Source organism: Cheilinus undulatus, linkage group 14 (assembly GCF_018320785.1).
Source record: "Cheilinus undulatus linkage group 14, ASM1832078v1, whole genome shotgun sequence".
NCBI classification, from domain to species: Eukaryota; Metazoa; Chordata; class Actinopteri; order Labriformes; family Labridae; genus Cheilinus; species Cheilinus undulatus.
Genome location: NC_054878.1, coordinates 10,492,192 through 10,564,280, shown reverse-complemented (window position 1 = coordinate 10,564,280; position 72,089 = coordinate 10,492,192). Strand labels below are relative to the sequence as shown.

Below are 72,089 nucleotides of genomic sequence, written 5' to 3'. Positions count from 1 at the left end.
CTTCTACAGGATTTCCGGCAGACCTCATGGGTCATTGTCAGAACTGCATTATGGGTATTTTTTCCTACTTTGTTGTGCCAACAACAAATTGCAAATTCTGCTAATTTACAATTACATATTTGGTCATAATTGAGGTGCACATTATTGGTCTGACATGTATTTTCTAGTTAAATAATAGCTATTTAAATTTTCATGTTAACACAATTAAGAATACAAACTCTGGTGAATAGATTGTCGTTGTCTTTTTAACAGTGCATTGAGTTTTGAAAAAACATTTTGAACCCCATCAATGGTGGTCACCATGTTGGGGCTGCTACTTAGCCTCTACTAAATTAGCAGCAAGCAAAGACATAGAGTGGAGTTGGGCCTTAAGAATGCCATTCCATTTAAAAACAGGGCAGTTCTATAAAGGACCTTGGTTTAGTACAGTTAGGCTGATCTTGCTTGTTTTTCTACAGCCCATGTCCATCCAACCTTGCTGTCTGAGATGGGAAGTCCAGCTCTTTCTAAAGATCTGGATCGTTTGGTTCAGCCAAGAAGGAATAGGTCTGATCTGGCACTATTTTGGCTTTATTCATGTCTACAAAACAACAGCAAAAATGGAAAGATGGAAATCTGCTCTCAAATGAACACCACCTCCTGTTGTTTGCATAAATATGCCAGCTCTTAGAACTGTCTCATCTGTAAACGATGCATCAATACTTGATTGTTGATTGATTATCGGCCTGGCCGATTACTGATGCCAATACTTGGCATTTAGCCAGCATTGGCATCTGCATTTTATTTCCCATTAATCAATCAAATCAATTCATTCAAAGCTGTGGTACTTTGGCTCTATTGCAAGCTCCCTGTTTTCACTCTCTACTGACTCACCTAATGTCCTGCCCACAGCGCTTTCTGATTGGCTATCAGCCAATCAACTGGGTGGCACTGCCACAGGAAATGTATTATCACTTCCTCTTTTGGCTGCTATTATGTTGCTCTGTGCTGTTCCTCATGTTGACAGAGCTAGTACTGTAGTGGCAAATGCATACCAGTTCTAAATGTTGGTTATCGGTTGCACACGCCACTAATAATCGGTATTAATACTGGCCCTTAAAAACCATTATCAGTTGACCCTTAATCAATGCTGGCTTATAACTAAGTTTTCATCTTACCAATACACCACAAGGTTTACATTCTATTCATATTTCTGATTTCTTTAGAGGCAGGTGTATGACTAAATGAAGGAGAAAAGCTGCCCAACTGTTTTGCATCTGTCCATTATTACTGCCCTTACATGGAAATTAATGATTCCTTTGACTCAGGTCTTTAGGAAAACACAGGTATGCTTGTGGTGCATATCTGTTGGGAAAGGTATCACAATAAATGATCCATACATCCTACTCTTTGGCACCCTGCTGATGGGGTACCAAGTGTATCTAACTGTCTGTAACTGGAGGAACTAAACTCACTGAAGTCTGTTGACTGGTTGAAAGAGTTGTCTCTCACGGTGTCACGGCTGTAAAAAAGGACAAACGCAAAATGCACCAAGTTCAAATATCCTGCAGAGAAAGTCATCTCTACTATAACAACTAGGCCAACCAAGTCAGGGTACAGTTGCAAGATCAGAGTCTTCAAATCAAGAACTGTACCATATTATAATGAACCAGACCAAACCACTTGTAGTGCATGTCCAATATAAGGTTCAGTCTGGTTTGGCTAGGTTAAGTAGGGTTTGCAGTTGTCTGCATTTCCACTGACAAAAGTTGTTAAAGGTACTAGAATAACTTATCTCTACCATCCTGCTTCTTTGGCTACCTTCTGTTGGGGTACCAGGTGTACCTATCTGACCATAAAAGGTGGAGGTAGACACACTGCAATCTGTGAAGTAGCCAAAAAGTTTGCCACTTCCCATTTGATAGCAGTGGTAGTGGATGAACAGAAAATGCACGGAGGACTTAACATTCATCTTCTTCATTGAACTTATTAGCAGGCTACGCACTGCTATGATGTCACAATATTACATAGCTGTCCATCCCCATCTGGCTTAAACCCCTGATGACCAATCAAGGGTAGGTTTGGCAGTGGAAATGCTAGCAAGATTAGAATTTACTGTACCAAAGTGCACTGAACCAAACAGGGGTACTTGGTGCCAAAAAAGAAGGATGGTATAGTTCAGCTATTTCCAAAGTTTTTACAGTGGAAATGCAAATAATTGCCTACCATAATGAACCAAACTGGAACAGACCACTTGGTGGAAACAGGAGGGTTCAATGACTTTTACAGCAAGTGTCTTTGCCGCAAGATATCACATAAGAATGATACAAACTTTTGCAAAACCATTGGTTTGATTCACCCTTACCAGTGGGGAAAACAGGCCATGCTTTCCACTGATTGGAATGTGTGAGGAGGCTCCCTTTATTTAGATGCCATCTGTGTAATGTGTACAGTAACTTTTATCCTTACTCATGTGAAACACTTACTGTCTTTCTCTGTAGCAAACTGATGGGGGAGTGGGGGCTAATGTAAACGCCGGAGTAAAGACCAGTGGGATCGCTGGTAAGTTTCCCTTAAAGTAAACAGATTTTCAATCAATCATTTGCATTTCACTTACATTGTTACATCTAAATTTCAGACCCAGGGAGTGATACCTACGGAAATTGGAAGGGCCACACGCTGCCTCCTCCCACTCTGGAGAGAAAGACACGAACCAGCGTGAGCGATCAACAATAACCCCACAGCCACAACACTCCACAGAAAACAGAGGTTTCAGATTTCTAAGGCCAGACGCAGGAAAACGGATAAACAACTCTCAACATCCCACTGCAGAGAAGCTCATTTTTCCATGTTTGACATTATTCCAAATGGACAGATGGATGGACACAGAGAGGTAGGAGGGAAGTCGGCCCTTTCCTCTGCTATCTCAAGCCACCATCAAACCTAAGTCTCATGACAACAGGGTTTACTGATCTGCAAGCAAACTTAAGGAATAACCCTTCATACAGTCATCGTTTCATAACCCTGAATGCATCTGAAAAGAACATTTTATCTCAAGACTGCCTGTCCTCTGATTTTTTACATGGTCTTTTTTAGGATTTTGGATTAAAGGCAGGTTTGGTAACTTTGGAAAAGTAGCAAGATTTTGAAGTCGCACTTCCTCAAGATGCATCTAACATCATGCCCCCCCCCACTCATAGATACGAGCCCCTGCTCTAGAGACTGACCTTACTTTCATATTTTACAGCTACACCACCTCATGTCTCATTCTTACAGCGGCAACACATGACCAGGTTTTTTTATCCTTCTCTTGAGATGATTGCCATTTGGACATAAAGAAAATTTTAACCATGCTTAGCAAACTGTTTATCTGCGTAAAATTACCAACCCTGCCTTTAATTTGGTTTTACAGTTCATTTTAGTCAAAACCAACACAGGAACTACCACGATTGATCATTTGAGTTGATCAATGTCTGTGAACGTGAAAAGAATGTGGGGAATTATCTTCAACTTGACCAAAATGGAGAGTAAATATAACTAGTGGCAATGTTTTGAAAACAGCAGATTTTCTGTTATTAGCTTATGATAATTTTCACCTTTGTTGATTCTTGGTGTTGGGTTATTAAAGGTGTTGATTTGAGAGCTTATTTTAGACTTTCTATAGGAATGTAATTGTATCTCAATGTGGACAAAAAAGGGAATAAACTTACTTCCCAAAATGTTAAAATATTTCTGCACTTTTTATTTTCTACTTCTTTATTTTTCTCAATTAATAGCATACACTTCAGTGAGATTGTATATTTCTGCCATAGAGTAAGAAAACAATGGAATTTTGTACAGTGTATGTCACTGAATTCAAGCAGATTTCACAAGTCTGCTACATTATTTTACAGTTCCATTTAGGCTGAGAGTTAGGGTTAGGATACCAGAAATTTAACATTTAATTGTGACCTAGAAAACCTGATTACAAAACATTTAATATATCCAAGTAAATAGTCTGCTTACAGGAAAAAAAAAACCAGAAACAAAAGTCTTTTACATAGCTTTGTTAGCTGTGTAAGCTATGTAGATAATGTAGCTGCGTAGCTAACACAGCTAAAGCTAAGATCACAAAGCATCTGTGTAAGCTATGTAGCTAAATCAGAAGTAGCTTTGTTTGTTAAAGCTAATATTTCTAAAGCTAACTTTGCTACATTGTTTTTGCTAGCGTATCTATGTTAGCCAGTCAATGCTAATGACGCTAAAGCAAGCCACTCTTCCTGTAACTACTTCTAAAATGAGTTGGCACATAATTTACCCCTGGATTTGACCTCTGACCTTTGTGCCCTGTTTTATCTATGAAATGTTTCTTAGTCTGTAATGTTTATAATATGGTTATTTCATGAATGTAACTGCCAGACTTTTTTTTTTCTTAAGTAGGAAATATGTTTCTGAGATATACGATGTCTCAGATGATCACTCTGTGAGAGTGGCTGTTAGAGATCATCCACTGCATGACCAGGGGCTTGTAGCAATCCTACTATTATCCTATCCTAGGCCATGCTGACTCGGCACACCCACCCTGTACATCACCCTTGAGGTGTAGACTTTGTTATATTTTCATCAGATTATGTTCCAATGCCCCTGGTAATGTGCAAGGACTTCCAGAGCTCAGCCTGGGCTCTGTCAATCCTTTTTAATGCCCTTTCCAAACACCATGTATGGGGTGTTGCCAAGATGGATCAAAATATATCCATCCCATATCTACATCAGATGGATTTGTTTCACATATCCATGTTGAAAACCACTCATACAGAGCATTTGGGAAAGGGCAGAGGCTTTGAAAAAAAACTCAGAGGGTGATTGGATGACCATTCTGTCTGTCACATCTTTACGGGCCAATCACAGCAACAAAACACGTGATACGCCCCTACAGAAGGAGTAAACTCCATCAGAGTTTCATAACACAAACCATGGCGACTGTAGACATGTCAGTACACGACTTTTGTCATTTTTGAAAAGAAAAGCACTGCTGTTATTTGTTCATCTTTTAACGAAAAAATATCGTCAAGTTCTGATAAAACTGGTGCTTTAGCAGAATCCGTGCTAATGTCTTCTGCCATAATTGCACCGGCCTCTTGTTGCTGCTTGCTTACGTCACGACTCCGCCGCGCCCGAAAGTACTGCTCCTCATCGCTGATTGGTCCTTTCACTGTCTAACCGGGCCCAAACGGTTCAGAGGGGAGCTTTGCCAGATGGATTCCCCAGTGAGAAACAAGGAAACAGGTGTATCCATCTGCTTTGCAAGGTTATCCTTACCATGAAACTTTGACAAAGTCTAACTAATGTCAGAATAAACAAAAGCTAGAGAAAAATTTAATGCTTCGAAAACTTCTTAACACATCAGCAGGTTTAGCAAAGTGGCTTACCAAAGGAAAGGTTTGAATATATAGAGGTGTTTTTAATCCAAAGATTTTGGTGGATGTTATATGTCATATGTCATTGTGATATGATGTGATTTATTTTATTATCAATGAAGAGATCAGCTGACAGCTTGTAATTTTTTAGTCTGTAATATTCTCTTTTTGTTCCAGTGCTTCTCAGTTTGTGGCTAAGCTGTTATTGTTCAAACCAGCTGGAGCAGGTAAAGTCTTCGTCATATTGTAAACATGTTTGGCTTTCCTGATTCTCTAGTCTAGGGTCTGTTTGTCTTGGAAATAAAGAGAATTTAAAAGCCACCCTTTATCCCCTCCTGGCTGATTGTGATGAGATGGGAGTGGCACCTGCTGACAATCCAGAGCACACCAAAGGTTACAAAACCTCGAACAGGGTGGAGTTGTCATTCTTGTAATGCCAGTTGTCATCCCATGCCATTTAATCCTCTGAACTGTACAAATGAAACACACCCAGATGACGGTAACTCCTTTGGTATGCTTTCCTCTATACATTCAAATTTATGCATGCAGTTCTACACAAATGTTCATATTTTTATTTACATTTTTGTATTTGTAGTGTTGTCTGATTCCCACTGGGCTGGTTAAAGTCGATGTCTAACAGAGAATAAATCACTGTGTGGAACTTTTTTCTGTTTCCTCATTTCCTTAACTTACTATTGGCCTTAAAAAAGACTACAAGGTACCACTGGTTGAACTCTTTTTGACCAACTGTATATCATGACTGCTTAATTTAAATACAACTGCATCACAGGATTTTTTAAGGTTATAGCAGAGCTGTCAAAATCTTCCCCCACTGAAGCAGTGGCTCCCTCTGCTGTTTATAAAGAGTAGGAAAACAAGCGTATACAGTTTAAGGTATCCTCAGGCAGACTTCCATCTGAATACTAACCCCCAAACAAGCTTCTGACAGGGTGGTATGATTGTACATAAATGCCTTTTTATAGCTGTAGCAGCCATTGGTCAAAATGTGGTGATTTTGGTCCAACTGGACTTTAGGAGATCTGAATATTTCTTCAGTATCACACCAAAAGGTATGTTTTCAATCACTGACCCAGCTCTGCGATTTTACATGGTCTTAAGTTTCATGTTTGAGTTGCTGCTCTTCCTGAACGCTTCCACCTTTCTTATAATATCACTAACATTTGACTGTATAATATCCAGCAGGGATGAAATTTCACGAACTGTCTTATTGCAAAGGTGGCATCCATCACAGTACCATGCTTGAAGTCACTGAGTTCCTCAGAACAACCCATTAAGTATCACAAAGGTTTGTAAATGGGGTCTGCATGGTTAGGTGCTTTATTTTTTTTGTGCCAACAGGTCTGATTAAAACACCTGAATTCAATAACTAGGTGTCTCAAAATACCTTTGTCCACATAATGCACAAGAAGTTGGATTCACGTTTATCTGAAAATCTCTTTAACATACAGGCAGTGTTTTCCATCAACAGTTAAGAGGCCATAAATGTAGCCCTTGAAATTTCTCTCCTACTGTAAGAATCAGGTTTCAATGACAAATGGATTTTTGAAACTGCTTGAAAGCATTTGGGAAAACCATTTTCTGTTCAAATGTGTCGACAAAATTACATTCCTGTTAGGGCCAAGTAGAAGTCCTTATGGTAACAGTTTATTTTAGTGGGTTTTAATGACCTAGAAATTATATGGTATTGTGTATGGTGGTCATAACCTCGTAGTAAGTTGGCATTTTACCAGTAAATCAGGAATATCGTAACATCAAGGAAGTACTTACCCAGTAATAATATATCAATTATCAAGTATTCCTTGTAATATTGTCGCAATTCTCTGGTAACTAGGTGATCTTTTACCCTTACCCCATAACCCTAAAATTTACTCCAAAATTATTCAGGGTGGACACACTTTAGTTTAGTAGCCCAAAATAAAGAAATTATCAAGTAACTTGCATAGAAAATTATCCTGTTTCAAAATAATTACTTGGTAAAATGCCACCTTATTACCAGAGACTATCCGTAGTATTACAAGGGTTAGGGTTAGAATTTAGGGTTAAGGTGAAATAACACCTATTTACCAGAGAGTTGGTGCAGTATTACAGGGGTTAGGGCTAGAGGTTAGGATGAAATACCCCATAATTTCCAGAGAATTGCTAAAATATTATGAGGGTAAGGCTTAGGGCTAGAGGTTAGGGTGAAATTTGTGCATATTATCAGAGATTTGCAACATAAAAAGGGTTAGGTTTAAAGTTAGGGTAAATCTCACCTAATAGCCAGAGAATTAGTGGGTAAATATCACAGTATTACAAGGCTTAGGGTTAGTGGTTAGGGTAGATACCAACTAACTGAGAAGTGTCACAATATAACAGAGGTTAGGGACAGAGGGTAAGGGGTTAGGGTTAGGGTAAAATACCACATAATTATCAGAGAATAGCACAGGGTTAGGGCTAGAATATTATGGGTTAGGGTAAAATGCAACCTAACTTCCAGAGAATTGGTGGGTTAGTGGTAAAAAAAAAAACCTTCTAATTACCAGAGAACTGCCACAATATTACAAGGGTCAGGGGTTAGGGGTTAGGGTCAGAGCATGCATCGTACCGGAGATTTGCAACATAATAACAAGGGCTGGGCTTAGGGTTAGAGTAAATCTCATCTAATTGCCAGAAAATTGCCACAGTATTACCAGATTAGGGTAAAATCCAACCTAATTTCCAGGGAATTGGTGGGTTAGGGTTAAAATACCAAGTAATTACCAGAGAACTGCCACAATATTACAAGGGTTAGGGTTAGCAGTTAGGTAGATAACAACTAATTGAGAAGTGAGACAATATTACAGAGGTTAGGGTTAGGGATAGAGGGTGAGGGATAGGGTAAAATACCACATAATTACCATAAAACAGGTTAGTAAAATACCACATAATTACCATAGAACAGGTTAGTAAAATACCACATAATTACCATAGAATAGGTTGGTAAAATACCACATCATTACCATAGAATTGCCGCAATATTGTGGGGTTAGGGTTAGGGCTAGAGGATTAGGGGTTAGGGTAAAATTCAATGTAATTTTCTAAGAATTGGTGGGTTAGGGGTAAATACCACCTAAATAACCAGAGAAATGCCACAATATTACAATGGTTAGGGTTAGGGTAAAATCCCACCTAATAACCAGAGAATTCTCACAATATTTCAAAGTTTATGTTAGGGTTAAAGTGCAGCACTGAGAATGAGGGGCGTGGACACTTGGGGACTGTGAGTGCTGTAAAACACTGCAAACCTCTCCTTCAAAATACAGGATAACTGATAAACATACCATTAAAAGTGTTTTTGAATAAATTAGGGTTGGGGATAGGGTAAGTGTTAGGGTTAGAGGTTTAGGGTAAAATACATCACAACAGTACAAGGACTTACTTGATCATTAATACATAATTACTAGGTAAATACTAAATACTTTCACATTAATTATTAGTTATTACATTAATAGAGCTGAGTTTTTACTTGATAAAATGACAACTTATTACAAGGTAATTGCATTCTTACTCTTGAAGGTGGGTAATTAGGGCCTTCTAAAATAAAGTGCTGCCCTTCTTTGTCTTTACTGATGATCTGTGTGCAACCATGTTAAGCAAAGATGGTTAGCTAGCTAAGCATGGTATCTTTGTCATTCTCTCATGTCCACTGTGACATTCTCATTTATGTGGTGCTTTTTCCTCAAATGTAGGATTTCTCTTTCTGCACTGACCTCAAATTGAACTTCAGCAAACGTCCATGCTCCGCCCCCAGAAAACGTCACTCTAGACTTCTTTAATGTGCAGCCCAATCATAAATCTCGGTCACAGCTATGGTAGCCTGGTGGTATTTGTTGGTAAAATTCTATTGTGTCTGTAGCCTTTGTGTTTACTGTGCATCTTCTGTGATGTAAATTCATTATCTGTCCATTGTATAAATCTCTAGCTAACAGTCAGAGTGGTTGCCAGAAGGCTTGTAGAGCTTACAAGCTGTCATTAATGAATGAAGCAGGAAGAGGAGGAATTCTGTCTGCTTGAGGAATCAGATTTGGACTAGGATTGGGTTACTGCCTCCCTCTCTCTCTCTCTCTCTCTCTGTGTGTGACTGTGTCGGTGCTCAGACCCTAAAATCCCTGCTGACTGGATGTCTGGTAGAGAGGGTGCAGACAGCCGACACTAATCCAGTCTCTCAAACACACACAGAAACACACAGAAACACACAGGAACACACACACATAGGCAAGTCTTGCTCGGTCTCTATGCAGGCAACTTAGCCTGCCATGCAGAGCAGTGATATGCAGTATGCCATGGTGACAGTGATTTTATTAGTTTAGAGCTGTTTGATGAAATGGTGCTTAAAGAGCAATGATCACTGAGATAGGTTCTCTCATAAAGCAAGGTTTACATCACCCTGAAACTAAAAATTCACATTAATTATTTAAAGCTTTTCTCTATTATGGAAAAGTAACATTGAGAACATTATTTTGTTATCATATATTTAATGTTAATCATATAGTATACAGGCCTGTAGCCAAACAAGTGGATGGGGGGTCTGTTTTCCCAAAATGTGGACATTTTTGCAGTTTCTCCCCCATTTTTGTTTTTATTTTGTGCTTCAGATCCGTAGCTGTGTAACTGTGTCACATGTGTAAGTTCTTCACAAATAGGGGCTGCTTTTGGATTTTGTTTTTTTATGTAAATTTTGTTGAATTATTTGCACTTATTTGCAATTCAGAATGGGAGCAGGTCTAGTTCAGTGGTGCAGATTTGACTGGGGTGGTCCAGCTGTGGCAGTGATTTCTGCAGGGGTGGTCTGAACTATGTGCAATCGCATCCAAGAAGGAATAACATTTATTTACCCTGTCTGATTCCTCTAAACATGTCTAAATAAACAACCTAGGCTGGCCACACAATAGCCAATATTTAAATTTCAATCAATTTTAAAAACATAGGAGATGACAGAGATCAGGTCAACCCCTTAAAAATCCCCCAAAACTACATAGTTACTGAAAAAATGACTGTTCATAAGTATATGACATGCCATAAACAGCCAGAGAGCTAGCTCTAGAGCAGTGGTTCTCAACTGGATGCGTCACAGGACCCACTATCAACCCAAATTTGGGGGAATTTTTTGGTCAATCAGATATATTTAATATAAAATAGTAGAGCTTGGGCCTAAGACAGTACAAAAGGTGTAACAAAAACAATGAAATAAGACAAAATGTGCATATTTTATAGAGGTTCATATACAATATCACGCAATTTTTTTCCAAGGCACACATCTGCAACCCCCTGAAAAAGGCTCCGCGACCCACTTTTGGGTCCCAACCCACCAGTTGAGAAACACTGCTCTAGAGCCTACTTTAGCCAAGATGTATTTCACTGAATTCATTTTACCCTCAACTTTTACAAGCTTTCCAGGACTCGCTGCTGAAAAGCACCCCAACAGCATGATGCTGCCACCACAGTAGGGGTGGTGTGTTTGTGGTGATGTTCAGTATTTGGTGTCCGCCAAACATAGCGTCTTGTCTGATGGCCAAAAAGCACTGTTTTGGTCTCATCAGACCAAACAACTTTCTTTCACACCACCACAGAGTCTCATGCATGCCTTTAGTGAACTCTGGTCCAGATAATCTGATTTTTCTTCAACAGTGGTTTTCTCTTTGCCATTCTCCCATAAAGCTTTGACTGGTGAAGAACCCAGACAACAATTGTTGTATGCAGAGTCTCTCCCAGCTCAGCTGCTGAAGCTGTTAACTCCTTCAGAGTAGTCATAGGTGTCTCGATGGCCTCTCTCACTAGTCTTCTTGCACTCTCATTCAGTTTGTGAGGACGGCCTGATCTAGGCAGATTTACACATGTGCCATATTCCTTCCATTTCTTCATGGTGGATTTAACTGAACTCAGAGATGTTCAGTGCCTTGGAACATTTTTGTATCCATCCCCTGACATACCTTTTCTCTGAAGTGCTTGGAGTTTTCTTTTGTCTCCATGGTGTAATGGTAGCAAGGAATACTGATTAACCAGTTACTGGACCTTCCAGACACAGGTGTCTTTATACTACAATCACTTGAGACACATTCACTGTACTCAGGTCATTTCCTTTTCACTAATTGTGAGACTACTAGCACCAATGTTGAATTAGGTCAATCACTTTAAAATGAGTGAATATTTTTTGCAGTCACTTATTTTACATTACATATTTTTATTCAATTGACATTACTTTGTATTAATCTGTTTTCACTTTGACATTAAATAGGGCTTTTTTGTATTTTTTTGTCAGAAAAGCCAATTTATATTGACCATGATTGATTCATAAAATCATTTAAGAGTATTATAAATCAATTTTTTTCATAATCATCAAGTTTACAACACAAGAAATCTTGTATTGTTTGTATGTGATAGAGCATTTTTAAGTTTTACTTTTTGACTTAAATTATGGGTAAATACTTTATCACAAAATCAAAACTTTTACATGCACCTGTAGGTCTTATTTTAAGTGATTTAAATATTAGATGCCATAATTGATCATTTCACATCACATCAATTTAGACATCTGATGCAGCTTTTTGAACATTGGTGGTATTGGTGCAGATCTGACTCGTCTATAGCTGCTGCAAATGCCAGGGCGTGATATTCGTACATTGTTTTCATGTTTCCTCGTTATTTTTCCTAGAATAAACATGCTATTGATAAACTATTATTGATAAACTTTCACAACCTAGTAACAATAAATTCTGGTGAGAAAGGGCCAATCGGATTTTTAGGCTGGCTCCTCTGGCCACCCCGTGGATGCACCCTTTCATTTATATTTTGTTTGTTTGTTTGTTTACAAAGACTTGAATTCTGGACCTTTAACTGTTAAGGGGGCTCTTTCAGACCCTCCAAACCCCCCTGACTATCAGCTTGGTAGACTATTTGCTATACTAACTACAGTATCAGCAGCCTACAGCTGCATGTTTGGAACAATTTCACATTCAGATATCTGCCTTTTTAATGTTTCTTAAAGACAAACAGTAAAATGTTTGCTTTTCTTTACTGCATAAAGTCAATAATAAAAACCCCGTCAGCGATGGTTTTGGTGCTTACATGCATAAACATGCAGATTTGTCTGTTTCTGAGACAAAGATGAAAAAGGCCGTAGTAGAGCCAGATACCGAGGATGCTCGTGCTCTGGTAACCCTTCACCTACATCATCCTTTTGTGCACGGGGCTCTGCAGGTTGGTATCTCTGCGCTCTGTCCAGCTGTCACCGCCTGCATTGGCTCACCAAGCAGACACACGTAGGCGCGTATCCGACAGACCAACCCCCTCTTCCCCCGGCAGACTGAAGAGCCGGCTAGCGGCGGGACAGCCAGACACCGACGACCCGCTGCTGCAGCTCTGACGGGACGGACAGGACAGAGGTCTCCACCGACCGAGTAAGTCCACCAAAATACGCGGTTTTATCTCGAATTCCTCGGTTTTTACGGCTTTTTTGGCGATGCAGCGAGCAAAGTAAGAATATTGTTTCCCTTCAGCGGGTTGAGCCGGGGGGAGGGAGGGGGGTGTTTCTCCTGATCTCAATCTGCGTTGCCGGTTGGAGATCAGTGATGGTGGTAAAGGATGAGAAACTACGACTTCCAGATGCTTATTTCACCAGAACCAAAGCTTTAAACGACGATAATCTGTTAGGAAAAGAGTTACTGACTCTCCTAATGATCATTCGTCGTGTTTATTTTACATTACATTAGCAGAAGCCTACGTACAATGACTCATACGGTTTTAATGCATCTTTTAAATCGCGTTTATGTGCAAATACTGAAGCCTATCTTTGTAAAGGAGTTTGTATTTGCTCTTGAAACATCACCGATGGGACCTTATTATATTTTCTATTATTTTATTAATTTTAGCAATCTTACGCACACATTTATTGCATTAGTCCTTTTGTCAATCCCTGCATGGTGTGATATGTATTGTATTTCACATTTCAGTGCATTTTTATTCCGTCTTTTCGTTTAAACTTGGTCTTTTTTGAGAGCAGTAGTCTCCCGTCCAGCTCTGTCCCTCCCGGCGAAACTCGTGCCTGAACACGTTGTCTGAGTGGGGGTGTGTGCCTGAAAATCAGAGCTCAGCCAATCAGAGGCAGCCCTCCGCCCACAGTTTGGCACTTGTTTACTACCGACGCTGGGCGCTGATTGGTGGAGAGCTCGGAGAAAATCAGGCTTTATGCTGAGTTTGTGTGCTCTGAAAGACTGGGAGATCTGAGCTTTGTCGTCGGAAGTGCTGTAAGAAAAGGGGTTGAAGCAGGGATAGGCAGCTTTTGTTACTGCGAGGGCTACATTAATTTTATTCTCATTCTCAGAGGGAACAAATGGACAGCTTTCACTAAGGAAATGCATTAAGCTATATTTTAATCAAATAAACAGAGTTTAGACAACTAGAACATACAACTTTGTGGTTATTTTTATATATTTTACTTGCATAGTTTTTATATACATTGCATATAGAATATTTTTCTATCAATAATCAATGCAAAACACATCTATAATTTCCAGAGGTAGAAACTAACTAAATACATCTACTCAAATAACTGTAATTAGTTTTTGGGGTACTTTTACATTTTTGAGTGGTTTTGGATTTTGTGCTTTTACTTCTACTCAGGTTAGTTTTAACCAGAGTAACTGCACTTTTACTTGAATATAGTTCTAATGTACTTTCTCCACCACTGTTGATTACAAAGTAGCACACAGAGAGAGAATTATTTCACATAATTTGGTGGATTGTTGTTGTTTTGATGTGAGACACATTTGCACTGTGAGTGAAGTTATCCACTGAGTTAAGGGTTTCAGGCTGCAACTTTTCAGTTTTTCTTGTGTTGCAGTCTGAAGCTAAAGTTAAAAAAGAAAAGTTTATTCACATTAGTCTATCCTCAGTACCCCATCATGACAAAGTGAAAATAGAATTGTGGACATTTTTGCAAATTTATTTAAAATAAACAACTGAAAATCACACTGACATAAGCATTCAGACCCTTTTCAAAAAACACTGTAATTTGGGTCAGGTTCCTCCTATTTTTTTCAGTCTTTGCTTAGATTTTTCCACATCTTAAATGGAGTCCACCTATGGTAAATTCAATTTATTGGGCAGCTGTGCAATTAATCAGAATCAAGATTAAATCACAGTATGTCCTACTGCAATTATCAAACTGCAGAAGGTGCAAAATTTCTTTGACCTGAAATTTGTTCAAAATACTGGCTTAATACAATTTTTGAGGCAGAGATAACATGTTCTATACATCATGCAAATGTTCAGGTGTCATTTTAACAACAATTTGCAAAAAAAATCCTGCTTTCCTTGTTGTTGTATTAGGGATACACGATATAGTCAGCCAGGTATTTTAGCTTAAAAAAGGGCAATTAATCTGTATCAGCAGGTGTCACAATTTGTGCCAATATTTAAAAATATATAATTTTGCTGTGAATATAAACATAAATGGACTGTAAATTGTTGCCATTTATACTAAAAAGTTTGTTAAATTTTAGGCTGGACCAACAGAGCTATCCCAGGAAAGCTCTTTTTCTTTGTTCATTCTCATCTTTTAACTTCAAAATGTGTTTTAGGTTCTCAAGGTGGTTTCTTTATTCATCCTTATACATTAGAATGTGTTCAAAAGACTAAAGCTTTGGTCTGAGAAACATTTAAATATCATTATCAGCTAAAATGAATCAGTAAATATTGGCATATCATAAAAAAATGTAATATCATGCATCCCAATATGCATGTCTGTCTTATTAAAAAATGAGAGAGAGAAAATCATCGTTCCCTTAAATACAACAATTCATGTCAAATTTGCCATGTGTCAAAATAATTGCTATTATTTTATTTTATTTTTTCAAAATTGTTCAGCTTCAGTTTAATCTGTGTGCATTATTACATTGCTTGTTTGTTGAGAAATACATAAGATGAGGAACTTAAAACAATTGCATATTAAATCACAATAACAATAAAAAATTGTGCAATTAGGGCGTGCCATAGTCGAGTGGTTAAGGCGCGCACCATGTACGCGGGCAGCCCGGGTTCGAATCCGGCCTGAGGCCCTTTGCCACATGTCTCTCCCCCATCCACTGTCCTCCTCTATCCAATAAAGGCACGACAAGGCCCAAAAACAAATCTAAAAACAAAAAAATTGCAATTAAATTATTTTCCCAAATCGTTCAGCCCTAAAAGGCATACACCTCTTTAAAGAAGACTTCACAGCTGACAATGCATATCAGAGCAAAAACTAAGCTATGAGGTCAAAGGAGCTGCCTGCAGAGCTCAGAGACAGGATTGTTGCAAGGCACAGATCTGGGGAAGGCTACAACACAATTCTGCTGTACTGAAGGTTCCCAAGTAAACAGTGGTTTCCATAATTCTTAAACAGAAGAAGGCTGGTACAACCTGGACTCTTCCAATAGCTGACTGTCTGGCTAAACCTAGGCATCGGGTAAGAGTAAGAGAGGTGACCAAGAACCTGATGGTCCCAGAGATCCTGTATGGAGATGAAACAGTTCCAGAAGGACAACCATCACTGCAGCCCTCCACCAATCTGGGCTTTATGGCAGAGTGGCTAAACGGAAGTCCCTCCTCAAAACACATGAAGTTTGCAAAATAACTCCATGTGAAAAAAAAATGTACTAAGCTGGTATTTAGACAGATTTAAGGTTAAATAAATATTGCACCTTCTACAGAAGAATATATTGCAATTAAATCTAAATTTCGATTTTGAAGGCTACCAGTTGCCCACCACTGGTTTAAAGTGAAAAATAGGTTGACAGCATGGCAATGGATCACCAAAAATCCATTTTAAATGAAAATACAGTTATAAAATCCCATTAAAAAGGTTTTTAATAAAATTAAATATAAATATTTAAAAACTGTTGTGACTTTGTGATATATTAACCAGTGGGCATAATACAGTTTCGTATGATAAATTAATATTTTACAGCTAGTTTATTAATATTTACACTCTGATCTTGTTTACATACTTCATTAAGTTTAGAATTAGTGTTTTATGCATTTCAAGTAGAGTTTAAACACATTAATCAAACAAAATATCCCAAAAAATAATGAATATTTTCTTCTCGATTTGTCCAGAACTCTTTATTCCAGTAAATATATACAATTTATGGAATATCTAAAAACAAATTCTTTGACAAAGATCCCTGGATGCCAAGTCTTATGAAACCTGAGTACATTTCATTTACAGCTACTTCATCTGATTATCTTACTTCTTTATATCACCATAATACTTCAACAAAAGCAAATAGTGAACACTAATTCAATGATGTCACTGCCTGAGAGTTTGCATTGTTATTCCCACGCACCCTGAATGCATCATTGCCCCCATTTTATCTATTTGGTCGACAGGCCGACAGTGAATGCAACGAAACGTCAGATTATGTCTGCGGAGCGCGGTGTCAGTCACGTACTTACTAGACGACCAAACTCCTGCTTGATGTTGGATCAATGAGATCAAAATCCACAAACCAAGTCCGAGTCTGAAATCCCTGCAGTAATTTCTTAATCCATTGTGGTGGAGGTTCTGCACAGGCAGGCAGACAGGCACAGAAAAGCAAGATGGAATGAGTGCAGGAGTGTCTGCCAACACAAACAATACGGAAATGCTGCCTTCTGTTTGATTAACATAATTACGCTTCAGAAATAGCACCATAAATGAAATAACAGAGCCAGGCTTGATAATATATCGCCTACTTTTCTTGATACTGTTGTTCATTACAGTGGGATTATGTGTAAAATGGTTAAGTATGATATTTAAAGGTGTATTCCACAAATTTTACATCTGAAGTCCAGTATGCACAACTGAATGTGTCAGGCTTATCAGTAGTTACCATCTTGATGCCCAAATGTTGAAAAGCACTGAAAACATGACCTCTTGAATGCTCCTGTAGCATTATGATGTGCCCTCAAGGATGCCCTCCCAGCGGGCAATACATGGTAAAACACCATCTAGGAAATCCTTTCAGCAGATAAGACGTGATAGAGTGCTCTTATGGACACCTTTCCAGTGCAGAAGACATGATGAAGTGCTCTTATGGACACCTTCTCAGCAGATAACACATGATAAAGTGCTCTTATGGACACCCTTCCTGCAGATAAGACATGATAAGGTGCTCTTATGGACACCCTTCCAGTGCAGAAGACATGATAAAGTGCTCTTATGGACACCCTTTCAGTGGATAAAATGTGATGGAGTCCTTTAATGGATACCTTTCCAGTGCAGAAGACATGATAAAGTGCTATTATGGACACCCTCTCAGCAGATAACACATGATAAAGTGCTCTTATGGACACCTTTCCAGTGCAGAAGACATGATAAAGTGTTCCTATGGCCACCCCCTCAGCAGATAATACATGATAAGGTGCTCTTATGGATAAACTTCCAGTGCCCTAACCCTGCAGATAAGACATTTTAAAGTGCTCCTTTGGGCACCTTTCCAGAAGATAAGACATGATAAATTGCTCTTATGGACATCCTTCATACAGACTAGACATGATAAAGTGCTGTTATGGGCACGCTTCCTGCAGATAAGACATGACAAAGTGATCTTATGGACACCCTTCCTGCAGATAAGACATTATAAAGTGCTCGCTTGGGCACCTTTCCAGCAGATAAGAAGCGATTAAGCACTCTTCTGGACAAACTGCCAACTGATAAGACATGATAAAGTGCTCTTATGGACACCCTCCCAGTACAGAAGACATGCTAAGTGCTCTTATGGACACCCTTTCAGTGGATAAGACATGATAAAGTGCTATTGTGGAGACCCTTTGTTCAAATTAGACATGACAAAGTGCTCTTCTAGACACACTTCTAGCAGAGTAGACATGATAATGACAATATAATGACAGCTCCTGCTTCCATTTGATTCTTTTTATTCATCTTGTCCGTCTCTTGTAAATCCCCTGGCATCTTAGAAGTACTATACAAAACATGCTGGTATAGTCCTCATTATAACAAACTTTGCTAAAAAACATGGGATTTATCGGCACCCTTTCTAAAAAGTATTGTGCATTTTCTGTTGAAACATTACAAATCACAGAGGTTTGTTTCTTCACTTCTCATGTTCATGTCTTGTCCACAGGGAGGAGTGACACTGTGCCGAGTCCCCTCACTGTGTGCAGCAGCACCATGGCAGCTATGGGACCTGAGGACAGAGGTGGAGCAGAGACAGGCAGGGCGCCAGTCTGCCCATCCGAACAACGGGCCTGCGTCTCTACAGAGATGTGTAACAGAGCGGAGTCTGAAAGACAGCAGAATCTGGTGAGTAAAAGAGGAAGGGACCTGTTTTCAGTATACTTCATGTCACATTTCCCCTGACCAGAGGTGAAAAATACCTGACTATATTACTCAAGTAAAAGTACGGTAACTTTAGTTAGAATCTACCTGAGTAGAAGTAAAAGCACTGCTTTATAGATCTACTCGAGTAAAAGTAAAAAATAAGTAATTGAAAGTTTACTCAGATTACTGAATACAAGCAGCCTAAAAAAACATATCACAGTATTTTTCTCACCTTTGACAGTAATGTTATTATAATGCGGTATTACAAAAATAAAAAGAGATAGGCTTAATGCTTTTAATCCAAATTAGAGTGTTATAAACCCCCTTCTCCCCTTAAAGCAAACCTTTATAGCATACTCAATTTATGTCTAAGCTGAGGAGCACAGAAAAAAATGTTTTTTTTGTTTGTTTGTTTGTTTTTTAAGTCTCTCTAGGTTTACTTCTACCTAACTGCACTCCAAGTTTCACATTTCATCTCTATCCTACTGAGGTGTGTTAAGCTGCTGATATCTTGAGTACGTTTCCTGATGAAGGTGTTCACGATAAAAGTGTTTCAGAGAAATAACCGCCGCAGACTTTTATTGTGAAGAGCTTGACGGAAGTAGATGGTTTAGTATTGAGTTAGCTAAGGCAGCCATACCGGAGAGTTTCTACAGCTAGTTTACTGCTGCTTTTCTGACCTAATTTAATGTTGCAGCCTGGATCTTTGACTCAGTGGACTTAGAAAAGAAAGTCACAAGTTAAAAACACACCTTTAAACAGTTGTTTAAGATGGCACACTGACTTTGTCTTGGTACAGAGAGGAAAGAACACACATTTTGTCTGTTAACAGAGACTTTTGTTACCTGACTACACATAATGCTACCGCTAAACATGCTAGTGACTGGACCATAGACTGTAGAAAGAATTTGACAACCCCTGTGTAATTTCAGCCGTCTGATGGCAATAGGCAGACACAAACAGCTCTTGAAGCCAATCCGTGGAGGCTTCCATATTGAAATCGCGGCCTCAACCGAACTTAATGGCCTGCCCACTAAGCCCGACTTCCTGTCAGCTAGCTAGCTAGCATTCTGGTTGACAGAAACAAAGCCTCTGCCTGCCAAGCAATCTGTCAATCAAATGAGACACACTAGTCAGTCTGGAGTGGGGTTTTTCCTAAATATAATCTAAACCATTGTGGTACAAAAATATTCACCCCCGTACAGTGAGAGCACATGAAGACATTAGCTAATGTGACATGTTTGGTTTTTTTAACCAGGCTGTAAACCAGTTTATTTCTAGTGTCAAAATCGTCTGTTTAACATGTGTCCACACGGGACTTCCGGTGTTCCTGCTGCCAGCCTCAAGTGGACACTGGCGGTATTACATTTTTTGCACTTCTGCATTGGCTTCATTTTCAGGACCGGAGGTTGCTGCTTGGACTGGACTCAGCCTGAGCTGTCCGTCCACAAATCACTCTCTACCAGCTGTGGGAGCAGATTTGCCTCGTGCATACATCACAGCACAACGTAGGCATTTAAACCGGCGATGACGGTGTTGCAAAAATCCATTCAATGGCAGAAATTTTTACTGGTGGTGGTATTAATACCGGTTTACCGCCCACCACTACTGAGTACTGAGTAGCTACTTGTGATCCCTAAGGGGCTTTAAAGAGGAAATATGATCTTTCTTTAATGTGCAATATAAACAAGAGAATATGGATCTCCAACAAGGTTGTTTATTATAAGGTGTTACTTACCTAAAGTGAAACGTAACAGGATGAAATGTGGTATCATTCCCTGTTATTTCCTACTCACTGTCATGTGTTGTTAAAGTCAAACTTGTAATCATTTTTTTGTTGAAGCTTAGAACTTGATTTAACTTTTAGTGTTCATTTTTTACTCAGTACTTTATGCCCTTTTAAATGTAATTAGGTACAATACCTCTCAAGAGTTACTGTCTACCCCTGCCCTTGTCCAAACTTTTTGGAACATTTTGCAGGCATCCAATTTAGGATACATGTATATTTCAAAAACAAGCAACAAGGTTTTGCACTTCAATAATTAAATATCTTGTCTTCATGATGTATTCAGTTGAATATCTTGCATTTCACCGTTGCCAGTTTATATCCACATTTTACACAACGTCCCAACTTTTTTGGCATTAGGGTTAATAAAATATTCATTTTAACTTATTGAACTGAGGTCTGTAATGCATTCTGGGTGTGTTGTGGTTTGAGATAAACATTACGGTAAGCCGACAGTATGGGTTTCTCTCTTCCTACCAATTCCCATTCATGTTCTGGCTGAAAAAGAACAGTGTTAGAAGTGAATCAAGGCAGAAAAAGTCTGTAATTTCTTTTAAAGAAGCTTATTTTGCATCGTTTCCTTTGTCTGAAGGAGTTTACACAAAGCTGTGTCCAGACCAACAAAGCATTCCTGGAGAGTGGTCAACACAAGAACAAGACACCAGTTCACCTGCTGCAGAGGGAGATGGAGCAAGGCTGGAACAACCTGGCTGCACCCTTTAAAACACTGGGACCTGCAGTCCACATGGGCAACATGTCAGCTACTGGGGAGGCACCATACAGGTGAGTGAAGGATAGCAGTGTTTGAGCATCGACTGTTGTAATAGTCTAATAATGCTTGTTTATTTGTCCAGTTTTCGCAGCCCAGAGTCGGTGGAGATGGATGAGATCATGGCAGCTATGGTTCTGACCAGTCTGTCCTGCAGCCCAGTGGTCCAGAGTCCTCCACAAACAGATCCTGGAACAGGTCTGTTTTAACTTTAAATTTGACACAATCCTTTTCTGACTAAAACAGCAGGGCCTTCTGTTTGTAAAGAAACCTGATATAATAGCTTCTTATAGCTTTACTTATCCAATGTTTATGTTGGTAATTTTACAGCAGCAATCAAAAGACCTTTTGGCCATTTTTTAATTCTAGCAAAGTAAAATATTCACAAACAGGCGATCCCAATACCCGTCAGCAGTCACTATTTATCATCGTCTGATAAACAAACACTTCACCCCCCCGAGGATGGAGATGAAGTTTTCTTTAGCTCTGGTGGCGCCAGTGGTTGGCATTAAACAAATTCAAGGCAAGATTTCCTTTTCTGTGTGGGGTTTTTATCCACAATGGCAAAAGGCAGTCATTTCAGTTAACCCTCTTAGCCCTAAGCTATTTGTCAATACACAGTCAAGCTCTAAGCATCATTTTCTTCAGGACACCCTGTGATTTAAGAATGTGTGCTGCAGTAATGTCAGCCCTTATGGAAGCTTTTCTAGGATGTTATTCAAAGTAAAATAGCTTTTGAACCATGAATCATAGCCACTTACTTTTCCCCCGCCGAAAGCCCTCTGTTGTGCCTTTCTAATGACACTATCCACGCTTTTGTAGCTTACACACAATGTTTACTAGCTAAGCCTTGAACTTGGGTACCTTTCCAGGGTCTTTAAAGATTAAATACACACCAGAAACTCCTACGTTGAACAACTTTTTATCCATGTTTTTAACCATTTTTTTAACCATTTCTGCTGCTAGTTTTACATGCTAACCACCATATTATATCCCACAATGCTTTATGACAGGCTGTTACAACCTATAACAGTTCGTTCTGTCGTTGCATCATGCTTTGTCAAATCGGCATGTCTTTACATTTAAATCATGCAGTAGACACCAGAGTAGCTCATAAAGGCGAAAGAGAGCCAGAGAGCCTGTGATGAGTCCCTCTGTGTCTCTGCAGACAGGAACTGCTTTAAATAATGGTACAAAAACTGCCAGTACTAACTGCACAAAGACTTTTTGTAAATATGTTTATAGTTTGAAGACCTTTGTTATAGAATTTTTTTTTTACTTTTTGGTCACCAATTAATGGGGGAACAAGTTTGTGCAAAAAGAAGTCTTAGTCATTATTGTTTACTGTGTGTCACACATCAAATCTTTTAGTTTTCATTTCTGCTTGTTTTTTTTTGTTTGTTTGTTTTTTTGTTTTTTTTTTGTCTTTTGTCGTTATAATCCCATAACTTTTAAAATACAAGTGACGTTACTGCAGCACACATATTCTTAAAGCCGAGGAATTAGCTTAGGGCTAATTATGGATAAGAGGAGGAGAAAACAATTCTTGAATGTCAGGTTGTTTTTTTTTAATGGAGTTGGGTTTGATCTTGATGATTAGATATGTTTTAGGTAGTAAGGGACTCTAACCACTGTTTTAGGGCTAAACTATTTGGAAAAATAATCTAATTGCAATTTTTTCCCCAATATTGTAATGGCGAGATGATATATTTCTTAAGCTCATGATCTTATGGGTTTTTTTTGCAACAAACACAAGCAATAAAGCATTCTATATTACAATTCACACAATATTAGATAAAACCAGGGATGAAAATTATCGAAAAATATGTAATTGTGATGATATTGACTTGTATTGCAAATTGGATAGGAGTTGTTGTATTGAAGGGAGTCATTATTTTTATGTCATTCTCATATTTAGTAAGAAAAACATACAAAAAAGTAAGATTTTTGTTGACTATTCTAAAAAACCTGTCACCTGGATGATTGCATGATAAGTCATAACATCTCTTTAGCAAAAAAGTTTTAAAACTGGTATTTTGACACAAATTCAGGTTAGAGAAATATTGCACCTTCTGTGATTTGTAAATTGCACCAGGCCATATTGCGATTTAATCTAATTTTTGATTAATTGCCTAGCCCTACATTGATTGGCTTTATAGATCTGTGGCTAATGTGTAAATTATTAGCTGTACCTTGATTTAGATGTTTGTTTATTGAGACAAATTAATAATAAAAATCGATGAAAGTCGGTTTGTCAGTGCAGACTGTTAATTTTTGTCTGCACAGAACATATTTAACATCACAAAGGTAGTTGATTGGCCAGATTCCATCTCTATCATCAGGCAAATCTATCAAAAGTTTTGAGCTGATTGGCCCTGGTCAATTCCTTACCAATCAGCATCACTTAAGGAGAAACAGGCAATGGCTACAGGCACGGTTTACATGAAGCAACTGCAAACCTGTAAATTATGGAAGCCATCGGTGACATTAGCGTTGATGCAGCTTTTGAGGCAGTTTTATCTGAACATGACAAGATTTCTTCTTTATTCCTCCTTACTTTTTCTGGTTCTGTTGCTCTGATTGGCCCAGAGTGAATGTAACTGACAGAACATTCATCCAATCATCCTTTTGTTTAGGTTCTGCCCTTCTCAAACACAGTTTATTGGATTTGACCCAGATGAGTGTCAAAACTGTACCATGCCACGGGTATCTGAAACAATCTATCTGGCATGTCAGGCTGGAACTTTTTACCTATTAACACCACATCCAGCTGGTACATGACTGGTCAAAAAGCTTGGACTGCAGGTTCCTAGAAAAAGAAACCAAAAGACTTAACATAGTTAAAATTCCTGTGAACTGTCTGTGAATAGAGTTTGATAAATGGGTAACGCACTAATGTCCCTGCTTTGTAAGATACCTGAAACTGCAGAGAAACATAATCTGTCACGTATTTTAACCATGGTGTATATACTGGCATGTGTTCAGCACTAAAACCTTTGTCTTTAGAGAGAAACAAGTAAATAAAGCAGGTGTTCTCATTTGTAAACTGACTTTGACACTTTCTGTTTTTCAGGTGGCTCGTCGTCATCAACAGACATGGAGTGCGGTGGCGGCGAGCTGTCTGACAGCGGCAGCAGCGGCTACTGGAGCTGGGACCACGGTAATGTGAGTCCCGCCCCCTCGCCGTCCGTCACTGAGATGGACAGCAGCCCTGATGAAGGCCTACACATGGAGCTTGAGCAAGGGGAAGAGCTCAATGCCAAAAAACCAAAGGTACACGGCTCCCTATTCTAGTTTTACTTCTAAAATTATAGATGGTAACAGCATGACGTCACAGAAGGTGGAGTCGCTTCAGTTCACAAAGTGAAAAATATTTTCATGAAGTGAAAGTATTCGACATAACAACAGTGCCGGTCTTTGTCAAGCATATATTTGCCTATTTTGCTCTCGTTTTTGTTAGTTCCCCATAGTGCAGGCAGGTGTGTCTCCAAATATCTCAAGCTAACAGGGATCAGTCCTGTGAAACCGATCCAGGTGCTGCTCCATTTATTTTCAAGTATCGATGTCTATTTGCATTTGTGTTTCTTTCTCCTTGATTATTTATTGTCTTGCATATATTGTTTTAATGTACTCTCGACATCATTGTAAATGAGAGCATGCTCTCAATGGCATCTCAAGATTGAATAAAGGTTGAATGAAAAGGGGCATCAGTGCAAACTCTCTATAGTGGATCTCTTTCTTTTTATCACCCTCTATCACTCATTAATGTTTGCATGTGCTGTATCTTCTCTCTTGCAGAGCTCTTTCAGAGGTGTGTACAAATGTCTGTGGCCAAGTTGTGGCAAGGTGCTAACATCTTCAGTTGGGATTAAAAGACACATCCGCGTGCTACACCTGGGGTGAGTAGAAATTGCCCGAATTTACCTTTGGGGTCAGTTTTATTCCTGTTGCTTAAAGTGTTTCAATCCTTATGCTTCAATCATGACTAAGATAAAGTAAAGATACCCAACTACAAGAATATACCAAAATTAGGTTTGTGGGAAGGCTTTAAAAGGACAAGGCAGTGAAAAAGAAAGGTAGCATGGGAAAAATAGAGTGAGAAAGGCACGAATCTAAGTGTCAAGGGCAAGAGCTAAAGGAGGGTTGATGCAATGATGACTTAGCCTGCCTAAGACCACCTTCCCAAGCACATTTCCCAGAATATCTTCAAACTAGAACTACTGTCAGGCAGATACATTTCACTGCAACACTGCTAACTATTGTAGTTGCTCTGTTGTATGTCTCTTTGTGTTTACATGAGTTTAGATTTATGAAAAACCAGCTGTATTTTCTTGTGTGTGCTCATATGCTTAAGAAGGGTATCCAGTAGCTCCAAAGAGGCTACAGTATGGGACAAGGTCACTGCAACCTCCAAATATGTAGCATTACAATGACCTTTGACCTCCAACATTAGCCAGTTCACTCTCAAATCAAAGTGTAAGTTTGTGCCAAATTATACAAATATCCCACAATGCGTCCTTGAATTATTGATTGGTGTTCAAAAATTGAGCAAGTTCCAGTGTTTTCACATGTATAGCTCAGATGATCTGGTTCAAATCATGGACTAGTTTGTGAAATTGTTGCATAATTTCGTCAAGCTTGGTCTGTTTTCACATGGGGACATTTATAAGCAAACCAAAATGTGCAATGTGCATAGAAAAGGTGTCAGAATTTCTTGCAGATTATAAATAAATATACCAAAAATTTAAGAGGTATTCAGCTTTGATACTTTGACCTAAGATGAATACATAACAAATGAATAATCCCAAGTCATAAATTAATCTTTAATAAACAGAATCAAAATATTCATGTAAGAAGATATTTTTTATATTAAAACATCCTAAAACAAATTACTTTGATAACATACAGATGCACCTATGGAAAACATTAGACTGTGAGTGTCCCAGTTACAGGCAAAGCAGGTGGAGAATGTGGGTTTATTCATTGATCTTAGACACTGTCATTTCTTTCAAAATAAATCAGTAAATTGACTGTCATAGCCTACCTGTGAGCCCAGGTAATATCTGCATGAGAAATGCCGGCTGTTCATTAAGGGTTAATGCCCAATTATGAAGGATTAATGGACGATATGGAGGCCTGACCCGTCCTCCACTGCACATCAGACTGTTGCCTTCGTGAAGGTGGCGAGGCTGTACTCCCTGCTCAGAAATCATCTAACGGCTGTGGTGCGTTAATTTGCAACAGTGTAAAGATTTTTTCACTGGATCTACTTGAGAAGTTCAATAGGTGTCCATATATCAGAAGTTAATGGACACCAATGGTTACCAAGACCCTGGTATATACCTTATATTAACAGCCTTATAGATAGAAAATAAATTGTGCTCCTTCAGGTCTGTCAGTGGTTTTTAACAGGTATTCTTTTGGCTGTGATAGCTGCTTTAATCCATGAAACACACAAAACTTCCTGCTGTTAGGTCTGATTGAAGTTGGCTCGTGCTAGCACTACATATAAAGCACAGCAAAAGTCAGAATTAAAGCTGACTTTGACCCACCTCTTAAAGTGCTTGAGACATGATTGTTGGTTCACACCAGGGTTCGACTGAAAGCTTTCACACCAGCACAAATGAACTGCAACAGCCTGGCAAACGAACCCAACAGGTTAGCACCCTTATCTTGTCCTGTTCTAGCTTTGACTCCTCAAAACAAGAGTAGTTCAATATCACTGAGGTTGGGTTACCTTTTTAGTTAACCAGTGACTGCCTTTCTGTCATTTTCTTCAGCTCTCCTGCTTTTCATAATAGCATAAATTCATGCCACGGCTCCCTCTGCTCCTCACTTAAATTAAAGTGAGAGCTTTTTTGGTGGGAAGGGCAAAGCATGTGTTTTGTAATCATATAACCTACATTATCTTATTTTTATGATTGTAGTAAGACAAAATCGTAGTTGAAACTGGCACATTGATCGCCCAACAATATTGCAAAGGTGTGATTCTTTTATTAGGATTTCAGGTCTTCTCTGAAACTCCTGAAGTGCAGTAAAAACAAACAGTTACCCTTTTTGAACATTTCTGAGCTGCAAAACAAATTGAAAAAACAAGAGCAAATAAAATTTTCAGATGGTAGAAGAGCTCTGGCTTAGTGTCAGAATGTGATGGAACATTTTTTTATAACTGGGCCACAGTGAGTACAGCAGTCACTGACAGTCCACATGAATCACTCACTTCTTTTTCCTCTTCTGTTATCATCTGGTTTCCTCATCTCCCATCCAACACACACAGAAGTGGGTCAGACCAGTCCCAGAGAGAGGAGGATTTTTACTACACCAAGATCTCCTGTGAGGCGGTAGACACCAGCCCATCTCCAGCACCCCTCCAGCCGGCTCCGGGCCATGCCTCGTCCTCTCAGCTCAGCTGGACCTCATGTGGTTCTCCTCCTGCCTCAGAGCACCAGATCTCTCCAGCCTACAGGCCCAGGTCCAACTCCAGCTCAGGGCCTGGGCCCAGCCGACCCAGTCCGCTGAGCCAGTCGGCCCCCAGCAGCTTCTGGCAGATCCACACAGAGCATCTCTATCAGGTGGGCTGAACAATCTAACTCTGAGTCCCTGTGGAGTTGTTTTTTGGTTTCCCTGTACGTCTCCCTGCTTCAAGTTTTGCTCTTGGTTTTTTCCATTAGACTAGTAGTATGACATTGGTTCATCTCAGACAACACCAATTTTACCTTTTTCATACACTCACAAGTCACTTTATTAGGTACACCTTGCTTGTACTAAGGTGGACCCCTTTTTGTCTTCAGAATTGCCTTAATTCTTTAGGTTATAGATTGAACAAGGCACTATAACAACACATCCAAAAGGTGCTGTTTGGATAAGGATGTGGTGACTGTAATGACTTTGAGCACAGTAAATTCATCGTCATGTTCAACAAACCAGTCTGAGATGATTTGAGCTCTTTGTTGAAGTAGATGTCAGTAAATGGGTGCACAGTGGTTATAAAGGAATGGACATGGTCAGTGTTTGACTTTAAAGATCTTAAATCGGAGCACCTCCATTCAGGTCTGACAGTGAAAAATGTACTTTTAACTCACCAAATACTACACCGCATTCCAAATTATTGTACAAATGATATTTTTCTCTGATTTTCCTAAATAGTTGATGCAAATGACAGTATCATTTTCAATCCATCAACCGTCAGAGCATAATTCACATTCTATTAAACAAACCTCTCAATGATAACTGTTTTTTTTTTTTTTTTTTTTCAAAAAATAAAAAACTAAAATACACTGTCCCACATTATTATGCACAACAGAGTTTCAAAACATTTTATAGGTTGTAAAGAACTGAAAATGCTCATTTGTTGAATTTGCAGCATTAGGAGGTCATATTTACTGAAATCAAAAGCTATTTCAATCAAAAACATCTCAACAGGCCAAGTTCCATGTTAACATAGGAGCCCTTCTTTGATATCACGTCACGATTCTTGCGATATCACCTTCACTATTCTTGCATCCATTGAACTTGTGAGTTTTTGGAGAGTTTCTGCTTGAATTTCTTTGCAAGATGTCAGAATATCCTCCCAGAGCTGCTGTTTTGATGTGAACTGCCTCCCACCCTCATAGATCTTTAGCTTGAGGATGCTCCAGAGGTTCTCAGTAGGGTTGAGGTCAGGGGAGGATGGGGGCCACACCATGAGTTTCTCTCCTTTTATGCCCCTTGCAGCCAATGACACAGAGGTATTCTTTGCAGCATGAGATGGTGCATTGTCATGCATGAAGACAATTTTGCGAGAGAAGGCACGGTTCTTCTTTTTGTACCATGGAAGGAAGTTGTCAGTCAGAAACTCTTTATACTTTGCCAAGGTCATTTTTTCACACCTTCAGGGGGTCTACCAGTGCTCTCCCCATGATTCCAGACCAAAACATGACTCTGCCACCTCCTTGTTGTCGTCGCAGCCTTGTTGGGACAATGGTTAAAAATGAGTCTTCATGTATTCCTGGGCCCACTGCAACTGTTTCTGCTTGTGAGCATTTGTTAGGGGTGGCTGAATAGTAGGTTTATGCACGACCGAAAGCCTCAGGAGGATCCTACACTTTGAGGTTTGTGGGACTCCAGAGGGATCAGCAGCTTCAAACACCTGTTTGCTGCTTTGTGATAGCATTTTAGCAGCTGCTCTCTTAATCCGATGAATTTGTCCATCAGAAACCTTCCTCATTATGCCTTTATCTGCTCAAACCCGATATTTCAGCCATAATTTTCTGCTGCTATCACTGGAATTTTTCTGACTGGAGAATCGCTAATTTTGGGGCTTTGACATGCTCAAAAACACCCAACTTTACAGAAGATTGTCCTCCAGTGGAAGTTTTTGAATCTTGGTAGAACTATACAAATCTATCAGACTAGGTAAGAGCTACAGGCATGAAAATTGGTATACATATGTATCAAGATTGAATGAAAGAAAAAGCCTTCTGGGGCCATCCTCTGAAGTGTTGAGGAAGTCCACTCAGACAGCTGAAGGTCAAATTTTGGCATTTTTGAGCAATTCACAAGTTTTATATTTTAAGGGAGGGATTTCATCTGATTCACTCCAGAATTTTTTTGCTCATACTAGACAACCAGTAGAACTTAAGTTGTGCAAACTGTGAGTTTTTACCTTAGGGGGAGGCAGTGACCGTAGCCCACACTTCAACTTTTTTTTGTACATTTTTTGCAGTGAAAATATATCAATAATGCCACATAACTTTTTAATGCTTTTGTCAGTCATCACCAAACTTCACAGGGATTATTACACATTGACCCGGAATACATTCACACGTCAATATCATTACTTTGCCACAGCGACCTCTTCTGGCTCTTGAACATTTCTGCCTCTTTTTTTTTTTTTTTTTTTTTTAATTTTCCCTTTCCCCACACAACATTTAGCCTAGGCTTATGGTTTTTGTTCTGCATATGGGTCATCATAAAAGGTACAAAAAATCTCTTGAGACCCATGCCCAAATCAAAACAGGAAGATATTTGCCGGGATTTGAAGGCCCTTCAATGCTGCTTGCAGCCCTATTTCAATTATTTTTGGAGTTACTTTAATAGCTGTAGGGATTTAAAAAAGACACGTTAAATACCACAACATATTTTTCCTCTGCACGTTTTCTGAATTTGATAAGATAATCGGATAGGATAATGGGATAATCTGGAGAGATAATTGGGCCTTTGCTGACTTTGGTCGGAAGGAGGACCTCATGCCGACAATCAGCATGATTATTGTGCTGTGTGGCAGACAACACACTGCAAAATTTTAAGCCCAATTTGGTGCCAGATTTGCCTCCCCCGACTATCAGTGGGGTATATCCTGAGCAGAGGCTCATCACAAACAACTATTTGTCTGAATAATCTTCAAGTTTGTAGCATCAACAGGTTTGTTTTACAGCTGCAGATCAAGACATTGCTTCCACACCTTGACCCACAACAACCAATGAGAACCAGCAGACCTGGTAGCATCAGCAGCAAGATGCCACATACTTTCACCACTCACAAACATAAACAGAAGTTTACCTACGCTCTAGCCAAGATTCATCTGAAATTCATTTCCTTGTTTTATGTCACAATAGCTCATAGTGGAGGGATAGCCAGCTGAGGATATCGATAGACATACGTTTGTTTTTCTTCAGAAGTCACATGATCATGAGGTCGTTGGCAGGTCGGCAGGTGTGTGGTCTCACAGTTCGGCTGGGTCGTCGAGTGTGTGGTCTGAGAATAATGAGATGAAAAATCTGTTCCCACAGTGCATCTGGAAACAGGTAGAATGAGCTTCAGGTACACTGCTCCTGCAACCTGGAATGTGCTAGAGGAGACTTTATGTCTTAAAGAGCTGGTCCCTTTAAATATTATTAAAGGTAGATTGAAGGCATTGCAGGAAGATGCACTGGGTTGTAGATATTTTGACTGATGACTTTCTGCTCTTCAACCTAGGATTTAATGGATCTGTGATTGTTAGTGCTCTGTTTTATGTGCTACTGCCTTTCTTGGCCCGTACACTCTTGTAAATGACATTTGTAATCTCAGTTATGTTTTTGTGGTTAAATGAATGCAAATAAATTGATAAATAAACAAAAATACATTTAAAAACACAAAAAAATGTGGCAGAATTGACTGAATGAGTAGAGGGATGTGTGGAAGGGATGGGCAGGTCAGGGGCAGACATTATTTCTAATTTCCAAAGGAACCATGAATCTTAATCAAATATTTGCCATAATGAGCTGTTGAACAGTTGTACCTAATAAATTGATCTGTGACAGGAGAGAGGATTAGAGCATACAGGTAGGTGCAAATGTGCTTAGCCCCATTCCTGCCCCCTTAAAAATATCAGTCACAATTTAAATGGAGATATGTTTATGCAATTTTTAGTATCCAAATTATGTTTTAGGGCTAGATTTATTGAGCTCAGTCAAATATTTAAGAATTTTTAAGTCTTATTGGTTGAGGCTGAAACCTCATATAAGCATACACAATCCTTTTCTGAGAGCAGGCGGTCTTTCAGAGCAGATTTGGTTGTAGAAAAATGAGAAGAGACAGCATGGGCCATGTTTTAATAAATTATTAAAGATCAGGCATGGATTTAAGTACATGGATGCAGGAATTTTAATGTAACCTCAAGAACATCTCATTTTCCTAAATCAAACTTTTCCATCTTTTATTAGGATTGAAAAAGGAAACTAATGTCTCAAGAATCTAATCTCCACCTGATAATCAAAAGAACATTTCCGTACTTTTTCTTCTCTTTGCACTGTTTTTATATTTTCTGGGTGTTTTTCTGTGGTGCTCCATACTCATCGCCCCCATGCAGATACCCCTCTAACAAGCCATTGAGCCACAACTTTGTTTATGCATCACAAAGCAGTACATTTCACCCTGACCTGCATTTACCCTGTACTGTTGAGCCTCTAAATTGATGCTTTGTGACAGTGAGAGAGTTAGCTGTCGGCTTGCTCACGCTCCAGAGGAGTCTAGACTCTCACCAGCATTTAAAAGGCCAAAAAAAGCAACATGGATTTCTTCAGTTTATCTGTACAGCAGTTAAACTCCATTTACACATATTCCTGCCAACAGAGTCTGCATGTTTATTTCATATTTTTTCCAGCATTGCTTATGAGTCATGGCATGCATAAACTACCATTTGAAATAGCCTTATACACTTGCAGGCTTGCAGCTGGCTTGTGACGTAGAAAGTATCATGTAGAGTTCATATCAGCTTCATGTGTAAATTATTCATATTGGTTAGCTAACATGTTTGTCATCTAATCTATGTGGTAATGACTTCTGCCTCCCCTGAGTTACTGACATGAGTTAAATCCTCGTAATGAAAGCGTTTCTTACTGTTAGAAATATGTTGTCATCCAGTTTATGCAACTACACATGCTTTGGTTGATGTGTTTTCTCCTTTTCTTGCTCTTTGTAGGCCTGTAGTCCCGTCCAGGTGTCTGTGTCTTCCAGAAGTCCTGGCTGCCAGGTTTGGACTCCCTCTGCCTCTGTCACTGCTGGCCCCAGTAACACTCCGGTGGGTCTAATTCTGTCTGAATAGCTGAAAAAAGTTTGTTTGTCTGTCTCTTAGAGTGCACTTGTATGTTTTTTCCAACTAAGTCCCAAACTGCAACATTTTTTTAAATGAGTGGTTGAAATAAAAGTCATTAAATTTGGATCATGATTTATCTTAAAGGAAGTGGTGGCGGGTCCTCAGACCTGTTGAGAACCAGTTGTTTTGACCATGTCTGCATGCTTACATGCAGAGGTTTCTGCCATGTGAGCAGCTGATTAGATATTTCCATTAATACACAGTTGAACTCCTAGTGTACCTAGTGATAGGTGAGCGTTTTTCAGTTCTTAAAGGAGTTCCAAAGTTATTGTTACATAGGCACAACCAGATTTGACACAAAACATCAGTAAAACTAAAATATGAGAATAAAAGTACATACTTTATTTGGCATAAGGATCATTAGATGTGACTCTGATCAATATGATGACTCGATTATCTATGGAATGAAACCAAGAATAAAATCTTGAAAAACGTAGATGAAGTTACGAAGCACCATTACTTTTAAAGCACTGAAGGGCCTGGCCCCGAGCTAGGTTTAGGGTTAAGACAGAACTTTCAACCCCTTAAGAGCCAGGCCACAGCCTTAGATCCTTGGGTGGGGGCCTCCTGGTCGTTCCAAAGTTGAGACTTAGAACTAAAGGTGACAGGGCCTTTTCCATTAGGGCCCCTCGACTTTGGAAAGACCTGCCTGAGGAGATAAGGCATGCAGATTCAATCACCTCCTGTAATTACTTCTTAAGATTAATTTTTATAGACTTGCTTTTATGTGATGTCATCTTCTGTCTTTTCCATTTCCTCTGTCTCTGGCCAATTTTCTCTTTTAATTTTTCTCCCTCATATTTTCCTTAGTTTTCTAATTTCATCTCAAGGCTTTTATGTCCACTCTGTTCTGTATTTTATGCCTTGATTTGATTTGTATTGTGCCTTTAGTCTTCTTAATTGAGTTTTATTTACTATTATTATTACCTTAAGATTTCTACCTTTTTATTGTTGTACTCTGATCTAATAATCTCTACTCATCTTAATTTGTTCTTACAGTTTTAACTTTTATTCTGTTCCATTGCTTCTATATTATCTTTTATGTTTTTATATTTCTGGTCCTTAGGTCTTTTTTTATGTAGTTGGGTTCCTGTTTTGCCTGGATTCATCTAGGTTATTCTGGGTTTTTGTTTTAGTTTCTGATTTTTATCATGTCCCTCTGGTTCTTATAATGTATTTGTTGGGTTATAATGATGTTGTGGTTAAAACTGTAGCTGAATTTTTCATGGGTTCTTCTGTTACAGGGTTTTGCCTTTCTTGTTGTGTTCTCTACTTGTGTTGTGTTGTGATGCTTTGTCTTGTTTGTATTTCTGCTTATTGTCAAAGCACTTTGTAAACCTCTGTTTTTAGAGGTGCTATACAAATAAAGTTATCATTATAATTACTAAGCAAGCATGCCCACCAGTATCAAGTGGCTGTTATTTATTTATTGTCCTTTTAAGCAGTTTCTGGTCTTAACCTGTGGTTTAATGTCTCTTGTAGATGGTGAAACCTCGCTGCCGGTCGGTCAGTGTCGGAGAACAGTGGCTTCAACAGAACAGGCTGCAGCCTATCAGTGTGTCACCCTCCCGCAATCACTGCTCCTTCAGGTGAGGCACCAGCTACCTTTGTCCTGTTTAACATCTGGCATGTTAAGATGTCGGTCTGATGTTTACATGAGAGTCTACAGCCATGCTAAATGTTTAATATTATCAGTCATGTTAAGATGTTAACATCCGCTTATTAACAGAGTGGTGCAGTCACCTTGAGCGCATGAGGCTGCAATAGTGCAAAGTGGTGTAAATGAGAATGGGACAGTCATTTGTTTTTTGTTGAAAGTCAGAATCTTGCACAGATAAAAACAAGCATGCCTTGCCTATAGGCCTATTTCCTCAGTGATTGTTGAGTATACTCATCAGTTTGGTTGCTGTCTGTGAAAAGATCAAATATATTTAATCTCCTTCTTTTAAATAAGTATTCTGTTTCCCCTCTGCACTATTTCTGTAGAGATTTAGCACATCGAGCATCTGTTGCAGCCTTGTCCTTTCACATCCATCTTTCATTTTCACTCATGCATTCTTTTCTTACTATTTCCAGGAAAGGTCGTGGAGAGGCCAAAAAGTGCCGCAAGGTGTACGGAGTGGAGCGAAAGGATCAGTGGTGCACAGCCTGCCGCTGGAAAAAAGCCTGCCAGCGCTTCCCTGACTGAACAGCGGGGCAAGAGAGAGTGCAAGTCTTAAGTGGTGGATGGATGAATGAGTGAGATTTTTATCACAAAAAGGATATAAATCAGGGCCTGAGAGCCATAAAAACAACTGTTCTCTTAGTACATGTGTTTTCTTCCAACCTGTTTTTGTTTCTTTCTTTAAGAAATGCAAATGGAGTTTTCTGTATCTTTGTAACTTGATCCTGAAAACTTAAGTCTGCGATGGTGCTAACTGTTGACTGACTATGTGATGTGCTAAGCCTATAATACTCCAACACTATCCAAAGGTCATATTATTGCTCCTTTAGCTGCACTGTTTTAGTAGACTGCTCCCTGGCTGTTTTCTTTACCCCACTCTCCTCTTCTTCCAGTGGTTACACCGTTGTTATGATGTACTTGATATTGTGTGCTTTGAGTTACGTATGAGTATTTTATACCTTTTTTATTGTTTTGTTCCGCCCTCGTACCAGGCAGATTATTTTTTGGGAAATTTAATGTTTTTTGGCACTTTGTTGAAATATAAACTCACACGAATAAGCTACATTTGGTTTGACTCAACCAAGTTTCTCTATCCTTCCTGCCCATGTGTTGATATACAACCAGTGTTAAAGATTTTATCCATGAAGCTATGGAGTCATGGTAATGGGACTAGCATTAGAGGAATGAGTTTGTAATAGCAATAAAAAAAAGAGGAAATATATTGTCAAACACAAATTAAACGCACTGAGAATTTCAAATGAGATTTGTTGTCTTTTTTGCATGGCAGTCCACATAAGAAAAAAAGTTTTATTGTAGGTTTCTCTTTCTCCTAATTGCCCCCCAAAATCTAATGACAGGCTGGCAACCTTTGGCTGCAACAACTGCCAGCTAGCAACAAGTTTCACATCACTGTGGAGGAACTTTGGCCCAATCTTCTTTGCAGAATTGTTTTAGTTCAGCCAAATTGGAGGGTTTTTCAGCATGAACTGCCTTTTTAAGGTCATGCCACAGCATCTCAATCAGATTTAAGTCCAGACTTTGACTAGGCCACTCCAAAACTAAGCCATTAAGAGGTGAACTTGCTGGTGTGTTTGGGATCATTTTCCTGCTGCATAACCCAAGTGAGCTTGAGCCTGACAAAGTGAAGTAGGTTATAAGATCTCAAAAAGAAACGCATCATGCCATGATCCAAAGAAATTCAAGAACAAATGAGAAACAAAGTGATAAAAATTAATCAGTCTGGAAAAGGTTACAAAGCCATTTCCAAGGCTTTGGGACTCCAGCGAACCACAGTCAGAGCCATTATGCACAAATGGAGAACAGTGGTGAACTTCCCAGGAGTGGTTGACCAGCCAGAATTACTCCAAGAGTGTAACAACGACTCATTCAGGAATTCACAAAAGAACCCAGAACCACATCCAAAGAACCGCAGGCCTCGCTGGCCTTGGTTAAGGTCAGTGTTAATGACTCAACCATGAGAAAGAAACTGGACAAAAATGGCACCCATGAGTTCCACAGCTAAAACCACTGCTGACAAAAAAAAGAACAAAAAAGCTTGTCTCACATTTGCCTAGAAACATCTTTTATGGCTTCCTGGAAGAGTCGATGTGCTCTTGGAGTCATTTTGGTAGCTCGGCCACTCCTGGGAAGGTTCACTACTGTTCCAAGTTTTCTCCATTTGTGGATAATGGCTCTCACTGTGGTTCTCTGGAGTGCCAAAGCCTTGGAAATAGCTCTGTAACCCTCTCCAGACCAGTGTTGCCAACTTAGAGACATTGTCACTGTTTCTAGCGAGTTTTCAGACCACTCTAGAAATTCTTTTTCATAAAAGCGACCGGCGACAAATCTATATTATTAAGCAGGCCACGTGTTTCAGCAATATGGGAAAGAAAAAGGATCTCTCTGCTGCTGAAAAGTGTCAAATAGTTCAATGCCTTGGACAAGGTACAAAAACATTAGATATTTCACAAAAACTCAAGCATGATCATCGTACTGTGAAGAAATTTGTGGCTGATTCAGAGCACAGACAGGTTTGTGCAGATAAAGGCATAATGAGGAAAGTTTCTGCCACACAAATTCATCAGATTAAGAGAGCAGCTGCTAAAATGTCATTCCAAAGCAGCAAACAAGTATTTGAAGCTGCTGGTCCCTCTGGAGTCCCATGAACCTCAAGGTGTAGGATCCTCCAGAGGCTTTCAGTCATGTATAAATCTACTATTCGGCCACCCTATTCAATGCTCACGAGCAGAAACGGTTGCAGTGGGCCCAGAAATACATGAAGACTCATTTTCAAACAGTTTTGTTTACTGATGAGCGCCATGCAACCTTGGATGGTCCAGATGGAGGAGTAGTGGATGGTTGGTGGATGGCCACCATGTCCCAACAAGGCTGCAACATCAGCAAGGAGGGGGCGGAGTCATGTTTTGGCCGGAATCATGAAGAAAGAGCTGGTAGACCCCTTTAGGGTCCCTGAAGGTGTGAAAAAATGACCTCCGCAAAGTATATAGAGTTTCTGACTGACCACTTCCTTCCATGGTACCAAAAAAAAAAGAGGAACCGTGTCTTCTGTAGCAAAATTATCTTCATGCATGACAATGCTCCATCTCATGCTGCAAAGAATACCTCTGTGTCATTGGCTGCTATGGGCATAAAAGGAGAGAAACTCATGGTGTGGCCCCCCATCCTCCCCTGACCTCAACCCTACTGAGAACCTCTGGAGCATCCTCAAGCTAAAGATCTATGAGGGTGGGAGGCAGTTCACATCAAAACAGCAGCTCTGGGAGGATATTCTGACATCCTGAAAAAAAAGAAATTCAAGCAGAAACTCACAAGTTCAATGGATGCAAGAATAGTGAAGGTGATATCAAAGAAGGGCTCCTATGTTAACATGGAACTTGGCCTGTTGAGATGTTTTTGATTGAAATAGCTTTTGATTTCAGTAAATATGACCTCCTAATGCTGCAAATTCAACAAATGAGCATTTTCAGTTCTTTAAAACCTATAAAATGCCTTGAAACTCTGTTGTGCATAATAATGTGGGACAGTGTATTTTGAGCTTTTTTTATTTAAAAAAAAAAGTTATCATTGGGAGGTTTGTTTAATAAAATGTGAATTATGCTCTGACAGTTGATGACTTGAAAATTATACTTACTGTCATTTATAGTGACTATTTAGGAAAATCAGAGAAAAATGTCATTTGAATAATAATTTGGAATGCGGTGTAATCTCAGTGTTCTTTATGGGTTTTTTTTCATTAATCATCCTGTCTTATCTTATCTAATGTTATGGTTCATATGTAATATACGTGGTGGTAATAGTTAAAAATGGAACCTGACTGGTATTTGTAGTCGATTACTGTAAATGACGTGCAGAATACCTAAAACGTTAAATGTTCTCTGTTAAATCTATTACTTCAAAGCTACTTTTTGTGCATTTCTGCTGCTTTTCCGGCTATACAAGTATCTCTTTCAAAAAAGACAGAGTTCACAGCAATGCACAAATTTTAGCATGATAAATCTTTAAATTAGTAAAGATGTAACTCAAGATAGTGTGTTGTGAAAAAAATAGTATCGTCCAGTCATTAAATGCAGCCTTTCTCCACAGTGTAGAGGGAAAACCCCACAAGTATGTGCAAACAGGAGGTGGTTTCTTCATGCCAAAATGTAATCGGGTTTAAAATTAGATTATTATGCTTTATTTAGGAGTTTAGTGAAGGTGGGACATTTTCAACCCTTTGGATAGCGGGAGTTTGCAGAATAATGAGACAATGTAAGGGTTAAAATAGTTTTAATGATACTATTCCTGTTTGTAAGTTTTTCATTTGCTTTAATTGTTAGTTTTATTGTAAATTTAAAAGAGAAAAATCAAAATAATTACAAACCAATGGAGTCTCAGAAAAGCTAAATTCAGGTTGGTTTCTGGGATTGAAATGTTCTTTCTTGAACCCTAGAGGGCAGTGTTGTTCCACTGCAAGGAGCCTGGAGGAGTCTGCCATCTTCCTGATCATTTCTTTGGAAGAGGAGTTAGATTTTGCAGAGAGGACGTTTGCTCTACTGTCAAAATAGGAGTTTAGCAAAAAGGTAAGGGGCAATCCTTAAATTGTAAAATATTTGAAAGACTTTTTTGTGCTTTTCAGTGGTTATGAAAAGGTGATTTCTGCATTGTAATTTGTTTGGGCTTTACAAGTCAAACTCCAAAATAGCCTGTTAATACCGTCTAACTGAAGAACCACGTGAGTACAAGTTTTTTTTTATTAATGTTTCTACTCTAACATGTGAGAGGATAGACGACACTGGGCCTCATTCACCAACCGTTTGTGCTGATTTTATCTCCATGAATTTTCAGTGAAGTGAAAGTATCTGGCCTGATAACAGCTGCTGTCTATGCTACTTAAATAATATTATAGTTTTAAAGCTGTACCATGTCTGTCGGTCAACTTGGCACACTTTGTGCCATCTGTGCAATCAAAAATTTCTCAGCTATCAAACTGTCTATTTCTCATGTATGTCACAATTAGTGTTCTTTATGTCTAATAACTGAATTTATTTTTTTCATAGTTTTTTGGTAGCACTCTATTTTAGTAATTACCTGGGAAAAGGGCCAGAACCAGAAACCAGAAAAAAAAGGTGATTTAACTTCTGCATGGAGCAAAATGGATAGACTTAGAGTTACTACAGGGACTATGCTACAGAGCCGACTATTCAAGTTAGAACTTCGCTGCATTGATCCCGATGATGCTCAAGTCACAGTGATTAATTTGCAAAGATGTACAAGCTAATGCCAGCATGAGGCTGTGTTAACCTTGGGGTCATCTTAAGACTGAGCGAAAAGTCTAGTGACCAAACTGGGGGAATTTTTAACAGGAAGTGAAAGAAATTTCGGTCACTGATCAAAACCAAGTAAGAAACGCTGAAGGTGGAGGATGGTCTGTTGTTGTGCAATCCTGCATCAACTGTACAGCTGAAAACTTATAGTTCCTGCTAAGTAAGAGCAGAGAGCATAATGATCAGGTAGTATTGGCAATAAATTCATTACTGAGACCAAATAACCGTCTGCCTGGGAAAGACAGATGTTTAATGACATTTGCAGACCAAAATATCAAAAACATATCAATCTTGAAAAAATGTTAAAGATTAGACATGAATGGTAAAAATATGGTTGCTTAATGATTTTGTTTTCAATCTGAATCTTTATGGGGTGGTAATTTTCTCTTAGGGGGGCCTCACTCTCCCACACTTTGAAAACCCCTGGGTTAGAGGGTTGGGGGGTTAAAAACACCTGTTTACCAGAGAATTACCACACTATCACAAGGTTTAGGGTTCAGGTTAGAGGGTTAGGGTTAGGGTAAAATAACACCTAATTCACAGAGAACTGCCACAATTAGATAAAGGTTAGGGTTAAGGTTGGAGCAGTTATACTCAACTTGTGGGTCTTGAGCTACATGTGGCTTTTTTGTGATGATTTGTGGCTCTTCTATGTCTTCATTTGAAATATTTTTCAGCCAGGAAACCTAAAAAAGGTCAACTTTGACCTCAGAAATTATCCATTACAAGCTACATTAATCAGTTTGTTCAGTCAGTTTGTTTCCCATTCCTGTGCAGCTGGCTTTAACTGCCAGCCTTTATTTTTTTTTGGTCTATTTACAGTGCTTAACAAATTTATTAGACCACCTGTCATAAAAACGAGAAAACATAAATATTTTAGAAATCTTTCAAAAACTTGTTTAAGACTAAAAACTAAAACTAAAAACGTTTTACCGTTTTGAACAGGAATGAGGAATTTCAAACTGAATTCACCTTTTTATACCCAAATCTGAGCCGGCTCACTGGGCTTCTCTGAGAAGTCAGAAATGAATCAAGCATGACATTCAACCACTAAAACTCATTTTTCTGTTCAGGAACGCCAGTAAATAACTATAATTTGACATATTAATCAAGAAATATTTACGTGCTTTACTATTTTTTCCAGTTTTTTGTTAATCAGTAAATTTGAAAATTCATGGATAACAATAATAATTATATTTTAGCATTAAAAATATCATTTGGGTTAAAGAGCTTCTACATATTGGTGTATTAACCATTGCAGAAACATAAAAAATGATTTTGGTAATTACCAATGCTGTTAATTTAGGGCAGCTGTTGCATAAACCTTAGTTTGGTTGGTGGTCTAATAAATTTGTTAAGCACTGTATTTCCATTGCCTTTATTTTCAATTTTGTTCCCTTTTTTTCATTTTTTGCCACTTTTAATCCATTTGTCTGCTTTTTAAGCCCATTTTGTCGCTTCTTTTTGCCACTTTTGGCCCATTTTTGCATTTATCCCCATTTTGCTTTTTGCTGTTTGAAATCCTCCCTCTTATTTGCCATTTTTGGCAATTTTTGTGACTTTTGCTGCTTTTTGCCAGTTTTAGTCTCTTTTCACTCTTTTTTTGCCATGTTTTTACTGCTTTTTGACCATTTTTTCCACCTGTAAATGTTTTGCCACTTTCTTCCCATTTTTTACCCAGTTTTTGCAATTTATACCTATTTTGCCCCTTTTCACACATTTTTCCACTTCTTTGCTGCTTTTTGACCATTTTTGCCGTTTTAACTTATTTTTATTGCTACTTTGACCTATTTTTGCCACTCTTCACTGCTTAGATTGCGGCTCTTGCAAAGGTATTTTTCAACCATTGGGCTCTTTGGTTGAGCAACACTGGGTTAGAGGGTTAGGGATAGGGCAAAATACCACTTTTATTTACCAGAGAACTGTACAATATTATAATGAATTACTTGATAATTAATGCATTATTCCAAGCTAAAAATACTTCCTAAATAATACCAAATTATTATTTGGAAAAGTGCCAACTTATTAGTTAGTAGTTACCACCTTATTGTTGGTAATTAGGGCCCACTAGATTAATGTTACCCATATTTTTTTCTCTTTTTTCCCCAATAATTAACCAGGGCTTTAACACTAACCACTCAAAAAACAACCATACAAAAAACTGAAATTTGACTCCAAGTGGAGCAGATTTATTTACAATAAAAGAAAAAGCAAACTGTAAGAACACAACCTAGAGCGACATAGAGGGCATTGCTGGCTCACCTTTCAGTTGACACCTTGTTTGAGCATGTAGCATGATGTAGCATTTCACCAGCTGTGAGAAACATGTGGCAGGGTGGTGCTGTAACGTTTTTCAGTGGTCATGACCTTGTTTTGGTGTTAGAGTTGTGTTTGATGAGGGAAACATTGTTTGGATGAGCTTGTAGCCCATTTTTGCATGCATGTTTTTAAATGGTTATTGTGCTCTTTGATGCTCGCTGTGATAGAGCTCACAGGCAGAGTCAAAGTGGACTTTGAGAGGGCTCAAATAAAGTCGACATGTCTTAGCAGGGTTCCTTTAAAGCACAAATTTCAGGAAAATCTTAAGAAGATATTGGTGAATGAGGCCCACTCTTCTCAAATCTAAAATACATCAGGTTACCTATGTGGAAACAAAGTCCATTAAAGGAAGCTGGAATGAGTAAGGTCTCTAAAAAAGAGAAACTACTCTCTGCAGATCCCACTCAAACCACATTTCCAGTCCTTTGCATGCATGAAAGTCTGGTGGAAAAACTTGCAGTGAAGCATTTTTCTTATGTTATTTGGCCATTTTTATTGTACCAACACACAAAAATATATTCAATTGCACTTCTCTAATTCTTTTATTTCACAGAATGGCATGTAAATGTGTTATATAAGAAGAACATTACGGTCAAAAACATTCCTTGTTACTTAGAGACACAAAGAGCGGTGAGAGAAGATGGCGGAGGATGTTCATTTGATGGCAGTCGTGACCTGAAACTGGCGTGAGCTGCTGAAAACATGGCTGATTGAGGTAAGAAGGGTGGGATTCTTTGAGATCAGGACTAATGACATTAGAGTTTGTTTTGCCTCCAGACCCGAGTGACGGGGACGTTGTTGAACCGGCCGCTGCGGCTGCTCCTCATGCCCAGGTACTGCCTGAGTAGCTGGTTCACTCGTTTCTGATTGTTCCATTTGCGGGCAGATTTCCTCACACCTATGAACCCGCCGTAACGCTTTTGTAGGGGCCTCATGGGTGAGCCAATAAGCTTCCTGTATCCATGGCGGCCCCGCTGAAAGCCTCCAAAGCGTTTGGATAAGGTGACGGCCTCTGAGGCGTCATCCTCCTCTGATTCTAGCTGGTTGTCACTCTCCGTGCTCCTCTCCTCTCTCAGCTCCCTCTCTTTATCCGCCAGAGTGAGACCCAGACCCCGCAGGCCCTCCCCCTCCTCGGAGGATTCCAGCAGTGATGAGTCATACTGGACACTGCGCTTCTCAAAGGGCGTCTCATCCTGATCCCCCTCCTGGAAGCGCTCTGCAGCTGAAGATTGCAGCAGCTCGCTGTCTGACTTCAGGTCAACAGAGGTCAGTTCCAGCTCCCCTCCTGCTCTCTTCAACAGAGCGCCCCCTTCTGGAATTGTAGGTTGGTTCGATAGCTTTACAGCATGTTTACACCACTTCCATGTGAATGAAGAGGAGACGTGGCCCTCACACTCCAACAAACACACCTGCAGAGAGAGAGGAGAGAGCAGTGAGTTATTGTATAAGAGCATGGTGAGTGGCTTTGAGTTTTTACACCACATTCCCAAATACTATCCAGCTGTGAACCGGGGGCAGATGCCCCTGACCTGGCAAAGACCCCTAATAAGACAAAGACCCTAGTCAAGCAGAAGTGACATAGAGTTCTTCTTCTGCTTTTTAAAGTTGTAATAAAATTATGTCTCCATCACTTTTTTTTTTTTTTTACCAATGGAAGAGATTTTATTTGACTAAATAGACATTTAATATTGTGACTTTAAATTAACATCATTAAGTAGTGGCACAAAACATTTTTGAGGCGCATAAAGCCCTCAAGAGTTTAGGCACAACCAGATCTGCTAGCCTAGACAAACTGGAGCCATACTTTTTAAAGTCAATAACAGCAGGGGCTGGATTCTGGATTTAGGTCTAACCTAAAAGCCTAACAGGGTCAACATTTAACCATAGCTGTCAACCTCATTTTAACCAGTAATAAAATATGAAAATAAGCCCAGCACTGCTGATAAATCATTTGGAAATTCAAAAAGGTAAATATGATAAGTTTAAAGGCTCAAATCTGAGAAAACATACCAACTTATTAGTTCAAAAGACATTAAAAATAGAAAAATAATGTTTTTAAAGAGCAAATATATGAAGAAAAAGTTGAAATCAAAATATGACATAAAATTGGAAATAATTAGTTTAAAAGTCACAATTAAAACTTTGAATTGTGTGTCTGATAGGTCAAAATAGGTCAAAATTAGGAGTTGAAAATGTCAAAATATGAACTAGAATTCAAAATGATGACTTAAAAAGTTAAAAATATGACTAGAATTTAAAATTGGGATTCTAAAAGGTCAAAATATGATATGAGAAGTAAAAATTATCAATTTAAAATGTCAAAATATGAGAAAAAAAATGTGAGATCATGATTTTAAAAGTCAAATTGTGGGACTAAAAAGCAAAAGTAAGGAGTTGAAAAGGTCAAAATATGACTAAAAGTTTTAAATTGGGAATCTAAAAGATAAAAATGTAACATATATAGTCCAAATCATGAGCTGAAAAGGTCAAAGTAGGATATTAAAGTCAAAATCACAAGTTTGAGTCAGGATCTTGAGATGCAAAATTGAAAATATGAAATAAAAACACAAATTAATTTCTTTCCCCACATTCTTGACTATTTATGAAATCTTTCTTACTCTTAACTTTTTCAGGTTTTTATGGCTTAACAAGGATATTTTACATTTTAGATCCAGGAACCAGGATAGCCAGCTAAAGTTTCTTAAACATTCAAACCTTTTTTAACAATAATCTTTATCCAAGTGTCTATATCGTCAATTATATTCTGGTGAAATTAGTTGTAGTTTGCGTATAGTGTTGCATGTCTTTGCAGTCTTTTTGCACATTTGTTGTTTTGTTTTGTACTGTAAATCGTTTCTCAGGAACAACAAGAACAACCAACAAGACAGAACCCTCAGAAAAAAAATCTCTACCTATACTTAACCGTCATCACACCAGGGGCTTTGTAAAGGCCGGGGGCTCAGGCCCTGCAGCTGGATGTTACCCTCACATTCACGCACCGATGCTATGTAAAGTGTCCATCACTCTCCACTTATCCCATTCAAACACGTTCACACACTGACAGCAGTGACAGAGCAAAAAGGACACATCTACATGCATCTGCAGGAGCTAGGGTTAAATCCCTAACCTAACAGTTGGGAGGCCACATAGAGGACGAACTTCTAGGTGGAAAAAAGGTGACTGAAATCCCAAAGCTCTTGTGTCGACCTTGGATGACTGTACAGCATAGACAGCCGTATACCAACCCTTATAACACAGAAGAACCGTTATAAACCTTATGCAAAGATGTCTCTGCCTTTTAGCCTGACTGCTAAACATCCTGGCCTCTCATTATGGTGACGAAATGAAAGGAGCTGACAATTAGTTTGATTTAAATCCTCACAGGCAGCCACATAAAGGCAATGAGATGATAACCATGGTGGCAGTGTCAATGACACATAAGGCTCAAGATGCCTTGGTTTCTATATAACTTCAGTGATTCATAGAAGCATACATCTATGACAGAAGCCAAAAAAGGCCTGCCTTCAACATGTCAACCTGAATCTAAATATAATTCATTTACACACCAAGGCCAGTGTCTACAGAGGGGATTAAGATTCAGTGTCCTTCCCACTGAAGGAAGCGACGTTTTGACACGAAGAAAGTGGGAGCTGGAATTAGACTTCCGATTTTATGATTTGGCGGAAACTTTTGAAACCTCCAGTGCTGCCAGGGCAGCGATGACGCTGCCAACGATGTTGCAGCATTCAACACATCTTTTACTATTTACAACCAAAATCAGTGAATTTTATCAATTCAGAAGAGCAATAAAATGTTTGATTGTTTGACATTTATAACAAAGGTGCTGTTATTCCAATAAAACAACCATGGAAGTCCAAATTTCTGACTCTGATAAAACTGCGGCAAATCCAGGAGTTTTCTAGATACTCTATGGAGTTTCAAACTTTTTGAATATATCTGCAATAGAAGAGAGACGTTGGATTTCATTATAGCAGTCAATTTGATGTTTTCAGATAAATGCTGTATGAGGTGCATTCCTGCTGTCCTTGCAATGTTGATGGAAATTGTTGTAACAGTGCCTATAAAAAATATTCACCTCTAAATATTCCCCCTCTTGAAGTGACTGACCTAATTCAACTGAGGTTCAACCAACTGGTGCAAGAAAAATCAGTAAGTGAAATGGGGATCACCTGAGTACAGTGAATGTGTCTCAAGTGATTGTAGTATGAAGACACCTGTGTCTGGAAGTTCCAGTCACTGGTTAATCAGTATTCCTGGGTACCATTTCACCATTAAGACAAAAGAACACTCCAGGCAACTCAGAGAAAAGCTTATTGAAAAGTCTAAGTCAGGGGATGGATACAAAAATATTTCCAAGGCACTAAATATCCCCCAGAGTTCAGTTAAATCCATCATCAAGAAATAGAAGGTATATGGCACATGTGTGAATCTGCCTAGATCAGGCCGTCCTCACAAACTGAGTGATCGTGCAAGAAGGAGACTAGTGAGAGAGACCACCAAGACACCTATGACGACCCTGAAGGAGTTGCAAGCTTCAGCAGCTGAGAAGAAAACTAGGTCAAATTGGAAGAAAGTTCTTTGGTCTGATGAGATCAAAAAGGTGCTTTTTGGCCATCAGACAAGACGCTATGTTTAGCTGACACCAAACACTGCACTTCACCACATCCACACCATCCCCACTGTGAAGCACAGTAGTGGCAGCATTATGCTGTGGGGATGCTTCTCAGCAGCCAGTACTGGAAGGCTTGTAAAGGTAGAGGGAAAAATGAATAAGGCAAAACACAGACAAACCCTGGAGGACAGTCTTATTCAGTCAAGAGAACTATGGCTTGGGAGAAGATTTCTTTTCCAGCAAGACAATGACCTGAAGCATACAGCGAAAGCTGCACAGAAATGGTTTGAAGACTACAAGGTGAATGTTCTGGAGTGGCTGAGTTGAAGCCCAGACCTCAATCTAATAAAGAATTTGTGGCTGGACTTGAAAAAGGCTGTTCAAGCCTGATCCTCCGACAAACTGGCAGAGCCTGAGCAGTGATCAGTCTTAGATGGCTACCAAAAGCATATGTAATTCTATGATTCAGGCAGACTGCTGGCTATATTAGCTGCTGATATATATATATATACTGAATGTTTTCAACTTTTAAACACACGACAACAGACTGTCGACATTTACTGTAGACCTTCCAAGCTTCGTTAGAGGCTAAGCAAAGCAAAAACAACAACATAGTCCAAAAAACAGATTAAAAAGTCAGTTTACTAAACACACAGCCAATCATTAAGATTTTAACTAGCCAGATTTCTAGGAGGGCCATGACAAGCCCTGGTTACTGCTGGTCTACCAAAAGCCATACCATCTAAGTGATTTTTCCGTTATATAAAAAGCTGTAAATGACTGCTGTTCAATCAGGCCCAGGATGAGAAAGCAGCCCCTGACTTGAATGGCACATGCATCATGGGAATATCTCCTCATTGTTCCTGCTATGTTCAGCGTTATATGGAAAGTCCATGCTAATGTGGCTGTCCATCATTCGCTACGTTTGACATCCACTCCTGCAACGTGACTGACAGCTCTAAATTGGAAGAAATTACAAATCAGTTTGAAGGACAGCAAGAAAATGTCATTTGCTGATGAAATTATGCTTTTTTTAGGCTGTCTTTAATTTTCTGACATTTTTAAAGAAAATGACAGACATATAGTTTTTTCAAAGTCAACTTTTGATACAGAGGGAACTTGGTAGGAGTTGATTCCTGCACTGTCACGCTGCTCTTTGAACGACCTTCACGTCTTTTCTTGTAGCATCACACCACTTTTACCTCATACTTTTATGCACTCCTGGTGAAATACGACGTCTAGAGAAGGTGTATGAAGAAATATTTTAGGTGCAGTTCCATTAAGAGGTAATAAACCTTCTTATTTATGAATTTCTGCCCATTTTCCTGTATATTTTGCAGCTCTTCTCTCAAAGTCAGCCTGAATTGATCCTATTCCCTGCAGTTTTTTCAACCTTAAGTTTTCCTTGGACAGTGTAAATACACTTTTAATAATCTAAAGCTGCAGGCTGCAGATAAATATGCACCAAATCTTTCCTTTTCTGGTTTTTTAAACTCCAAATGAGTTAAATTCTGTTTGAGGAAAGAAGCGAATCCCATTTACTCGTCAAATCCCGCTCAAATGAGATAAATTGCATTGTTATCGGAAAACCTGCCCACATCAAAGAAGAGGGAGAAGAGGGAGTTCCGCTGTGAATCTATCAGCGGAAATTAATTATCCATCGTAAATGAAATGAGCACACCAGGGGATTCTCCACGTCAGATCAATGGAGCAATCTGAAGGAGTTTATGAGTGAGAGTGTGAGTGTGTGTGTGTGCATAAACCGTGTTTTCATAAGCCGGAGAGAGCCTGGGGATAAAACAACTGGAGATTCCTCCATGCCTGTAAGAGGTTTGTGTTGTTAGACTTTTTAGTGTGTGTTAGGGTTAAAACAGGCCACAATCCTCTCTTTTACTCTGACTCAGGTCGAACTAGATGGAAGATGCAAGACAAACTCAGACATTTCAGTCAGGGTTGCCAGTTATGTTGGACAAAACCAGCAGAGTTTTAAGACTCAGTAGATTTTAGAGTTTATAATTATGGACCACAATGTTTGTGATCAGTGTATTTACAATCAACAAATAGTGGTTAAATAAGATCTTACACATTTTCAAGTTACTTTTTTAATCATCTTTAAGGTTTGTAAATTATTAAGTGCTTGTATTTTTCCCAGCTTTTGTTTATGTTATTTAAAAACTAACAATTTTATTGCTGAACAAATCTCACATTTACAGCTAACATGCCTCCTTCCTGCTCTTATTCTACGTCAGTCTCCTTCTTTCTTTCATTTACTTCTTCTCTATCTTTTTCTATTGTTCCTCTTGCAGATTTCCAGATGCATTTACCAACAGGAGTCAACTAAACATGCGTTTATGGATGTTCAATGTCTGCAGCAAGATGCTTCTCAAGAACTAGACCAACAACTGCTGAAGTCAAATCAAAACAATACCAGATCATATATGATGTCTTTCAAATACAATATTATTGCTATGATTGTTTAAAGTTTTGCAAAATAACTAGGGCTGTCAGGTTTCATGACACATTTGAGTAAAAGGCTACAATGAGTGCATTCTTCTTTCAAAGTATTAACATTAATCGCAGGCTTTATTGCCCGTTTCTTTTTCTGAGGTTAAGGTCATGTCAGGGGCTGCACAGCGGTGCAGGGGTTAGTGCTGTTGCCTCACAGACAGAAGATCCCTGGTTCACTTCCCGGTCAGGGCCTTTCTGTGCGGAGTTTGCATGTTCTCCCCGTGCATGTGTGGGGTTCTCCGGCTTCCTCCCACCATCAAAGACATGCTCGTTAGGTTAATTGGTGACTTAATTGGCCGTAGGTTTGAACGTGAGCGTGCCTGGTTGTCTGTCTCTATATGTCAGCCCTGCAATTAACTAGTGACCAGTCCAGGGTGTACCCCACCTGTCGCCCAATGACAGCTGGGATAGGCTCCAGCCCCCTGCAACCCCCAACGGAATAAGTGGCATATAAAATGGATGAATGGATTAAAATTCTGCATCAAAGTGAGATTAATCTGATTAACTGCAGGATTTCTGAGATTAACTGCAATTTTTAAAAAAGGTAATATTGAAATCTAAAAATCCCACCATAAATGCTTAGTTTGTACCATTTTTTTTAAGGGTGCAGGTAGCCTTGTAGTTTGAGGTGCTCCCCATGTACGTGGTTTGCCCGGGTTCAAATCCAAATTGTGACACTTTCCCGCATGTCTCTCACCAGCTCACTCATTCCTGATTCTATCCACTGTCCTCTGCTATCAAAAAAGGCATAAAAAGCTCCCCCAAAATTTAGATTTTTTAAAAAATGGGCATAACAGTACATAAAATACAACACAGTATAACACTGCTTTGAATCCAGCCCTCAAAGGGATCTTATTCTGGTTTCCTTTGACTGTTCAGCTTAAAAATGTTGATAATTCATTAGATTTTTTTGTATCAAAGTTGTAAATGTATGTCAACTGTAACAACATTTTTGAGATTCTAAATACTAGAGTTGAAAATCGTACCACTTGTTTCAGTTTTGTTTCTTGTGAATTTTTATTTTACCTGTTATTAATTTACAATTTTTGAAACTTGAATTTTTTTGTTGCTAAGGTGAGAATTTAAGACTTTTTAAACTTGGATTTATTTTTTTCTTGCAAGCTTCCAACTTTTTAAGCTCTGAAATTCTGAGTTTGATTTTTTTGTAAATAAATGACTTCTACTCTGAAATTTTTCTTATTTCTTCCCTATAATTGTGACTCTTTTTGCACAAACATGAACAGATTCTCCTCGTTTTATTCATCATGTTTCTAATCATGATTTTAAAAAATATACATGCCCATCTAATTTGGACAACATCAGAGCAGACAGGGTCTCACACACCCCCTGTTATCTTTGGCAACCCCCCTCGGGATGCAAGGCTGGGAACCACTGATCACACATAACCGAAGCACCGAGTGATGATATTTAACAAAGAAGTGTGGATGTTAACCTGCAAAGAGGATCAAAGGCTGGCAGCTCCAGCACTGCCAACTCTATCCACATTCTGCAAACCCATTTTGCACTGTTAAGGTGTGATGCTGCTGCAGAGAAAAATTGGTTTTTCTGTATTTTGCCCTCTTGCTGGGCAGCATGTGTCTCTGCAGCAGTTGCCAGATAACTTGCTAGTTACCTGGCTAGTCATTTCTTCCTTCTCTACCAAAGTTTTAATGAGAACAGAGAGCAGAGCAGGGCTCTGTCTGCTTGTGCATGTTTATTTGTACATATGCCACATTTATTATCTGGATTGGAGTGTAAACAAAGTTGTCTTTTAATAATATTGAGTTTTATTTGTAACTTAACTGAGATCTAAAATAGATCAACTCACTCTGCGGACAAAAAATCTACCCACAGTAGCATGTGAAAGAAGCCTAATTCTGCAGGAAAACCTCAGACCTGGCAACCCTGACGCCAGGGGTTGTGTGGCGGCCTGGATACATGGTTCATTATGACACAATGCAAGAGCATTTAACATTCCTGACATTCATATTCAGGCCTGGTGTTTGACTATGAGCAGCAATGAATGAATGCCATATAAGAAGTTTGCCTTTATCTATAGGTGTTCTGAGGTTTAAGTCAGCCTCTACAGAAGGTTAAATAATAAATACCTGTATTCATACAGAGGACTGTCCCCGTGGGCTTCTGCTGCTGCTGCTGATAATAATAAGAGAACAAGAAGGTTGGACATTTCCCTTTAAGATGAGCATTGTTGAATGTAGTCAGTGAAAGGGATGAAGCTATAGCTGTTTGTTGCGTGTGTATTCTGCATGTGTTTGTGTTTAGGTATGAGAGTGAAGGTGTGTGCACTGATAATTCAATTGTTCCTGACATAAAAACCACCTTCACCTCGCACACTCTCGGTCTGGAGCGGGAAACAATGGAATTGCTCGGTGGATTCCATCTGCGGCTCAATGGGAAATCCGCTAACACAATGAGGGGCTGATAAAATGTGTCAGTCACCGATGTAAGCCCGGGCTGATGATACTGAGCAGCAGTCAATTACAGAGTTCTATTACAACTCCCAAAAAGGTCCCAGCTGTCTCTCTCTGCATCATTATCAGCTAAATTAGCCGTCCTACAGCTATTCATGGACGCCCACGGACTATTTTTATCCGCTGTCGTGTCTTGCACTGTTTAGAAAATGAGATTGTGTGCTGCACTGAAATTTTGGTTTGAGTTTGGAGAGCTGTAGCCTTCTTTTAGTGCAGAGGAGGAAACCTTAATGTCGATCACGAAGCCTCACAGAGGTGCTTAAGATACTTACTCATGCAAATGATCCAATTTCAATTACTCTAAACCCAGCAGGGCAAAGTTGCCGTGATAATATTTTCACTTTCCTCTCTATAACCCAGAGATATTTTTCTGCTGTTGTAATCTGTTCGAGCTAAGGACTATCATTTGTCTGCTATGGCACCGTTTACCTTTTTATAATGGACATTCAGATACCAAGAGACTCCACTTTAGTATGTGCATTCACACTATGCATTAACAATTCATCTTCAGTGACAACCTGATACCTGAACTCACTTGGCCTCCTCTTATGCTAACAGCAGCTCATTCATCACATATGAAGCCCTCTCGCCATGACGCCGTATCCCTACATGTTGAGAGCTGAGAAACCACTGGTGTTAAGACTGAATGATGGTGAATTAGCCAGGAGCTAAGAGACTAGCATGTCTCTTTAACCAGGCCTGCCCACAGAATTTGCAGAGCCCCTGAAAAACTCAGTTAACAGTCTGATCCAGTTGTGATTTGTTGATGACATCAAAATATGAAGCAATGGTGGTTACCTCTTTTTGGAGCTGGAATTGGGTTCTAATGTTGAACGTTTAATTCATGCTAATTTTTTGCCTCTTTTCATTACTTTTAAATAGCTTTTCACCCTTTTTTTCAGCCTATCGAGCCAATTTTTGGCCACTTTCGTCCATTTAGCCTCTTTCAGTGCAAATTTTCCACATTAAACATTTTTAACTTCTTTTAAACACTTTTTTTCTCCCTACTTCTTCTACTTCCAGTCCATTTATGACACTTCAACTCTTTACACCACGTTTCTTGCCCCATGTTTGCTTCTTTAACCCCTCAACCAATCTTTTGCCAATTTTCACCCATCTGTGCCTCTTTTATCCCACTTTTTGTCATTTTCTACCCATTTTTTAACATTGCAAAGCAGATTGATACGCCCATTTCCGTGTTTCTCACCGGCAAATCCATCTTGCAAAGCTCCCGTCTGAACCGTTTGGGCCCGGTTAGAAAGTGACAGGACCAATCAGTAACGAGGGGCAGTACTTTTGGGTGCGGCGGAGCCGTGACGTAAGCAAGCAGCAACAAGAGGCCGGTGCAATTATGGCGGAAGACATTAGCGTTGATGCTGCTAAAGCACCGGTTTTATCAGAAATTGATGACATTTCTTTGTTAAAAGAAGAAAAACGAACACACAGTGAGTTGTTTTCTTTTTAAAAGCAACAAAGGTCGTGTACTGACATGTCTATAGTCGCCATGGTTTGCTCTATGCAGCTCTTTATGGAGGTTACTCCTTGGTAGCGGCTACATCATGTGTTTTGTTGCTCTGATTGGCCTGTAAAGATGTGACTGACAGGACGTTCATCCAATTGCCCTCTAATTTTTTTTTTTTTTTTAATAAAGGCTCTGCCCTTTCCCAAATGCTGTCTATGGGAGGTTTACCAGGTGGATGTGTGAAACAAAACCATCTGGCGTGTCAGGTTACTCATTTTTACCATCTTTAAATACCTTTTCACAACTTTTCTTTTGCTAATTTCTACAACTTTAACCCATTTTTGTGACTGTAAACAAACTTTTCCACACTTAACTCTTTTTTTTTTTACTCTTTTAACCCATTTTTGATGTTCTGACCTACTTTTCCACATCTTTTAAGTCCCTTTTGTCACTTTTTCTGCTCAGTACTGCTACTTTAACCAATTATCACCATTTTCACCACTTTTCCCAACTTTCCCACTCAAACCTAGTTTTGGCCTCTTAAAACCCAACCCTCTGCTGATTTTCACCCATTTATCCCTCCTTTTACTCTCTTTTCTGCCAGATCTAACCCATTTTGCCTATTTAACCTATTTGGGCACTTTTTGGCCCCTTTTGAATACATTTTAACCACTTTTCTGCCAAATTTATTCCACAGTTAAATAACTTTTGCCAATTGCTAACCACTTTCACCACCTTTTCTGCCCATTGTTGCCTCTCTAACCCTTTTGTTGTTGCTATAAACCATTTTCTCCCATTTCTGCCTTCTTGTCATCTTTGGATACATTTTCATCTTTTTTTTTCTGCCAATTTCTGCTACTTTAATCCATTTTTGCCATGGCAAACAAACTTTATCGCCTCTTTTTAGTTCTTTTTAACCTATTTTTGATACTTTTTAACCATTTTTTTACTTTTTGCCAGTTTTTGCCTCTTTTTGACTCTTTAACCCATTTACTGCCACTTTCAGCTCTTTTTTTTTTTTTTTAACAACACTTTGTAAACATCTTGGAAGTGAGGAGACCAGTTGCTGGAGTTTTGAGAGGAATGTTGTCAAATTAATCTGATGTTGGATTCTAGCTGCTCCACAGTCCTGGGTCTTCTTTTCCAGTCAATTTCTTTTATGATGCTCCAAATTTTTTCTGTTGGTTAAAGGTCTGGACTTAAGGCAGGCCCCAGCCCTACTTTTTACCTCTGCCAAGGAGGTTATGTGATCGGGTGGGTTTGTTCATTTGTTTGTTAGTTAGTTAGTTTGTTTGTTAGCAACATAACTCAAAAAGTCATGGACGGATTTTCATGATATTTTCAGGAAATGTAAGAAATAGCATCAGGAAGAACTGATTAGATTTTGGGACTGATCCAGATCACTGTCTGGATCTATATATTTTTTTTAAAATTCTTTTCTATTGGGAGATAGGGCTAATGGCAGAGGTCTGCGCTGATACCACTTCACACCAGAAGATGGCCGACATGAGTAACTTTAAACCCAGCAGCATGTTTTTGGTGTCTTTCTCTTCAAAGTTTTGGAGTTTAGAGTTTGAAAGACGCATGCCCGGTCGAGGAGACAAGTCAGAGCGTAACAGAGAGAAAGACAGAGAATTGTAGCGAGGATACTTACAATGCTGGGAGGAGTAGAGGAATATTCACCCTCTGCCAAGACTTCCAGTCTTCTGGTGAGACCATGGGTGCTTCCGCCATGACAGTCCACACGTAGCGAAGCCAACGCTTTGCCTCACCGTGTCTCCACCCCACCGGGGAGGGAGTAATCGGCGAATTAGATTTTGGAAGTGATCCGGATCACCATCTGGATCCAGGAATGTTTTTTAAAGGATTCTTCACTATTGGGAGATAGGGCTAATGGTGGAGGTCTGCGCTCTCTGAGTGCTTTTCTAGTTTGAAATGTGTTGCTGGCATAAAAATTCGAAGTGAGCTACTATTTTTCATGAAACGGTAAAAAATCTCCGCGTCAACATCTTATATGTTGTTTATGTCCCATTGTGAATAAAATATGGGTTTATGAAGTTTGAAAATCATTGCATTCTGTTTTTTATTTACATTTTACACAGTGCCCCAACTTTTTTGGAACTGGGGTTGTAAACCAAAGTTGAAAAATCATAGTAATTAGCAATAAAAAATGTATGACAGTTGCATCATGTGATCAAAGTGGCATTTAAAGGGTTAAAATTCACAAAATAATTGAATATTTTATCAGGACTGAAGTTGATTTAAAGATTTTAGCCCCCAAAAGATGGTGAAAATATTAAAGTATAACAGTTTTATGATGTTTTTAAAGTGGACATTTTTGTTCTTAACGGCTGTGATAAATTCAAGCAATACCAGGTTTAACTGACTTGGTGATCTGTTTGAATTATTGTCAAGATATAAACAAAAATATGCACTCCGTATTTTGCCCTTTCAACTAAACAAAATCCTCTAAAAAATCCAACAAAGGACTAATTTTGTATGCATGTGGCTGAACAGACAAAGTGCTCCAGCACTATCAAAGTTCCCATAATGCATTTCCAGAAGCTGTACTGTGATAAAAAAAAAAATCTCAGACAATCACAACAACAAACACCTTTATCATGGTGTTGAGGGCGCGGGGCAGCTGTGCCCACACTGACACGCTATAGCGTTGATAAGCCTTATTGGACGCTCTTATCTGCAGAGGCTGGAACAGACTAAAACAAATTCTCACCATGGTGTTGAAGGCTTGCTGCAGCTGCTGCTGCTGCATTAGCACACCACATGCTACACACTCCCCCTGGCAGTCACTGCGTCCAGGGCTGAAGAGACACGCCAGCAGCACCAGCAGGTACCACAGAGGGATCTTCATGGCTCAGCACAGCCTGGCAGGAGGGGAAAACAGGAGCCGAGCAGGTCCAAGAGATGGTTTTACAGCAAGGATTGATGATTGGAGAATAGAAGAAATGAAGTCTTTCAGATCAGGGTCCAGCCTGCAGGGAGAGAGCAGACACAGTGGCATGGTCATTATTATTTTTCAATCACAGACAGGATATTAGTCACAGTGATGGTTAATTCTGCCTGTAACAGGTGATGGATAGTAGTAGAGTCAGGACAGAGAGGGAAAACTCAGCAGTCAGTGAGGAAATGTTTTCAGTGAGGAGGGGAGCGCTGGATGACTGAGATTTGTACATGTTGATCTGTGCTATGGGCTATGGGTGCCCTCAAGAGTCACACCCTTTTGTAATAAACACAATTGGAGGAGAAATAAGCACTCTGCTGTTTTACTCCAACTGAAGATGAGCGGCCTCGCACACTGGAGCGCTGTAGGACGCAGCGCAGCTTGAGACAAGAAATCCCAGGAGGGCTGCCCGTTCATGCAGGTTTAGTTTATCAACAGTGGATTATTTTGCCTTTTCGAGACTGATTTTTCATTTATTTTGGCATGATCCATAATTTTATTTGTTCTGCTATGAATGAGTACATTATGACTTTAAAATGCTAATATCTGCTACAAAGGATGGGGCTTCATGTCAAATGCTGAGGTTTTCCTCTTTAAAAGTTCACTTTTCCTCATCAGTGGCTCTTTTGTAGCTCTGCAACCCCATGACTGATTGGTAACCTCTTGCTCGTGCTGCAGGATGAGCATAATGTTGAGTTGTGATTTACAACCGCTTTATTTTGAAGTTGGATAATTTGCACGTTTCTCTGGTTGTTTGAGTCGATCTGCTCCACGTAGATTGATGTGATTTAGCAGCAGCCTGCACTGAAACTAGACCTGCTGCAGATTATCTAGGATGTCCATAAAGCCCTGTTGGCAGGAAACAGCTAACCTGACACACCTGATGGACTGAATATTTCACATTCATCTTGGAATGCTCCCGTAGAAAACGTTTGGGAAGGGCAGGACTTTTCAGAAAGTCTTCAGATGGTGATTGGAGGAACATTCTGTCACATTCATGACAGGCCAATCAGAGCAATTATGAGTGTTCCCAACACATTGGCAATAGTTGGGTATATTAAAATTACCCAACTATATTTGCTCACTATTTTTTTACGATCATCTATAGTCCCCTTCTGCAGTCACAAAAGAGACATCCTCTTATACATCCAAACTGGTTGAGCATTAGGACCCAAAACCTCCTCCTCTGTGACAAAACAAGAGTTTCTTAAATTTCAATCACTACCAAAAGTTTTTATTGAAACATAGAGTGCATGCGCTACTCTTGTGCAGTCCACCCCTGCCTTAGATTGTTAATGCCGAAGCTCGATGCCAAAGCTGCTCAGGGAATGTGCAAAAACAACTTTTGTGCAAAGACAAGCTTTCATTGTGACTCTTTAAACTTGTTTTTAAAAAAATGTAGTTCAGCTCCGATTAAACAGCACATTTTTGCCACTTAAAACCCATTTTTGTCCATTCTAAACCCCTTCCATCACTTTTTTCTGCCTGTTTTTGCCACTTCTAAATCAATTCTTGCTTCTTTGTGTCTATTATTGCCTCTATCAACCACTTTTTACACTTCTTTTTGCCTATTTTAACCAAAGTTAACCCATTTTTGCCAGTTTATATAAGTTTTTATCCCAGTCCACCTAATTTCCACCACCATTTTTTGCACTTAAAAGCTTTTGTGCCCATTTTTGCCACTTTTAAGGCATCATGTTCTTTAAAAATCCAATTTCATCACCTTTTCTACCATTTGTTGCCATTTTTAACCAATTTTAGCAATTCTTAACCCATTTTAATGTTATTTTCATTTAAAGAAGGCTATTTACTACACAAATGAATAAAGATATTTGTTTCTTTGATAAGAGTGATAAGAGTCATTCAGGTCAAACCACCTTCAGGTACAGCGGTGGTTCCCTGGTCTCTGGCACCTTTATTTTGGGGGTCATGGGCTGAAAAGGTTGAGATCCACTGCTCTAGAGGACAATGGGAAAACTGTAGTTTTTGATTCTTCTACACTGGCTTCACTCTTCGACCTCGAAGGTTGCCACTTATAAAATCCAGATGATCCTTATATGTCTCTGTCGGCAGCTGAAAATCTGTGATCAGGTGCGCTGTGTTTGTGTCTTGACCTCCACTCTCTGACACCAATCAAGTGTCACTCAGCGATGATATAGTTTCACCCAATAACAGAGATAACGAAAAATCCACTCAGAACATCAGATTTTCTCTGCTTCAACAGAAACGTGCGCTGGAGTCTCCAGCGGATCATGAGCCAAGGTCTCTCTGTCCTTTATTTTCTGCTCTTTCAGCCAGAGTTTAGGAAACTAAACATTCTGTTAACCATATAAATATTTAAAATGTGTCTGATGCCATTGAATGAAGCCATTATCATGTAAAGAGATTCTGGATAATACCATTTCCATAGATTAATGAGAACAACACAATCAGAGCACAGACGTGACTCAGATGAATGAAAATCTTAAACAAAGGAGGATGTCATATTGATGGGTGCACTGGAGTAAAAATAAATAAGTAAAAACTACATCAGCGTGACCGTTCTCACTTTAGCCCATTACCAGTCTGAGTCAATAGCAGATGAAAGAGGCCATGTGTGACTCCGGCCCTCTTAAAATACATAAATGGCTTTATGGGAAATCATTAAAACAGCATGTTTGTTTGCCTTGCTGGGATGTTTTGTGCAGTGACCATTAACCAGCATGCTGATGAAGCCTTTTTGATATTGTTATATTCTCCCTTCGGTGGCCCTTACTTACTTAGTTGAACTAATAAGTAACCAGTGCAGCGTTAGTGATGGTGTAGGCCCTAGACAGACAGAGACGAGGCTTTCACATGTTATTATCTTACAGTGGTAAATGGAACCAGGAGTTTGAGTCACTGTGGACCATTATTCATCAATATTCAATAACACAAAGGATTAAAGGCAAACAATGACCATCATCTTCTTTATAAGTACGGTGGACTTCATGGGATCACATCAGACTGCTGTGATTCAGGCTTTTAGAAAAACAATAAGTCCACAGTTTCAGAATGCCTGAAGTTCAACACATTATTAAAGTTCATATCCAATGATCTCCCAAAGTTTGAAAATGTTTTTTTTTTTTTTTTGCTTGGTTTTCTTACTTCTGTATTTTCAGTATTTAGAAGAATCTGGATTATCAACCCCATAAGGGGAGTTTGCATGTTCTTCCCGTGCATGTATGGGTTTGTTCCGGGTATTCCTGGTTCCTGTTAGGTTCTATAGTGAGTCTTAAATGTCCGTGGGTGTGAAAGTAAATATGGCTGTCTTGTCCTTGTCAGCCCTGCGATGACTGGCAACCAGACCAGGGTGCAGGTCTGCAGGCCTCTGAAGAACCCAGAGAATGTGCCCTCCCCAGTTTTGATTTATTAATGATATCAGTGCATGCTGGATCAGTGGCATGGTGCTGGCCCTGATAGCCAGCTAGTCCCAGCTAACAGTTAGCACATTTTGGACCTGAAGAGTGTGTCAAACTATTTCTGGGCTCTGATGTTGGCTTTATCTATTTTTGAAAAATTTTAACCCATTTTCAACACTTTTTCCACCCATTTTTGCTCCAGCTTGTTGCTATTTCTTACCCATTTTGCACTTTTTGCCCTTTATTGTTTCTCTTTACCACTTCATGCTCTTTTTGCTGCTTTTTGCCATTTTTAGCTGCATTTCACTCATTTTTGCCACTTCTTTTCATTTAAATCACATTTTTGCTGCTTTTACACTGTTTTTTATCACTTCTCTTTGCCAGTTTTTACCCTTTATTTGCCAGTTTTTGTCAATTTTGCTACTGTCTTGCCACTTTATGCCCATTGTGCAGTTTTTGCCCGTTTTAGTTACTTTTCACTCATCACCTCTCTTTGCCAGTTTCTACCCATTTTCCTGCCATTTTTGCCTTTTTAACCCCTTTTTGCCACCTTTGACCCATTGTGCTGAATTTCTCCCCTTTTGCTCTTTTTAGCATTTATTTCCCATTTTTCCTGCTTTTTTGCCTGTTTTGGTTCCTTTCAACCCTTTTTTTCACTTCTTTGGCATTTATATCCCATTTTTGCTGCTTTTGCCATTTTTATTGCTTTTCCCTAATTTTTTATCACCTTTCTTTGCCAGTTTATACCTTTTTTTTACAACTTTTTGCATATTTTCCAACTGTTTGCCCCTTTATGCCCATTCAGCAGCTTTTCATTGTAGTTTCACTCATTTTTGCCACTTTTTTGGCATTTATATCCCATTTTGCCACTTTCACCTATTTTTGCTACTTTTTCCCCACTTTTCCTACTTTTCACCTATCACCTATTATTAATTTATTCACCTCTTTTTACAATGATGTAATTATTTTCCATTAAATTTATCTCCATTTTCTGGCATCCTGACGTTTGTGCACATCATGGCCTTGCTTTGAAGTCTAGCATTACTTTCCAAATAGTTTAGTTCAGTTTGTCTATCTACGTTGTTAACTTTACCCATAAAACTGTGTGTGTGTGGGGGGGGGGGTTTCTAAGAAAAGAAGTTTACATTTTGAAAAGGCTATATTTGTACCACAGCATAAATGAATAAATTTCATGGTTTGTTGCGTTGATAGGAATAGTTGTTGCTAACCCCAGTTTGACTGGCCCAAAAAACTCTTCCCTTCATCCCCCCTTATGGGCGGCCTTGCCAGGGTACTCCAGTCCCCCTGTGACTCCAAATGGGACATGCAAGGGATAAAATGGTTTCATTATAACCACTGCTGAATTCTAATATTACAGATGGATGGAAGAAGATTTTGGCAAGTAAGCTGCACAGCAAAAACTGGAGTGTTAAATTCTCAGTGTTAAACATTTCAGTGTTGATTTTAACACTCAGTGGTATTTTAACTCTAATCAGAGTAAATGGTCTTCAGTGTTGGAGTTATTTGACAGTGTTAACGCACCGGTGTTACTCTAACACTGTAGAGTGGCAATTGATCCAAGCCCCACCTACTGCATTTTAAATCTGGAGGGCAGAGTTTCCCCATCATGCCTTTGTACAGTATGTATGGATGTGCTTTAGATGTTTTAGATGATCAAATGTCTAGCTGTGTTTAAATGTTGCCTGTTGTACAGGGATCACTGCTGGGATTCACTTGCACATGTTTCTTGAATTATCTTGAGTTCTTAAGTTTTAGACATTTAACACTATTGCACCATGAGTGTAGTTGTCTGCTAGGTTGATTACCTCCTGACTGTGTCAACAGCTTTATCAAAGTTTGGAAAGAGTGCAGTCTGTCAACTCAGAGTACGTTCCAGCTCTGAGTCTGCCTCATTGCCCCATGATTGTCATAAAACACTTCATGTCGCATCAGTTATACAATGTGAGGTGGCAATCATTGATATTGCATGTACCTGATTTAAATTTCTCTGAGAGACTTGCATGTCTTGTATCTTGTTATTAATAGAAAATATTCAACACCCACTGGAGTTAATTGTAATACACTCACTAGTGTTATTACAACAGGGTTACATGAAGTCCAGTAGAGTTGAATTTTTTAACACTGGCACCAGTGTAGAGTACTTTCAACACTACTCAGTGTAAATTTTTAACACCATACAGTGTTGGAGTAACACTGGTTCAGTGTAAAAAAAGTAACACTATGAAAAGTGTTAAATTAACACTCAAAAGTGTGGACATATATAAACACTTTCCTAGTGTTAGATTTAACACTCTCAGTGTTAATCTAACACTGGCGATTTTGCTGTGTGCCTGTGGCCACCACTGGGTGGAAAAGGGGGTAGGCAAAGCCCAGGTCATGCTCTGGATGTCCTTACAAACTACTAGAGGCAGGGGAAAATAATGTGTTCAAAAAAGAGCAAAGTCCACACCTTTAGGATGGAGTAAGGGGTGGATGTAGTGAGAAACCACGGCCTCTGGAACTGTCCGGATTGATAGAAGGGTTGCCAAAAGCCCCTGAACGTGCTGTGGATGTCCCAAGGACCCAAAAACCTGCCAGCAGTCTATGTGCATATTACCAGGTGAGAAAAGGCCTGGACAAAAGAGATGCATTAGAGCTTGGCTGCCAAGCCACATACGTGTGTCGACATGTGCAGCTTGACTCTAGCTGCTACTTCTGCCTCTCCAGACCCTGGTTGCAGAATATCAGGCCTGTGATGATTTCTCAGAGCTCTGCATGGACTGGAGAGGTAGGGGTGGCAGCCAAAGTCATGCTGGACTCACTGACACACACACACGTTGCTCAGAAGCCAAGGTCAGGCTCAATGGCATCTGTTGTCCGAGTCCTTTCACACCTGGTAAGTGTGTGAGTGCTGGCTGTTTTCAGGCCTTTGGGACATCTACAACTCAGCCAAGGGCTCATGGAAACCCTACAACCCACCCAGACAGTACAAGCCATGCTTACTCATCACATCCACCCCTTACTTTGCCTTAAAGGTGTGGACTTTATTTTTTCAAAAGATTATTTTCCTGTGCCATGTTCATGCCATTACAATTCTAGGATGGATGTAGAACATGCAAAAAACATGCAGACAGGGTCATATGAAAATGCTCTAATGGAGAGATGTCAGACAGGGATGGTGCAAACATTTTAGGCATCGTGTGGCAATTCTTTTGACTTCAGTTGCATCAGGGTACAAATTCCTTTTTTAATTTCTATTAGTCACTTTAATGGATCTATGAAATTTGATTGCATTTTCCAAATTAAAATTTGGATATGGGATTGGGTGCTTTTAATCAGGCATTAAAATGACTTTTTTGGACCATAACACAATGATGCATGTGGTTTTGGATGAATTGGCAGGAGAGCTCAGAGAAGTTAATCAGACATCACCTGCTGCCTTTTTAAATAGTCATCATTTTTAGTAAGCAACAATTGAAACGATATGAAGTGTTAATGGCTACAGTGTTATCAACCAGCAGCTTTAAGTCATTTGTAGTTGAGATAATAAAGTTTATAATGATTAGATTTGGTTAGCTTGTTGACTCTAGATGGGTTCATGTGACTACAGTCATTAAAAACTCTTCTGTTTGAACATCTCATGAGGTTGCGAGGAACTGTACATTTAACTCTTTACTATCCACTTATAAGGGCATTTTGCACTATTAGATTGTAGTCACTGCTAGCTTGTGTAGCCAAGAGGATATATTTATAAAGGGCTACACAGTTCCTAGTTGCTTTTCATCAAAAGAAGTTAAATAATTATGATAAATAATGTACATTTCACTTACTGAAAAAGGGGCAGTATAATAAAGGATATTTCCAGCGCTTTTATGGGATTTGTAGAGTTTTATGTTATTGGAGCTCCAAGGAAAAGTCTGGAAATCTCTGCCTCTGCAGCTTTTGGAATTAATGTGTCCTTTGTGAGTCACCACCTATGAAAGCACATGTCTAAATTGGTGGAGTGTACCTTTAATTGACCAGCGTTCACTCAGGAGCAGAGAAGGTTAGGGTACATCACTTTTACCTGTGATAATATCAAGGATAGAAGTATTTAAGACAAGCGGTGAGGATAGTTTAGTTCTTGAAAACTATAAATGAAAAGCACTTGGCTGTTACTGTCTGATTTCTCTCTTTTACTCGACTGACACAGGCTCAGATCTCTAAATGCATCCTCTCTACCCTAAAACCTCAGTTAATAGACCTGGCTTTTACTTACTTTATTTATCTATTTCTTAAATTTACATATCAGTTGGAGTAATTCACATAACACAAGCTCTACAGGCAGTCGTCATGTTAGTACAGTTAAATCATGAGGTAACTGCGATTAACCACATTTTTTGGAGACCTGAGTTCAATTTCACCAGCAACGCCCACACCTGATTACTGCCAGACCTGTTGAACGAAGAAATCCCTTAAATAGAACCTGTCTGACAAAGTGAAGTGGGCTAAAAGATCTCAAAAAGCAAAACATCATGAGAACAGCTGAGAAACAAAGTCATTGACATCTTTGAGTCTGGAGAGGATTGCAAAGCCATTTCTAAGACTTTTGGACTTGGTAGTGAGAGCCATTATCTACAAAGGGGGAAAACTTGGAACAGTGGGGAACCTTCCCAGGAATGGCTGCCCCCTACAAAATGACTCCAAGAGCGCAACAACAACTCATGCAGGAGGTCACAAAAGAACCCAGAACATCTAAAGACCTGCAGGCCTCACAGGACTCAGTTAAGGTCAGTCTTCATGAATCAACCACGAGAAAGACACGGGGCAAAAAATGGCATCATGAGAGAGTTCCAAGACCAAAATTACTGCTGACAAAAAAGAAAACAAAGGCTCATCTCACATTTTACAAAAAACATCCTGATGATCCCCAATACTTTTGGGAAAGTATTCTGTGGATGGATGAGACTAAAGTTAAACTTCTTGGTAGGTGTGCATCCTGTGAAATTTGGTGTAAATCTAACACAGCATTTCGGAGAAAAAAACATTGTACCAACAGTCAAACATGGTGGTGGCAGTGTGATGGTCTGGGGCTGCTTTGCTGCTATAGGACCTGGACCACTTGCTGTAACTGCTTGCTCTCAAGCAGAAAATTCTGAAGAAGGACGTCTGGCCGTCAGTTCATGACCTCAAGCTCAAGCACACTTGGGTTATGCAGCAGGACAATGATCTGAAACACACCAGCAAGTCCACCTCTGAATGGCTTAAAAGAGGAATGAAGACTTGTGACATGAATGACATGTTGAAGCATGGTCTTAGAAAGGCTGTTTATCGGCCCGCGGATGTTTAAGGCGCTACCCATGCGCGGGCGGCCTGGGTTCGAATCCGGCCTGTGGCCCTTTGTTTGCCCTCTCTCCACTCTCTTCCCTGTTTAGTCTATCCACTGTCCTCTATCCAATAAAGGCATGAAAAGGCCCAAAATGAATTTAAAAAAAAAAAAAAAAAAAAAAAGAAAGGCTGTTCATGCTAGAAAACCCTCCACTGTGGCTGCATTAAAACAATACTGCTGATAAGAGAGGGCGAAAATTCCTCCACAGCGATGTGACAGACTCATTGCCAATTATCACAAACCCTTGGCACCAAGGGTGGAATAACCAGTCATTAGGTTTAGGCCAATTACTTTTCACATAGGGCCAGGCAGGTTTGGATGGCTTTATTCCCATAATTAATGAAATAATCATGTAAAAACCATGTTTTGTATTTAGTCAGTTATCTTTTTCCGAAATTAAAAGTATGTTTGATGATCTGAAACATTTAATTGTGACAAATATTCATGAAATAGGAAACCAGGAAGGGGGCAAATACTTTTCCACAGCACTTTAAATGATTCTTCACTATCAGTGGAGACAGTTGGCTAAGCAAACTTTCGATCAGGAAAAGAGTAAAAACATCTTTCCTAACGAGAAACACTTTCAGTGAACTCAAATAAAGAAATGTTGTCCGGTTCTGAATAAACTGCCACCATAGCTTCACCCATGCTAATTTCTCCAACTGGGAACAAGCGTATCAACTTGAAGCTTTTCAAGAAAACTTTGCAAGTTTATGCAATGCATTAACTAGGATTTATATTCACTTTGTAGCATTTGCAGTTGAGCAGTGCACATACTGGCGCATATTGAAAACAACCCTTTGAATGTTATCTGTGGTATTCCAGTTGTAAAAAATCTTCACACAGCATACAGGGATACAGAGCCAAAAAAGAGGACCTTGACATGATCTATGGGCTGTTATTTACATCCAAGGCAGGCGAGTGAGTTCGGATATCGGGTCATCACTGAAGACGTATTGTTAATGCATAGAGCAGACCTAAAGTACAACACTTGGTATTTCAATGACCAAAATGGATTGTTTATTCCCGATAAAGGGATAAAAACTCCTCGGAGTCGTGACTCTAGACTCTCTTTGCATCATTATATTTCTTCTAACTTGAACATGAACACACTCTTACTGTACACAGATAAAAGGAGCACACAGAAAGGAGACTCCTTCATATCATATAAGACTTTCAAAAAGCATCAGTAATCCCTCAGAGACTGTGAATACATTAAAGGAAGTTTTACTCAAAAATAGATCTCAATCACTCAGTAAGAAAAACAGCCTCTCTCCTTGAAATGATGCAGGTGAAAGAACAAAGATAATGGATTAACGCCACTCTTCCTTTAGTCTTTCCATCTTGTACAAATGAATGCTTTTACCCAGTTCCTTCCAAAGCAAATGTACTGTTTGTGCTTCCATTAGAGTTAACCCAGACCCTGAAAAGTTTTCAAATGTGTTTTTTTTTTTCTTTAAACAAACAGAAGGCTAACAGAACATTGATAAAATGAGCCCTGTCTCCTCTGTGTGCTTGTGAGTGGATTTATGAGTCATTCATTGACTGGAAGTTATGCCTGCTGGCTGGTTGGTTGGTTGGTTGGTTGGTTGGTCTGTTGGTTGGTTGGTCAGTCGGTCGGTCAGTTGGTTGGTTGGTTGGGTGGAGCGGGTTGATCGATAGAGGGTGGTGTAAAAACAGCGTTGTCTTTACAAACCCATATTCCTGAACAAGTTGGGGCATTGTGCACATTGTTAACAAAAACAGAATACTGTGATTTGCAAATCTTAAAACAACTTTTAGTTTTAGTCGCATTTTGGTCATTTTTAGTCTTTATAGTTTTGATTCTAAAAAAAACTTCAGCTGTAGTCCATAAAAAGTCCTCACATTTAAGTCTTTACTTCTAGGCAAAACATGCATTCTCTTTGCTGGCATCTGGTTCAGAATCATACTTGTGTGAGACCTGGGGTCCCTGCTTTCTACAGCCAAAAGGCAGAGGAGCAACAGATATGTTGTTTAGACAGATTTGCTTACAGTGGAAAACAGCATGGATTTTGAATATCTGATGAAAAACGAAACTATATTTTATTCTTAGTCTCTTGACAAAAACTAGATTTGCTTTTCATCAGGGTTTTAGTCATCAAAGATATTTTTAGCTAGTTTCAAGGTCTTTGCTCTGGAAAAAATTACATCACTACAAAATAATTTCTGTGATTCCGAAACATCAATTCTTGTAGGCCAAACTAGTGTTTACTATGATGGTTCTTTTATAACACAACTTTGTTGAAATAAACCCAGAAAGGAAGCATATTTGGATGTGATGATACTCCTTCTCCATGATCCCTGATAAATGTTTGCTCTGTTTAACAATAAAGCACTTTTCTGTGCTCATATTAAAGAAGATAATACAGGAGATGTGTCACACACAAAAAATGTAAGAATACATGTCTGTCTCCTTTCAGCAAAATGGTGTAAAGCTTTGTTAAAGCATCAGACATAGGCACGGCTTTAATGCTCCCACTATTGTGTTGTAGGCACAAATATGCACAGCTGTGCAGAGATGCTGAGCCATTATGCAGTTCTTTGGGGGAAAAACACCCATTTTCCAGCAAATTGGCCTTATTGTATTAAAAATCTAATGATGAGGTCACTAACAGCATGGCGTTAATAGAGTAAAGGTCCGTCTACTGTCTATGAGAGTGGATGGAAGTGCGCTTCAGTTTTTATGATGCACAAACTTCCCAGAGATCAGGAAATAATTCCACCTCTGTATGACTTTAAAATAAATGATGATGAATGATGTGCAAACATGGTAAATGTTACTTTGACATTGCTATTACTAAGCCATAACCAGGAGTGAAATCAGTCTGAGACTCCCAGCTGTTTTTATCCATGTGTGGCATCATTAAACATGACAAGGATGTGGTTGTTGTGGTTATTTTCTTAGAGTTTTCCTTCATTCAGGGAGGTGCCCAAGAGAACAAATTAATAATATAATTTCTTTAATGAAACACACTTTTTTCTCCTGATTTTTTTTGTTCAGATTTTTTTGTGCTTTTTGTGCCTTCATTGATAGAGGAGGACAAAGGATAGAGTTGGAAACTGGGGTGAGAGAGCCGGAAGAGACCTGCAGGAAAGGACAACAGGCCGCATTCGAACCCGGACCACTATTCACATACTTGGGGCGTGCCTTAAACCCATGGGGCCATCTGCAACCCTGTTTTTCTGAATGTTTAGCATGGATTGTCAGAATTTGTGCAGGATGCACGTATTACGGGAACAGGTGGTAATGGTCAGGAATCCAGTGGGAGTGGTCAGGAGTGGGCAGGATTAAGAAAACAGTACCACACAGGGCTCCACTTTTCACATTCTGAGTCTGTTTTTTTCTTCATCCAAATGTTTTGCACATTAAAAAAAGAATCTCAATCTCATGTTGTTCTAATCATGTTTGCAACATGACGCTGAAACTTTTGCACCTTTTTTTCTTTTTTTTTTTTCTTTTTTTTTGAACAGGTTTGATTTTTTGCATTTCTTCACATTGGTCCAAGTCATTTGGATAAGTGACTGACTTATCAGAGCAGCGCCTGCTGCTTCCTTCTCTCTCGCTTGCTCGCCCCCACCCTCTCATTCTCCCTCTCCCTCTCTGGTTTGCACATTTATTATGTTGATATCAACCGTAGTATAAAACAGATGAATGCATAAGTTTGCACTGACAGCCATGTAACAGAGACTGACTCAAAAAGTCGCTCCCCATCTCTCCGCTGTGACATGTGAATGGTGCCATTTGAATTTTCCCAATCAGGATAACGAACCCAGGGTCCAATCTTAGAATTTGCCACATTCTACAAATCTTAACGGTAAATATGAATAAAATGAAACAGGCTCAGTGTGCAAAGACCTTAAGTCTTGTCTTTCTTATGGGAAAAAAGAAGTCAACTAACATTTTAGTCTGATTGGATACCCATGACCTTCAACCCCCTAAGTAACAATGCATTAAAAACTGGCATTATTCTGTTAAGGATATTACAGTGTGGGCTTGGGAACACTTTGGAAAGCTGTCATCAGCTGACACAGATCATCACATATTTTACAAATGTAGGCTAAAACTCTACCATGAAAAGTGAAATCCATATATGGCATGGGTAACTTGCACATCTGTGAAGGCACCATTAATACTGAGGGGTACATGCAGGTTTAGGAGCATCTTATGCTTCCATCCAGATCATGTAAGACATTGCTAAGCCTCATTCTGCATGACTTACAACATCATAACATTACAGTTAAAGAGGGCACTGGCCTGCATGAGGTCCAGACCTGTCTCCTATTGAGAATGTGTGGTGAATGATGTGAATGTGTTATGAAGCACACAATAAGACAACAGAAACCCCACACAATAGGAAAGAATTCCTCTTTCAATACTTCAGCTTTTGGTGTCTTTAGTCCCCAGCTTACAGAGTGATGTGACACAGAAGTAAAGAAGCTTCTGTCCCAACTTTTTTGGAATTTATTCAGAATGATGAATATTTCCCAAGGCTTGGACATTCTACACAATGTCCCAGCTTTTTTTGGAAATGGGGATATTATTTTATGTTTGATTTGAGGTCCAAAGGTCTTTCACCAAATTAAAGACAGGGTACAATCATGGCATTAGTTTGGCTCCTGCATTGAAATCAATCATTAGATTCTGCTTGTACAGTTCCCCAGGAAAGGATGTTTTCTTTCTTTTTCCATCCATTTCATGAATGGATGACACCGAGATCTATGCACGCTGTACTGGGTTGCAAAGTGAGGTGTACTAATATAGCCAATAGTGAGATAAATTAGCATCAGCAGCTCTAATGAAGGATGGAGAGGGGGCCAAGGTGTCATGAATGTGAGTCGATGAGAAGAAAAGCTCCATGCACATCTCTGACAAAGCTCTGACTCTCTCTATCTCATCCATTAGTGTCTGCATGAAGCTGAAAAATACAAAAGAGTCTGCTAATGCATAGATAACCCAGAGGTCTCCCTCTGTCTCTGCCTCTCTGTTTCCTCCTTGATCCCTCTTATGCATCCACTTTCCTCCTCTTGTCTCTCCATTCTTGCTTCAACGCCTCCTTTCCCCCTCTGCTTATCACCCAGTGTTTCTTCTTCTCCATTTCCACGTCTGTGATTTATGGCTAAGATGCCATATCTTTAATGACGTATTGCGAAGGGTTTCTAGTTTCTTCCAGTGGTTTGAAGATCTTAACTCCCGTTCATTAAGGCCAGGCTAGAACCATGAGCCTCTAAAGATGGATGGCATGAGAATGTCACTTAATAGGACATAAAATGACTCAAATTCCCGTTCTGCCTATTACATCTCAGGGTTCATTAAAGTAGCTTGATTAATTCTGTATAACCTGAGGAGATGATGAGTGTTTTATCACCTTACACTCTCTAATCTCTTGTTGAAAATGTGTTAATCTGAGATAATTGACCAATAAAGTTGGGATTAGTATAAAAGTGAAAGAAGAGGGCAGAGAACAACAACTGGTCTTACAGAACAGATTTAAACCTCATAGTTATTCAGATGCTTTGACTTGGACTGTCTTGTCAAGCTCTCTGTGGCAGATCTGTCATTCTAATTGAATAAGGGTTTGAGGACTATTGGCTCTGAAAATCAAAAGAACAAAAAAGAAAACTAGAAAAGCACTTGGAGAGCAGAGACCTCCGCCATTAGCCCTATCTCCCAATAGTAAAGACTCCTTTAAAAACTCCTTACATGGATCCATCCCCTTGTGCCCCTCACCACGCCATTTGCCAATTACTCCCTCCCCGGCGGGGTGGAAACACAGTGAGGCAAAGCATTGGCTTCACTTCAGGTGGACTGGCATGGTAGGAGGAATTGCCTGTTGGTGCCAACAGATGCACTGACAGCCTCACCCATGGTCTCACTGGACAACTGGAAGTCATGGCAGAGGGTGAATATTCCTCTATTCCTCCCAGCATTGTGAGTATTCTCGCTACAATTGACTGTCTTTCTGTCTGTTACGCTCCGACTCAACTGGACATGCGTCTTTCAAACGCTATAAACTCCAAAACTTAGAATAGAAACACACCCAAAATGCTGCTGGGATTGAAGTTACTCATGTCCGCCGTCTCCTGGTGTGAAGTGGTAACAGCGCAGACCAAGGTTATTATAGTTAACTAAAACTAACTATAAAACTAAAACTAAAATTCAAAAATCAATTTAGTTAACTGAAACTAAATTAAAACTGAGCTTTACCACAAAAACGAAAACTAAATAAAACTATATAGTGCGTTTACAAAACTAACTAAAATAACACAAAAATAGTGACAAAATATCCTTTCTTTTAGTCTTTGACACAACCATACTGAGTGGCACCTACACCCAAGTCCGGGGAGTGTAAAATAGCCTGATCTGATTGATTAAGTCTTCACATAGTGGTAGTTTTATTTCTGGAGTTGTATTCAAACATTATCTTTAAGTAAATAAAATGAAAAATGAAGAGTAGCCTGCTTCAATATGTTTTTAAAAATGTATAATGCTCACTCAGCCCCGACATCTATCCGTAAAAACTAACACTTAAACTAATAAAAACTAAACTAAAACAAAGCGTTTTTGTCAAATAAAAACTAAACTAAACTAACAAACCAGCAGTAACAACTAATAAAAACCAAACTGAAATCAAACACAGAAAGTGAAAATGAAAAAAAAAATAGAAACTAATGAAAAATCCCAACTATTATAACCTTGGCGCAGACCTCCGCCATTAGCCCTATCTCCAAATAGTACAGAATCCTTAAAAAATTCCTGAATCCAGATGGTGATCCAGATCACTCCCAAAATCTAATCAGTTCTTCCTTATGCCATTTCTGACAAACTAACAAAAGAACAAACCCACCCAATCACATAACCTCCTTGGCGGAGGTAAATATACATGATGCACAGAGATATACTATCTTGGTACTCTTATGCTAACATTTTGATGCAAAGAGCTGTAACTGAAAAAGTGGGCACAAAGGTCTGTAGATTATTAAAAGCAATGGCAAAATCAGGTCAGTGCCATGATTAAGGGTGGAGATCAAAACCAAGTTTTGTAAGGACCTGGTCCTACATTTTTCAAAACA

At 39.2% G+C, this 72,089-nt stretch overlaps 2 protein-coding genes across 2 annotated transcripts; one reads left to right on the top strand and one right to left on the bottom strand.

The window, feature by feature from the left end:
- Window positions 1-12,659: 12,659 nt before the first annotated feature.
- Window positions 12,660-35,811, top strand: znf395b (zinc finger protein 395b). Its single transcript, XM_041804468.1, has 10 exons — window positions 12,660-12,811; window positions 18,518-18,696; window positions 21,093-21,283; window positions 21,355-21,467; window positions 24,343-24,542; window positions 25,068-25,168; window positions 27,547-27,841; window positions 32,713-32,811; window positions 34,369-34,475; window positions 34,963-35,811. The coding sequence occupies exons 2-10, from the start codon at window positions 18,565-18,567 to the stop codon at window positions 35,072-35,074; spliced, it is 1,350 nt and encodes a 449-aa protein (XP_041660402.1). The 5' UTR covers window positions 12,660-12,811; window positions 18,518-18,564; the 3' UTR covers window positions 35,075-35,811.
- A 7,058-nt stretch (window positions 35,812-42,869) lies between these two features.
- Window positions 42,870-56,159, bottom strand: pnocb (prepronociceptin b). Its single transcript, XM_041806120.1, has 2 exons — window positions 56,022-56,159; window positions 42,870-43,601 (listed from the first exon to the last, which is right to left on the bottom strand). The coding sequence occupies exons 1-2, from the start codon at window positions 56,157-56,159 to the stop codon at window positions 42,948-42,950; spliced, it is 792 nt and encodes a 263-aa protein (XP_041662054.1). The 3' UTR covers window positions 42,870-42,947.
- Between the last annotated feature and the right edge of the window lie 15,930 nt (window positions 56,160-72,089).

Coding starts and splice junctions, on each gene's coding strand:
- znf395b (XM_041804468.1), top strand. CDS start 18,565: ATGGCAGCTATGGGACCTGAGGACAGAGGTGGAGCAGAGACAGGCAGG. Junction 24,543..25,067: donor TCAATGCCAAAAAACCAAAG/GTACACGGCTCC, acceptor TCTCTCTTGCAG/AGCTCTTTCAGAGGTGTGTA. Junction 34,476..34,962: donor CGCAATCACTGCTCCTTCAG/GTGAGGCACCAG, acceptor TACTATTTCCAG/GAAAGGTCGTGGAGAGGCCA.
- pnocb (XM_041806120.1), bottom strand. CDS start 56,159: ATGAAGATCCCTCTGTGGTACCTGCTGGTGCTGCTGGCGTGTCTCTTC. Junction 43,602..56,021: donor AGCAAGCCTTCAACACCATG/GTGAGAATTTGT, acceptor CTCTCTCTGCAG/GTGTGTTTGTTGGAGTGTGA.